At 38.2% G+C, this 72089-nt stretch overlaps 2 pseudogenes; one reads left to right on the top strand and one right to left on the bottom strand.

Moving 5' to 3' along the window:
* The first annotated feature begins 4700 nt into the window (after positions 1-4700).
* Positions 4701-5045, top strand: LOC112822880 (transmembrane protein 14C pseudogene; annotated as a pseudogene).
* A 12621-nt stretch (positions 5046-17666) lies between these two features.
* LOC141372629 (nucleoside diphosphate kinase, mitochondrial-like) lies at positions 17667-53776 on the bottom strand (annotated as a pseudogene).
* Positions 53777-72089: the final 18313 nt, after the last annotated feature.

The following is a 72089-nucleotide window of genomic DNA, read 5'->3' as shown; positions in this document are numbered from 1 at the left end:
CTTCCCTTCCCCTTTCCTCAGCTCCTGCAGAAAATAAACTTACAGAAGCCATAACAAGACAACCCCTCCACCCACCGATCATTCTTTCTGAAGTTTAGATGCAAAAATAAGAGCCAGTTCAAGAAGAAGCAAGCCCTCTCCGAGGAGGGTAGGAATTTCCCATTAGACTTTAGAGGGTAGGCCCATTCAAACAGCAGATGTAACTAACCTAAGGTGCTAACCTTACCTCTGCAGCTCATTGAGCTACAAGTCATTTGATAAGTTTTGCTTTGCTGGGTACAGACGTCACAGCCCTAACTACTTCAGCCAGCTGAGCCTGATCACATTATTGTAATGATAATTGAGTTGCAAAGTGAGGCTCCATGTGTACCTGTTTGAGACAGAATTCTGGAATATGGTGTGCACAGCCCCAGGGAAGGGAGGGCAGCATCTGAGGGGTTTGGGGAAAACTACCATTCCCAGTGTTTTTCTTTGTATTTTTAGAGGTTTCCTCAGACCTGTTTGCAAACATTTCTATAATCATGGGAATTACTGTATATTGTAAACAATTATAACTGATATCGATATGGTCATTTCTGATTTCCACAGTGGGATCAGATCTTCAGTCTCACCATATTCTCATGATAGGGTCATACATATGACACCCATAAAGGAAATATAATAATCTCCATTTTATAGATGAAGACAGAGACTTGGAGAGGTAAAAACACTTTCTATTTTAAAAGGAAGAGGATTATGCAGTTCTGGGTTGAAAATGAGCTATTAACAGAAAATGGAGTGTCCAGTAAGCAGTATCGTAGGTATCTGAAGAAAATAAAAAAGGATGGTGAGAAGAAAATAATTGGTTATTATCTGGCCAGATGTTCTCAGTATAAGATGGTAACAAAGGGATCAGGGATAGGTTCACCTCACACCTTACTGCCTATAAAACTTGGATTGGAGATGTTCAAGGACGTCGCTGGGAGACACCCCTCCCTAGACTCACCCAGATGTTTCAAGATTTGTATTACCTGGCGGAATAGGGATTGATGAGACTGTAGATGACTCAAGGCACTTCTATTATGTAAATGAAGACAGTTCCCAACTCACAGCCACATAGGATACTATTCTGTTTTTCCCTCTGTCATTCCTGCTTCCTACCTCCTTACTTCACGTGCAGGCATTGGTGACTCCTCATCGGTACTGATTACTTCAAAAGAGGATAATGCAATAAAGCTAGAGAAAGAAAAAAGTTTTGATTTTCAAAAATCTTGTTTTAGGTTTGAGATAAAAGATGAAGAGATCAGTCAGATTGTTGTTCTTACCATTGAGGAAAAATAAAAATTTCTTGAAATGGGAGAATAGCAAAGAACGAGTGGAGAGTATACAAGGAAACTGGATAAAGATGGACCCCAGCAAAAGGACCCTCAGTTCTTCACTATGCTTTCTCCATGCTTCATCCCCTCTGTGTTTAATCCCAGGGGACAAAATCGAATACCAGGGAATTTGAGGATTTGAATGTAAATACGAACCTTGCCAATTTTCACAAGTAGCTCCTAGGATGAAGGCAAGACTTGAAAGTTTTCCTGTGAAGGAGCAGAAAGATCTATGATGTATTGTAGACAATACATCAAAGGATATTTTACCCTGAGGTCAGTCTATTGTCTTGCACACCATTAAAGAGGGATTGTGTGCTGACTTATGAGGAGGATGCATCAAAGTTCACATACGTGGGGGGAAAGATAGCAAGTTAGCTAGGGTTTAGTTAGCAGGTATTTTGCTCATCACCGATCAGTGAGGACAAAACAGTCCAGCTAATCATTTATGAGGCAATGGGAATTTTGAGGATGGGAATTTTGGAGGTCTGCGTTGCCCTGTCACAGGTAGGTAAGGAGGAATCTGTGCATCTTATCTAAGTTGTGACACAACAGTGGGGGGATTTTTTTTAACATTGCTGTTTTCTTTCTTTTTTTTATTTTATTATGTTATGTTAGTCACCATACATCATTAGTTTTTGATGTGGTGATCCACAATCCTTTGTTTTCGTATAATACCCAGCACTCCATGCTCCATCACCTGGTTAACCCATCTCCCACCCCCTTCCCTCTAAAACCCTGTTTGTTTCTCAGAGTCCATAGTCTCTCATAGTTCGTCTCCCCCTCTGATTCCCCCCTTCATTTTTCCCTTCCTTCTCCTAATGTCCTCCATGTTATTCCTTATGTTCCACAAATAAGTGAAACCATATGATAATTGACTTTCTCTGCTTGACTTATTTCACTTAGCATCATCTCCTCCAGTCCCATCCATGTTGATGTAAAAGTTGGGTATTCATCCTTTCTGATGGCTGAGTAATATTCCATTGTGTATATGGACCACATCTTCTTTATCCATTCGTCTGTTGAAGGGCACCTCGGCTCTTTCCACAGTTTGGCTATTGCGGACATTGCTGCTATGAACATTGGGGTGCATATGGCCCTTCTTTTCACTACATCTGTGTCTTTGGGGTAAATACCCAGGAGTGCAATTGCTGGATCATAGGGTAGCTCTATTTTTAATTTTTTGAGGAACCTCCACACTGTTTTCCAAAGTGGCTATTTTCTAGGATCACAGGGCTTAAGTAAAGTTTAAGATTTTAAATGGATACCAGTTAAACCAGGAAAATGGATTCAGTATGGTCAACTCTAAGATGTGTACTTGGACTCTAAAAATGAAGAAGGAAGGCACCACCTCCGCAACATTATCCAGGAACAAAACAAAAATTCCTAGAACAAAATACTAGCTTCATGTATCTTCTGATCAGTTTTAATACAAGACGCTGGAGAGCAACAAGATACCCATGTAAAGAATGCAAACTGAAGATTGTTTAACCAACCACATTTTATTTAAATTATAAAGTCTATGAATAGTTTTGAACATGCAAGAGCTCAGAGAATACTGTGCCATTGAGTCCTTCTAGAAGGAATGATAAGACAATGAATTTTGGCCAACTAAGTGACTAGGTAAATAGTAGCAAAGTGACTGGGAATAATATTGAATGTATTTGCCTGTAGAAAAAAAAATACAGGGATTGAGATGTCAGAACGAAATATATATGTTATATGTCTTTACTATGTAGAAACGATATACCTAACAAAAATTGGATAGGCAAGGGGGAAAGGAGGCCAGAACTTAGATAATTTTATTGTCTCATTTAATTTATTAAAAATAAACACTATTAGTAACTAAAGTCAGGTGAGAGAGATGAGGGAAGAGAAGGAAAAAGAAGAAGAAATATCCTAATTTTTAACCATTATTTGTAGTATGTAATTAGAGATGCAGTTAAAAGAAGTACATGATTAAGGGTCTAATACAGAATCATTATTATAAAGGTAACAACTAAAGAAAAAACACATAACTTGAATAGCAGACAAACAACACACAAAAAGCAAATAAAATAGAACTTATAATAAAGGAGTATCTTTAAAATGACACAGAAAATGCAATACAATAATATGATGGAACAAAGATGAAATAATAACTTTTATATCAATAAGTCACCTGTTAACAGGCTTATCTTAGCTTGTTTAACTTTTTAAATTTTTTTAAAGGCTTAACTTAGTTTTTTATTTTTTAGACAACTTTGTTTTTTTTAAGATATATTTTATTTATTTTAGAGAGTGAACATGCGCATGCATGTGGGAAGAAGAGAGCAAGTGCACAAGCAGAGAGGGGTCAGAGGGAAAGGATCTCAAGTGGATTCTGAGCTAAGTGCAAAGCCTGATGTGGGACTCGATCTCATGACTCTGAGATCAGGACCAGAGCTAAAATCAAGGGTCCAACGCTTAACCAACTGAGCCACTCAGGCGCCCTTTAACTTAGTTTTTAAAAGAAATTAATCTCCAGGATGGATTATACAACCTAATTCTATGACACAGACTTATCTAAAACACGGTACTTCAGTAAGGTTGAAAATAAAAGAATTAAAAAGGGCAGACCAGCAAATACAAATAAAAATAAACCAGGGACTCCAACCAAACAGAATATTAAGAAAGAAAACCTAATAGTGCAGAACTGTGTAACTCAACAATGGACATATTACAGTTATGAATATCTGTGCACAAACATTCATAAAGCATAAATTAAAGGTGATGAAAATGGAAACAGACATAAAAATACTAGTGGGAGACATGAATTCACCTCTCTTGGTCCGTGTCAGATCAAGTGGATGAAAATAATTAAGTATATTGAATCTTGAAATAACATAAATAATAAGATAGAGCTAATTGATAACGTAATTCTGTACTTTATTAATTTTAAATAAGCCTTGGAATATTTAGAAAAATTGGCCACATATTGGGCCACCAGAAAATTCTTAATCTATTCTGAATTAAAAATAAATAGGAATCTTAAGGACAATCTTCTCTAATCACCGTGCAATGAAACTAGACAACCAAAAGGCCCTTTTACCTGGAATTTGTAATAACATTTTCTTAAAATCTAAGTTGAAGATGAAATAAAGAATGAAATTGCATCGTATGGAGAAAAAAATGTAATAAAAACACTTTCAAATCTGTGGGATGTAGTTAAAATGGGCTTTAGAGGAAAATTCATCATCTTAAAATACTTAGTAAAAAACGGAGTCATGGGGCTTGCGCACCCTTGTTGACCAGAGCAGACCTGGGGGAAAGCGGTTCAGTGCAGGCCTGGTGTGTGCTTCTGTCCGGTCAGGGTGAGAGAGAACAATGCAGAAGGACTCTGACCCTCTAATGCCTTTACTTTGGATTGGCTTTGGCTATGCAGCGCTGGTCGCTTCTGGTGGGATCATTGGCTATGCAAAAGCAGATGGTGTCCCATCACTGGCTGCTGGACTTCTTCTCAGGGGCTTAGTAGGCCCCGGTACTTATCAACTATCCCAGGATCCAAGGAACATTTGGCTTTTCCTAGCTATATCTGGAACCTTAGCTGGCATTATGGGAATGAGATTCCACCACTCTGGATGCGTTATGCCTGTGGGCTTAATCACGGGTGCCAGTTTGTTGACGGTCACCAAACTTGGAATTAATGTGTTGAATAGACCCCATCAGTAGTAGTCATGTCCCAGCTTGGACTTATGAAGAATTTAAAACTTCCACTATTTTTAGTGTGTTAAGAGAAATAAGTACAGCATTTTCACATATTCTGACATTTTACTTAAACTAAACCAAACAAAATGTCATTAATGTTCCAGGAGAAAAAAAATCAGTCCTTATCATTACAACCTTAAACAGGTGGGTGGTATATAACCCAAGAGCTTATTGTTATTCTCTCATATAATTTGATTCTTATCTGTTGATGTTATCTCTTTTTTTGTATCTATAGGTAAAGTCTAAGGGGCAAAATGTTATGTATCAACATTGGGCGTGCTGAAACCCCATGCCCTACTCAGAACAATGTGAAAAAAATCTTTTATGAGATTTAGGATTTCTGTTCTTTGGCTCATCCTAGAGCACAGATCTACTTTGAAATCATGTCAAGTGATGTATCAATGAAAATAAAGTTTACTGTAAATTAAAAAAAAAAGGAGTCATGAATAGGTAGTCAATTCAAAATTTAGAGGAGAGAAAATGAAATTAACTCAAGGAAAGCAGAAGAAGTTTGGTAGATTGAATTATTGGTCCCACTTTTTCAGCTCTCTCTGTGTATGTCCCCTGCCTCTTGCCCTTGTGCTCTGCCATGTGGATTTCTTTGGCAGATGGGATGCCAGTAGATGGGATTCAGCAGAGGCTTGCAGTGCGCATGTGCAACAGTGTAAAATCTTGTGTGTCTGCAATTGCCCTGAGACTAACATGCGTTGGCTAGCCTGCTGGTTCTGGAGGAGGACAAGAGACAAAGAGAGGAGAACTGCACAAGCAATCCAGAGCATGACACAGAACTGCTTCAACCACCACGGCCTGGAGGGAAACGGCCCCAGCCGACATTGAAGTTCAAATGTGATGGTGCCATGGAGATCTTGCTCTGCAGCATTACTATGACAACATGCATGAATTAATTAGAAAATAGAATAATGGTAACTTTTATTTTTAAGTTCTTATTTTTAAAATGTCTTTAGCTTTCATTTATAAGCTTCTAATTTTAAAAAACTAATAAATTGTTAATCTCATCACAGAGAGAGAGAGAACCTCAATAGCAAAAGTAAATGTTAAAAGAGGGGTAATATTCTGAGAAACAGAGAACATTTAAAGTTCAATCAAATTATTTTGCTGAAATATCTGAATACATTTGAAAACTTGTATGAAATGTTTTATTTTCAGAAATGCAAAATATTCTAAAATTTAGATGAAATAGAAAATTTAAACTGAATGTTTCCATCGAAAAGAGCCGCTTCCAAAAAACACCAGGCCCAGATAGGTTCAGAAAAGAGGTCTACTAAACCTTAATGAGTAGATAAGTTAATAATATTTAAGCTTTTTCAGAGCATTAAAAAAAAACAATTATTTTTGTAATGAATACAGATACCAAATCTAACAAATATTGTACAAAAAGGAATACCAAAGGACAATATCACTTATGCACATCAATTCAAACATTATAAATAAAATATTAGCTAATGGAATCTAGCAACAATTAAAATATACCAGAAACAACTCGGTTCAATTGAAGAAATGCAAGGATGGTTTTAAATTAGGGCCTCTACTAATATCCTTCATCACATTAATACATTTAAGGGGAAAAATAATATGAGCATAACTAAGACTCTGAAAAGGTATTTGATGAAGGTCAACATTCATTTTGGATTGAAAAACAACAAACACAATAAGAATAGATACCAGTTTCCTTACCTTATTATCTTACATCCGTATATCTACCTATTTTTCCCTATATCTATCTCAGCCCCAAAGCCACATGTTACTTATTATGGAAATAAATTGCTTTTGTATGCAATTTATAAAAATTATGTAAAAGAAGAAAAAACTTATCTGCCAAAGAAATATTAATAGAAAGTGAAATAACTAAAAATAAATCTCATGGGAAATGTGTAGTACATATATGAAGAACATATTAAAAATCTCCTGAAGGACATACACAAAAAGAGCCTGAAGAAATGCAAAGAGCAGGGCACCTGGGTGGCTCAGATGTTTAAGTGTTTGCCTTCAGCTCAGGTCATGATCTTCGGGACCTAGGATCGAGCCCCATGTAGGGCTCCTGGCTCAGCGGGGAGTCTGCTTCTCCCTTTCCTCCTGCCTCTCTCCCCTGCTCATGTTTTCTCTCTTTCTCTCTCTGAATAAATGAATAAATAAAAAAAAATCTTAAAAAAAAAAGGGAAAGAGAGACTATGTTCTTGGTAGGATACTCTATATCATAAATATATCCAGTCTTCCCATATTAATTAACTTTTTATGATACCAATAAAAATCCAACTATAAAAAAAGCTAGAGAAGCTGATAAAGTTCATTTGGAGAAAACAAAAACCAGGATAACCAAGGAAAATTTTCATAAGGGAGAGCATTAGGGGTGGACTAAACCCTTCCATATATGAAAACATCATTAAAACACTCTGGTATTTATGAATAATAGAAAAACAAACCAGTTGGATAGAATTCCAGAAATAGGTCCAAGTGCATGCACAAATGCATTATATAATAAGGATGGTGTCTTAAATCTATAAAAAATGGGTGAAATATTCCTGAAAATTGAATCTATATGTGATATCATATACCATAGCAAATTCAAAAAGGATCAGAGATTTGGATGTAAAAATATATCATAATAAAAATAATAGAAGAAAACATAGATTAATTCCATTATAACCTAGGCATGAAGTCCTTTGTTGTCTCAAAATCCAGAAGCCGTAAAATAAAATGTTGATAAATTCAATTGCATTAACAAACAAACAAAAAAATACCCATGCATGGAAAATGAAATCACCAATCATCATTAGCAACAATAAAAGATAAACAGTAAAGTGGGACTTACGTACATAAATATCTGGCTGACCTTACAGACAAAGGACTAATATCCCCAATTTATTACACACTAGAAATTGTGAGCAACATTAATAACCTTATTAAAGGATAAGCCGAAGATATATACAGATATTTCATGGGAAAGGAAATATAAAAGGCTTTAAAACATATGAGAAGATACTCAATCTTATAAAAACTTCACATTAAGGGGAGCCTGGGTGGCTCAGTCGTTAAGCATCTGCCTTTGGCTCAGGTCATGATCCCAGAGTTCTGGGATCGAGTCCTGCATTGGGCTGCCTGCTCAGCAGGGAGTCTACTTCTCCTTCTCCCTCTTCTGTTGCACTCTCTCTGTGTCAAATAAATAAATAAAATCTTAAAAAAAATAAAAAGTTCACATTAAAACCACACTAGAATATCATTTTTTAACCATTAAATTGACAAATATTCAAAAGTTTGATAGCACCTTCATTTGCAGAGGTGGTGGGACTGGATACTGTGAGAATGGATATTGACTCAAACCAGTATGGTTCCTAAGGGTAATTGGCAATATTTGTCAAAATTATAGTGCCTTTGACCCAGCTATCCCATTTCTCCTATTTATTTCACAGATATGTTTGTACATATGCAAAATAATGCATGCAGATTATTACTCATGCAAAAATAATACATGCAGTGATTTTTATAATATACAATGTTTGGAAATTATTTGAATATCCACTAGTATTGGACTGACTAAATAAATTATCTATATATCTAGGTCTATATCTCCTTTCAAAGGAATACAATACTGCCATAAAAAAGGAATGAGGAAACACACTATTGGGGGGCTTGGGTGGCTCAGTTGGTTAAGCATCTGCCTTCGGCTCAGGTCCTGATCCCAGGGTCCTGGGATTGAGCCCCGCGTCAGGCTCCCTGTTCATGGAAAGCCTGCTTCTCCCTCTCCTCCCCGTTCATGCTCTCTCTTGCTATCTCTCTCTCTCTCTCAAATAAATAAATAAATAAATAAAATCTTAAAAAAGAAAAGGAAACATTATTCATAGATCTATATAAAGGTTACAAGGGTAGATAGATATTAGGGGTGTGTGTATGTGTGTGTGTGTGTGTGTATTTATTTGTATTCATATATTTGTTTTTAAGTTAAGTGATTCTTAAGTGATTAACTTAAAAAAAAGGAAAATGTAGGTATAGCATGCAATATTTTGTCTGTAATTGGGAGCATAAGACCGTGTGTGCCTGTGTGCTTGTTTAGCTTAATACAAAGATAATGACGTTGGTGGAAGCCCAGAAACCAGTAACAGAAGTTGTCTATGAGGGAATGGGAATCAGGATGGGAACTGGGCACACACAAGTGGGAGTAGGAACGAGGCTTTCACTGTGTATCACTTTATATTTTCTTTTCATTTTGAACCACGTGAATGTATTTATTTAGAAGAAAAAAAAAAACCCACCCCAGTGAAAGAATAAACATAATAGCCAGGAAAACATTGTTGGGGAGGGGAAATACATCAGGCGACAACCAGCAGACTAATGGATGAATGTGTGAGAGAAGGGATAGAATCAGTTCCCTAAACTTTGTCATATTTTGTAGTTTGGGAATCAAAATCTGGGGTCCCACAGGCTGAATTTAGCACACAGATGTGTTTTTTTCTGGCCAGCACAATATTGTTTTAAATCTCTGATGGAGAGTCGCCTGTGGTTGTGTATTTTCATCATTGGCTGGAGGAACCATTACCTTCTCCAGATCCATCTTTAAGAGCTTTTTCCCTGGACGAGAGCTATTAGCTTCAAAACTCAAAGTTTTAGATGATCCTCTAACCACGGTGAGAGATAAATCCTTTTGAAGCCACTTCCTCAGGAGTTAGGGGACCTAGATGGGGTGTGAAGGAGCACGTGTGGTTCTGCCACCTGTAACATATTTGACCTGTTTGTGAAAAGCTTTTCAGAAGAGAACCAAATGTTCCTCTTAACATTTACTTAAAAAATTAGAAAATGCGTTAGTAACAGCCTTATCTCCCAGATTTGCACAGGAAAGGACAACATGACCTTTTAAATATTCTTTTTTAGTTAATTCTTAGGATCAAAATTGAGGAAAGAAATTGAGAATAAATATTGGAAAAATATGACTGTTAAACAGCCAAACCTGGAAGGGTGAGCTCCACAAAAGGGAAAGTAATTGATAGATGAATAATACAATGTGTAAAGATGTATTAGTGTTTTCATTATTTTGTACTATTTCTATTCAGTTGGAGCTGATTTCCATAGTAATATAGTTAGCTAAAAATCTGCCTTTGTATATAAGGTCTCCACAGAAAAAGCAAATATGAAAATGGCAATTTTTAAAACAGTATTCTGTTTTTTGTTTAATAAAACTAATGTTTCCAAATCTGCTTTTATTAAAACACAATAAATACCATCAATTTTTGACATGAAATCTCATTATATACTGTAAATATTTATCACTTTCTAGGGGGAAGATTATGCAGTAGATGACTTCTCATTGATTTGCTCATAAGGCTGAGTTAGAAGTGAAGCTTCTTTTTATTTTCATAAAAATAAAAGGAACTCAGAATTTGACATCCATTCCATTTGGACCAGCTAATCAGACAAAGCACAGATGGTGCACTTTTCAAGAGCATTTCTTTTAGCATTAGAAAAATTATAAAAGTATTGTTAATATAAAAACCTTCAAGGTAAAATAGAAAACAGACAATGCTATTGCAGAGATCACTTCTTCTCCTTTCTGGGATTTATTCTCTTACTAAATCTAAAGTTTTGGCATCAAATGTTACATTTAAAGACGGGTAGAACAGTATAATTCATATTGTTTTATGTTTATAGATCTGAAAAAGAAAATCTTTAGACTCAGACTGTAGCTTAAAGTAGAATACAAGGCAATGTATGGTCTTTTTCTTTTTAAAGATTTCATTTATTTATTTGAGAGAGAGAATGGTAGAGAGAGAGAACATGAGAGGGAAGAGGGTCAGAGGGAGAAGCAGACTCCCTGCTGAGCAGGGAGCCCGATGCGGGACTCGATCCGGGGACTCCAGGATCATGACCTGAGCCGAAGGCAGTTGCTTAACCAACTGAGCCACCCAGGCGCCAGCAATGTATGGTCTTGATGTCAAGAAGCCCAGGGCTCCTTGGGGACCAGTGTAGCTCAGTCATGAGTAAAATTTCTGCAAACTTATAGGTTCTTGGTCATTGATCATTGATGTCAACAAAGCTATAGATTTGTGAGCTCTGACATGGTTTTTGGGAGTCTGATGGAAGCTACGTATGCATATACATCTAGAAAATTTTGGATACACATTCAAGTGGACCACAAAACTTCAGAGAAATTTCTTATTAAGGATCCAATCCGTGGACCGCTGGTTAAGGGCCCATGAAATAAACAGTCTCTAAAAACATACCCCAAACATTTTTATCCATTTATTATTTGCTCTCTTACATTCCGCTTCTCTTTTCTAGAAATGTGTGAATCATGGCCCACTTTCAAGTATTCTGATATTCAAAATCTAAGTTTGATTCTCTCATTAAGGGTCTTTTACATACAACCCTACCTTTTAGCTCTAGTCATAAATCTGTACTTTCAGTCCCACTCCTTGGAACAAAAGAGAGTTGGATTTTATTCAACTTACCTCTTCTTCCTTCTGTGCCAATGATTATGGGGGAGGAAAGGAAGGTGAGATTCTACCATCTTTACTGAATAAAAAAAAAGTCAACTCATGTAAGACCTGGCATGTTAAGTTTTGGATATTTGCTTTTCCCCCCAGTGCACTAAGTTATCCTCCTCCAGACTGTGACACGTAATAGTTTAGTGTTTTTTAACTGTACCTAGAAAACAATTTTTTTTTATTGAATAACATAAGATCAAACCATCAAAAGAATAAATGAGGTAGGTTTAGAATATTGTTTTTTTATTTTGACCGTTAAATACTTAATTCATGTTTTTGAAAAGTATAATCACTTGGCAGAGAAAACTTAACATCTCAGAGTTCTCAAAATGATTCTAATTTTTATGATCCCTTTTGAAGATCAGAATTCTTTTTGTGGATGCAACTTGCTGATGCAACTACTCATGTGCAATCAAACAATTTCTCCTTTAAAGATAGTGACTTCTCAATACTCAGTTGATGTATTTTTAAAAGGGACTAACTATCCACTTTATGAAAGCAATTATTTAGTTATTCTGGACAAAAAGAACTAATAGCAAGCATAACATCCCAGACTCAGCCAAAGTCAATTTCAAATGCTGGCCTTCTCTATTCTTGGCTATCATGATTATAGTGTTACAGTCAGACTCCAGGACTAAAAATAATGAAATGTGTTGATCTTGAACTTGGTGCCTAGAATAACATTCTTAAAAGACAGTCTCCTTGAACATGTTCTGGGGAAACTGGGTTAAGATAGCAAACTGAGAGCAGGTAGCTAACTTTCCTTTTGCTCAACATTTCTAAAAATATAAAGATATTTTTAAAAGAATTAAATAATTCTGTGTTAAAATTTTTAAGAAGTCATCAGTGAAGCAGAAATATTAAGAAACTCCTGAATAAATGGAAAGAAGATACTGGATGGCAGTAACTGAAGGTGACATATTCAGAAGCTTGGGCAGTTGTTGATGGAAATTCAAAGCTAAGAATCAAAGATTCAGTAGGAAGAGGGGTCACAAGGACAATTGTGAAGGTGATAAATTAGGAAAATATGTTCTGCACATATGGATAGCTTAACTCTTCCATTCTGACCTGATTCAGTAGGACAAGTTAAAATAGCAAATGATTGGGAGAAGCTGATGCATATCCAGGTAAATGGCAACTTTTAGGAGGGCTTTATTTATTTATTTTTAAAGATTTTATTTATTTATTTGACAGAGAGAGACACAGCGAGAGAGGGAACACAAGCAGGGGGAGTGGGAGAGGGAGAAGCAGGCTTCCTGCCGAGCAGGGAGCCCGATGTGGGGCTCGATCCCAGGACCCTGGGATCATGACCTGAGGCAAAGGCAGATGCTTAACAACTGAGCCACCCAGGTGCCCCTTCGGAGGGCTTTAGAATCTTCCACAATTAGAACACCAATTCCAGGCACTCTCTAGCTAGGAGTACATACATCCTAATAACACTGCTGGATTGATATTTATGAATCAGGGTAATTGAACAGGGTAATTCTCCCCAAAAAACTCTTTATATACATATATATATATGTCATATGTTTGATATTTTAGAAAAGTCATATTTGTCATAGAATAGATATAAAAAATTTCAAGAGCTATCCCATCTAAATTTCAAAATTCTAATAGAAGAGAAAAGAAAGAATGGAGGAAAGGAAATTATTAAGAAAAACAAAGAAAGTAATTCTGAAGAAAGAAAGAAATGATTTTTTAGTTTTTAAGATACACTTCATATTAAGCAGTAATTTTACTTCATGTATAAAATTTTAAAAACATTGAGGATGGGAAAATTTAAACTTTCTGGAAAGATAAAAACTGGTTTTCTACAAAGAAATGAAAATCTAACTGACATCACACTTTTCATCAAAAACAATGTATATTAGAAACACTGGAGCAAAATGTTGACTAGTGCTATTTTCATCTAAAAACCCTGAGGTATGCATACCTAAAAGTGAATGATACGGAACGATTTTATAACAAGATGCTAAAATAGTTTTGGATAAATCATGAAGATCGTGGATATTACATTCCAAGGTGAGGTTCTAGGTCAGAATGAAATTTTCAAAGGAGGTGACCCAAATCCAGTTATATGACCCTTATATCCCCTGCCCTTAAGAAAGATATAAAAGGGTTGGATTTAGAGGTGAAAGTTAGTAGAAGATTTTTGGAGAACCCCACCCCACAAAAAAAAAGTCTTCCACAAAGACAACTTGAAGAGCTTACTAGGTGAAATTCTGAGACTTTTGGGGAAACAGGGTGTCTGATTCCATTCTAAGAAATCTAAAAGACAAAATAAGGTTTGAGGGTGGAGTAAAGGAATAGGCTTGGTAGTATGGCCTATATGAGAGAAAAAGGATGCAGAAGTATATCCTGTGGGTCCAACTGGGAGCCACGTAAAAGAGAGCTGGCATGGAGTCATCTTAGGTCCTATCCACTTTAAGTCCCTGGAGGTATGACAGATCATATACAGAGAAACTGTAGCTATCACTGAATGCCTGTGGCTCCAAGAAAGGGGGAAGTAAGAAGCTAGAATAAGATGGATTTGCCCACATCAAAGAAAGTGTACTTGAGATTCTCAACCATGCTCTAGAAGAGAAAGAAGCAGATTTCAAACATCTTCTGAGTCAGCAGAGTTCTACTGGTAGATCACTACAACAGTATTAGTTAAGTCAAAAATTTCCTGCTCCCTTACCTCTGCTCCCTACTTCAAGTCAGAGACCATGAACAGCAGGTAGAGGACCATGAGTAGAAGGGCTAGCAAGAGAAAAATTAAAGAAAGCCCACCTTCTGATCATAGGTTTCCCACTAACCCAAGGACTGAGCTGGATGAGAAGTAACTTGAGGAGTTGAAAAGTTGTCTCCTACACAGGGATGAACATTTAAGTTATTAAACTCAGCCTGTGTTTGAGACTTGAGGTGCCAAAGATTTTACTACTGAAGAAAAATAAAAAACTACATGGTGTGTTTAGTCATTGTCTGAAAGCAAGGGACACTCTAAGACAGATTTGAAGTCATAGACAGAAAGAAAAAAAGTTGTGTGGTAATTACATCTCCATCTCCAGAGCTGTGTTTGTTTTCAATATTGCTATTACAATTTTAAAAGGGGACAGGAAAAATATATATTTCACAACTACTAAAAGGAGGTATGTGCCGATTTTAATACCAGAGAAAATAGAATTTAAGGTGAGAAGTACTAAGTGAGATAAAATCATGTTGGTAAAAAGTAGAATTCATCAGGAAAATATGAGTTACAAACCTGAAGGCACCAACAGTGTAGCTTTGATACATATTAAACCAAAACTAATAGAAATTCAAGAAGTAATTGAAATAGATGTATAGGATTTTATACATGCAAAATAATTTATATTCCATTCAAAATTCAGTGAAACATTTACCAACACTAACTCTCTATTAGTCCTTAAAGTATACTTCAAGAAGTTTCTCAATTTAAAAGTTATGTAAGCCATATTTTCTGGACACAAACAATACAGTTATGCTTATTCTAAGTAACTATGATTATTGAGGAAATCCAACAGGAAATTACAAATATTTAGAAATAAATAATGAAAGCAGTGTGTGTGTGCATGCATGCACATGTGTGTACATAGACATATCCTGTAAAGTGGTACTTAGATGAAAATTTCAATATTAAATATATTTGTTAGGAACCATAAAGAAATGAATCATGCATTCACTTAAAGAAGATTGAAAACAATAACAGTAAAATATACAAAAAAGTAAAGGGAATAAATTAAGAGAGAAAAGGGAAAATTAACCATATAAAAAACAAAAGTATAAACGAGGTCATTAAACCAAAAGCCAATTCTTGGGAAAGACCAATAAATACAAAGTCTTCAGTAAGTCTGATCAAAGAAATAAGAATAAATTTCACAGTTTTTGACAAATGCATAGTCTCACGCATCCACCATTACCGTATCATACAGAATAGAATCACCTTCCTAAAAATTTCCCGTGTTCCACTTATTCATCCCTTCATCCCCTAGAAACCCTGGCAACCGGTGAGCCATCATTATAATATCATTTAGAGAATTTTCACCATCCTACAAATCTTCTGTGCTCTACCTATTCATCTCTCCCTACCCTAACCTCTCCCCACCCTAACCACCTTAACAATAATCTTTTCATTTTATCCGTAGTTTTGCCTTTTCCAGAATGTCATATAATTGGTATCATATAGTGTGTAGCCTTTGCAGACTCTCTTCTTTCACTTGGCAATATGCATTTAAGTTTCCTCAAAATCTTTTGGTGGCTTGAGAGCTTATTTCTTTATATGCTGAATACTATTCCATTGCATGGGTATACCACAGTTTGCTTATCCAGTCATCTGTTAAAGGACTTGGCTGTTTCCAGTTTTGGCAATTATGCATAAAGCTGCTATAGACATTTGTGTACATATTTTGTGCTAACGTGTTTTCAATTCATTTGGATAAATGCTTGAGAATGCAATTGCTGGATTGTATGGTAAGCCTATGTTTACCTTTGTAAGAAAATGTTAACTTTCTTCCAAAGTGGCTGTGTCATTTTGCATTCCCATGAGAGTTCCTGTTGCTCCATGTCCTTGCTACCATTTGTTGTTGTCGACAGTGTTTGGATTGTAGCCATTCTAATGGCTGTGGAATGGTGTTTCGTTGTTTTAATTTGCAATTCCTTAATGACATGTGACGTTGAACATCTTTTCATACACTTATTTGACATCTATATATCTCTTTTGGTGAGGTGTTTATTCAGATCTTTTGCCCATGTTTTAACTGGGTTGTTTGTTTTGTTATTGCTTGAGTTTTAAGAGTTCTTTGTAGGTTTTAGATACAAATTCTTCATAGGATGTAGGTTTTACAAATATATTTTTTTCCAATCTGTGGCCTGTCTTTTTGTTCTCTTAACAGTGTCTTTCACAGAGCAAAAAATTTTCTCTTAAACGAAATTTAAAAACCCAATGTAAATTTTCTCCTGTGTTATCTTGTAGAAGTTTTAGAATTTTTTATTTTACATTTAGGTCTATGATTAATTTTGAGTTCATTTTTGTAAAGGTATAAGGTCTGTGTCATTTTTTTTCCATGTGGATATCCAATAGTTCCAGTGTCATTTGCTAAAAAGATTATCCTTTTCCACTTGAATTGCTTTTATTCCTTGTTAAAGATCATTGGCCATATTTGTGTGGGTCTATTTCTGGGCTTTTTATTCTATTCCATTGATCTTTTTGTCTTTTACTTTGCCAATACCATACTGTCTCAATTACTGTGGTTTTATAGTAAGTCTTGAAGTCAGGTAGTATGAGTCTGCTAACTTTGTTCTTCTTCAATATTGTGTTTATTATTTTGTGTCTTTTACCTTTTAACATAAACAGTAGAATCATTTTGTCAATATTCACAAAATAATTTGCTGGGATTTTGTTTGACATTACACTGAATCTTTAGAGCATACTGGGAGGAACCGATACTTTAACAAAATTGAATTTTCCTTTGTTTGCTGGATCTGTCAATTACTGATACAGGAATTTTGAAGTCTCCAAGCATAATAATGGTTTGTCTATTTCTCTTTAAAATTCTATCAGTTTTTGCCTCATATATTTTGATGCTCTATTGTTAGGTGCACACACATTAAGGATTGCTAAGTCTTGGAGAATTGACCCCTTTATCATATGTATGACTCTCTTTATCTCTGAAAATTATCCTTGCTTCTGAAGTTTGCTTCATCTGCCATTAATATAGGCACTTCAGCTTTCTTGATTAATATTAGCACAGCATACCTTTTCTCATCCTTTATTTCTTTTTTTCACAGCACTATGAATTATAATGTCTAGACCTTTGGGGGAGGGGAAGTCATACAATCACTTTGGAGACACCTCAAAGGTTGCCAGGCACTTTGGTACAGAAAGGATTTGGTCCAGTTTCTCGCTAGCTTAGGATACAAAAAGGCACATAATGTTGGTGGATTAAACAGTCCTGGGCTGGGGTGGGGCAGAAGGTAGACAGGGAGGTGGTTGGGGGCAGATGGGCAGAGCATGGGTGTGGGCTCAAGTTCCTGTCAGCAGAGCTAGTTGGTCCTAGGTGAATGCTGGGGTGGCAGAGGGCAGCCTGAAGGCTCAAGCTGGGTAGATGTTTATGTGGTAGCCTTCGTTTGCCCAGTCCACCAGCTCACTGCTCTGGAATCATGGCTGAATTTCCTTCTGAGTCCCCTCCAGGAGGCACTGGCATGAATGATGTTCCCACAGCTTCATGGACCAGTCCAGGCTGTTTCTGGGAGCCTCATTTTCCCACCAGTCTTCCTGTGCCACCGCCTCAGGTTGTGCTCTGATGTGACTGTTAAAGTCTCCTGTGAAGGTCAGGGGCAGCCTCAGCCAAGTTGCTGCAGACTTCACTGGGGTCTTCCCAGACCATGGCCACCAGGGTGCCAGTACCTGATGAGGACTGGGTAGAAGGTCTTCCTCTGCAAATCATGGTAGAACTCAGCAAGAATGCTTTCTGGCACCTTCAGCATCTTCACCCCACTAGCTTGTAGCCCCTCCTCTCAAAGTACTGGATTACATCCCTGCCCCAGTGAGTCACTGCTGCAACCCATCTGCTCACCAGAGTCTGCTCCAGGTCCAGGAGGGCCCCCCTGAGCTGGGGTGCACGGACAGTCTCTCCCAGGGTCAGTAGGCTCCACAGCAGGCCCCAAAGCACTGTGCACCTGAAGAGAGGCCACTTATGTCACCCACCTGGGGCACCTTGCAGACCTGGACTGACCCAGCTGCCTGAGGCCTCCTTTATCCCTTTACTTTTAATCTAGTACTTTATAGTTAAAATGAGTTTCTTGCTGAGCTGAGTCTGGTTTTTGTTTATTTGTTTTTAATCCACACTGACAGTTTCTGTCTTTTAATTGGTGAATTTAGACCATTCATATTTAAAGTGATTATTCATACAGTTGGATGAATTAGCTGCCCTATTTTTACCATTTTCTACTCATCACTCTTTGTTACTTTGTTATCTTCATGTTGTTTTCTATCTTCTCTGATTTTAATTCAGCTTTTTTTTTTTTTTAGTAATCTCTACACCCAACATGGGGCTTGAACTCACCATCCCCAAATCAAGAATCACCTGTTCCTCTGACTGAGCTTGCAGGTGCCCCTAATTCAGCTTTTTATATGATTCCATTTTCTCTCCTTCTTCCTTAGCATACCAATCACAAGTTTTGTTTTTGTTTTTTAATTGTTGTTACTCATTTCATATTTTCTTTTACCTTCATTTATTCCTATTCTATTGCCCTTCCTTTCTTCATGTAGCTTGAATTTTCTTATCTACCATTTCATCTCTCTGAAGAACTTTTGTTTAACATTTTCTGCAAGGCAAGTCTACTGGCAACAAATTTCCTCAATTTTTGTTTGTTTGAGAATGCTTTTATTTTTCCTTCATTTTTGAAGGATAATTTCACTGAATATAGAAATCTAGGCAGATAGGGTTTTTTCCCCCAATACTTTAAATATTTCATTTATTCTCTTACTGCTTGCAAGGTTTCTGAAGAGAAGTCTGATATAATTCTTACACTTTTTCTTCTATAAGTAAGGATTTTTTTTAGATTGCTTTCAAAACTTTTTTCTGTTTGTTTTTGTTTTCTGCCGTTTGAATATAATATGCCTAGGCATTGTTTGTTTGTTTGTTTGTTTTTAATTATTTATCCTGCTTGGTGTCCTCTGATCTTTGATCAGAGTTTTGGTGTTTGCTGCTAATTTTGGAAACTCTTTGGTCACTATTACTTCAGATATTTTTTCTGTTCCTTTCTCTCTTTTCTTTCTGGTATTCCTATTATAGGTGTCTTACAACCTTTGTAATTGTCCCACAATTCTTGGATACCTGCTCCTTTTTTAAAGCACTATTTTATCTTTGCTTTTCAGTTTGGGAAGTTTCTATTGACACATCTTTAAATCTTACACCATTGATCAGCTGTGTTTATTGTTTGCTGTTTCTGCAGATGTCAGAGGTTAAAATTTCCTCTAGTGTCTTTGTTTTTGTGTCCTATGTTGACTTTGGGTTTCTCTAAAGACTCCTTTTTAAATGGAATCCAAGTATTGCAGTTCTTTCTGCTATACTTCCCGGTTCTTATGAAGGAGGACTGTTGATGTGGCAGTAAGGTGTGAAGGGGAAGTGTTCTTTGATCCTACTATGATTAGATCTCAGGCTTTTAGTGGGCCTGTGCCTGGCCAGTGATCTTTACAAGTATATGCCAGCTTTTTCTCCCCCTTAGGTGAGACAGGAAGGCTTGATGGTCCTGGAATTGTGCATTTCCCCCTGCCATCTGAGAAGCTAGAGGGTACTGGTTCTGGACATTTCCCTTGCTCCGTATCAGTTACAGTCTGCTAAAATTGTTTCTCTTGAAAGATGGTTTCTTTGTTAAAGAGAACAGAAGGATCTGGGCATATTTCCGAATGGTTACTCTCCCCCTTCCTCTTTTAGAGCACTGGAGGATTTGTCTCTGATCTTCACTGTAAGAGGCTGGTGGGGCTTATGAGTGTAAAACTCACAAAAGTGTGGAGAGATCCTTAATGCGGGGCTTCCAGGAGTTTTTATCTCTTAAGCTAGTTCATACTCAGCTTCCAGCAACCGATCAATTGCCATTTTTATGTTCTTACCAGTTCCTGGCTCTAATGGCTTCTGTTCCCAGTAAGCTGTGATTCTCCCTATCCATCTGTCTCTTCAGTTTTGGGGGCATTGGTTTGCCTTGTGGTCTCAATACTCTGATGGATCTAAGAACGGTTGTTGATTTTCAGTTTGTTTAGCTTTTTTTTGTTGTGAGGACCTGAGTGATGGGTTCCAAGTTCTTTACATGTTAGACCAAGACAGTTTTATTGATGAATTCTACTAAGCTTAAAAGAACAGATTTTGATGATATAAAAATTATTGATAATCATAAAAATTCAATGATTTCAAAATACTATACAAATTTATTATAACTCATATAAATACCAAAGTTAAACAAAAACTGAACATTGTAAGTTCATCTCTCTTAGGAACATAGAGGAAAATGTCCTAAATAAAATCTTTAAAGGATATTTATTTATTTATTTATTTATTTTGAGATATTTATTTATTTATTTATTTATTTATTTATTTATTTATTTTGAGAGAGAGAGAGAGAGAGCCAGCATGAGCCAGGGTGGGGGTGGGTGAGAAGGGGCAGAGAGAGAGGGAGAGAGAGAATCTTAGGCAGGTTCCATGCCTGGTATGGAACCCAACATGGGGCTTGATCTCACGACCCTGAGGTCATGACCTGAGCTGAAGTCGAGTCAGACACTTAACCAACTAAGCCACCCAGGCACCTCCAGAGAAACTTTTTTATGACTACTTTTCCTTTAAAAAATATTTTTGGAGAAACATCTTGGCTTTCCTAATGGCTTAGTCACCACAAATGAGAAGCTTTTCATTTTCAATTCCCTGAAGCTTTTATTGACCACAGTGCTGGGCACAGAACAGATATTCTATAAACTTGTTTTCAATGAATGAATGAATGAATATTGAACACAGGGCTCTCTAAGAGGAATTGTGAGAGGCACATAACGAAAAGTATAAGGTCACTGCTTTTCCAGAGCTCACAATCTTGTGAGGAGTCAGCCACAAACATAATAGACTAACCCAAATCAGATTGTGATAATTGCTGCTATAAGGAAACAATCACACTTCTATAAGAGTATGTGGGAAAGAGAGATTAATTCTAAAAGGCAGTGTTTATTTAGATCATGGCTTAAGAAATAGAGGGAAATGAAGCTTTCTGACTAAACTTAATTTCACAATTACCCAGAATCATAGAATTAGATTTGCACAGTGGTCTATCAGAGGCTTAGTTATTGCCAATTAGATCATAGAATCATTTTAGAATGCATTCTAGATTTAAAAAATGATTTTGGAACCTGAGTTTTCCAAGACTTTATCACTTTAAAGGTAATATCATGTCATTTTTATGGCAAATATAAAATATCTTTGGTAGTTTGTCTCAATGTGCATACCTTAAAAACTCCAGCCCCTAAATGTTTCTGGAGATCTTCCGGAAAATTTCATAGGAACAACTGAATAGTCTTTCCTGAATCTTCTGCCCCATTCTGCCCTCTTCTTGCTGTCCACAGCTCTAGAAGCTGCTCGTGGTGCTGCCTCACCTGTCACTGCCACTAGGGCCTCCTGCCTTCAGCAGTGCTGCCTCCCTCTTCTTTTCTGCAGCAAAGTTGTTTTATCCATTTAAGAGGGAAAAGGTCTGGGGCGCTTGGGTGGCTCAGATGGTTAAGCGTCTGCCTTCGGCTCGGGTCATGATCCCAGAGACCTGGGATCGAGTCCCGCGTCGGGCTCCCTGCTCGGCAGGGAGTCTGCTTCTCCCTCTGTCTCTCTCTCTCTCTCTCTGTCTCTGTCTCTCATGAATAAATAAAAAAAAAATTAAAAAAAAAAGAGGGAAAAGGTCTCTGTGCCCCACAATGTGTGGTCCTTTATAAAATGGGGACTAGCGTAGCTTGTGTTTTCATGTCCCATAATCACACACACACACACACACACACCCTCTTTTCTTTTTTGCCCTCGCCTAAACCTACGTGGTTTGGCAAGGGGACCATCTTCAAAAACACCCTCTGTTTTCTTTTCCTCCATTCCCCATGAACTTTCCTCATTATCCTCCCCTTTAGGAAAAATACTCTCTCCTCTCCCAAACCAGGCAAAAAACTTCTCCAAATCCTGGAAGCTCAACTCATCAGTTCTTGAAATATCTCTGATCACTCCTAACTCCCAGTGTAGGATATGAATCACCCTTCACAGACTCAGGAAGACAAGAAAAATCACATCTCTTCATTTTTTATATGTCAACTTATTTTGATTTTCAGGTTCTTCCTGCTTGGTAATTCTCTGGGGCTTCATGCCATGTTTGGGACATGGGGCTCTATTTCAAGTCCTCCCAGAATCCTACTGTCCAGACATATCATTCTTCTCTGCAGATTTACTGCTTCTTCAGTCTGCTGCCAAGGAGATGCACACAGCTCTCCCTGCTTGCATGAACTTCAGATCTTTCTTTCCTTTCTCTCCACCTCAACCTCAGTCCAGAGGAATCTCCTTCTAGTTGTGAGGGGGGTGGTTTGTCTCTCTCCCGCTCCTATATTTTTTTACAAACTACTCTGCTTCTTCCTGTTTGCTACTTTACTTCCTTTCTGCCATCTCTCAAAAATGGATGTGATTTCCTAAAGGCTTGGGTTTGGGAGACAAGGAGCTAAGACACCTCAGGTTTTAGTCATATGACATTCCTCCCCAGGCACTGCCAGAGAGAGAAGTCTGTAATTTTTTTAAAGATTTATTTATCCATTTGAGAAGGAGAAAGAGAGCAAGAGAGAAGGAGGAGGGGCAGAGGGAGGGAGAGAATCCCAAGCAGACTCCCCACAGAGTGAGGAGCCCAACATGGGGCTCAATCCCACCACCCTGAGATCATTACCTGAACTGAAACCAAGGATCAGATGCTTGACCGACTGAGCCACCCAGGCACCCTGAGAAGTCTGTACTTTGAAGGAAAGAAAAGAGGCAGAATATGGGGTTAGCCTAATCCCCAAATTTACCCCAAATACTATCTATTCACATCAGCTTTGACTTCAGCTTAGATTCTCCACTATGTTTTAGAATTGTAAAGACATTTAGAGATGGCCTACTCCTATTCATGAAGAGAAAGAGGTTCAGAAAAAAAAAATGGATTTAAAAGTTCAATTCTGGTTATCTATTACTTGTGTAACAAAGCATCCCAAAACTTAGTGGCTTAAAACAATGACGGTATTTATTATGATGATCATTATTATCTCTGATGGTGCTGGAGTTGACTGAACTCAGTTGGCAGTTCTCGTTTGGAGTCTCTGCAAAGTTGAATCAGACAGTGGTGACTGGGACACATGAAGGCTTGTTCACTCAAATGTCTGAAGGCTGATGTTGCCCGGGGGCAGAATCAGGTGGGGGCCGAACAGACGGGGCTCCTTCAGCTTCTTCCTCTATCTTTATGTAGTCTTTTGACATAGTCTCTCCAGCATAATATCTTACCTTGTGGCTCAGGGTTCCAAACATACATGTTGAGAGAGAGAGTGAGAGTGAGCTGGATCCCTTCTCACCAGCTAGCCTCTGACAGTAAGTCTTAATGACATGACGAAGACCAGCCACTGTTCAATGGTGAATGATTACACTCTAACTTATGATGGAAGTGTCAGGTAATTTGCAGACATGTTTTATTTTATTTTTTTAAGATTTTTATTTATTTGACAGAGAGAGAGGAAGAGAGAGAGCACAAGTAGGGGGAATGGCAGGCAGAGGGAGAAGCAGGCTCCCCACCAAGGAGTAAGTAGCCTGAAGCCGGACTCGATACCAGGACCCCGGGATCATGACTTGAGCCGAAGGCAGATACTTAACTGACTGAGCCACCCAGGTGTCCCTGCAGACATGTTTTAAAACCACGACAATTTGTATATCTTCTTCCATGATGTTGATCAACTCCCTTTCCTTAATGTTTCATATCTAGCCTCCCCTCCCCAGCATATAATTTATTCCTTTAATATGAGTGATGGTTAATTTTATGTGTCAACTTGGCTGGGTTGTGAGGTGCCCAGATATTTGGCTGAACACTATTTCTGGGAGTGTTTTTGAGGATGTCTCCAAATGAGATTAACCTTTGAATTAGACTCAATAAAGAAGATATCCTTCTCAATGTGGTGAGTATTGTTTGACCTGTTTAGGGCCTGAATAGAACAAAAAGGCAGAGGGAGTGAAAATTTGCTTTCTCTGCGTGAATGCTTGAGCTGAAACACTGATCTCTTCCTACCTTTGGACTAGGATTTACACCATCAGTTCTTCTGGTTCTTAGACCTTCAGGCTCAGACTGGAATGACACCAATAGTTTTTATGGGTCTTTGGCTGGCAGATGGCAGATTTTGGGACTTCTCAGCCTCTATATCTGCATGAGCCAATTCCTTATACTCATTCTCTCTTTCTTTCTGTATGTGTAAACACACACACACACACACACACACACACGCACGTGCGGTTTCTTTAGAGAACCCTGACTAATATAATATATCTTTCAGATTTGAAATTTTCTCTTCACTTTTAGAGTCAAATTCCTTATTGGCTTCCTTGTCACTTAACATGTAAAGTTCAGCCAACTCCTCTCTCACTTTCTTGCCTTTTCCACTTTTCTGCCATTTTTTTTCCCAGCTCTAGTCAGGCTTAAACGTTAGAGTTAAAATTATTTTCCAGACTCTTAGATGATTTCATTCATTTATTTTCAGACTAATTTTAAAGATACATGATCACATTTTGCATTACTCTAGAAACTGATTTTTGTAGTTTGAATAAGGCACAGTAATTATAGAGCACTGAGGGTTTGACCCGGAGGAAGCAGTCCTGCTGATGAGATTCTGAGCTCCATCCTACTTGCAGGAGAAAGAGAGATTCACAATCAGATGTTATGTACCAAAGGAAACCTTGGGAAGGAGATAGCAAGGACCCAACAACAGGTATTTTAGAAAGTGAAAAGTGGAGCGTTTAGGACAGGGCTGGCAAACACCCAGAGAATATGTCACAATGCTCGTTTTCCGTACCCATGTCAGGCATGGCTAATCAGTCATAGCTCTGTAGCTGGAAGTGGTCTCAACACAGGGCCCTAGGAGCGACTACAAATAAAACTATCTGGATTGACACAAAAGATAAAGATCTTTTGCCCTCTTGGGTCCACAATCTAGAGAAAAAGAGCTGAAGTCAAGCTAATGTTAAGAAGACTGTGGGTGTGGATTTTTGCTTCCAAAACTTATTGATGACAGAAGGCATATTTACAGCAATGTGAACATGGTGGTTTTCTGACTGGCATGAGAGTCCTGCCAGAGAGTCCATCCAAGCGGTTATAGTCAATAATCACTTGTGCTGATTGTGATGTGTGGTACCTTCAAATTACTGTGTCCTCAGCCTCTAAGAGACTAATCACCTTTGGTACACATGCGGACATAGTTTTTATTGTTCATTGGTTTTTTCAAGCCTACACAACTTATCATAAGTGACACAAGAATCTTCTAGCAGAAATAAATTGATGTAATTGTGGTAAATATGGATTCTGTCCTCAAGATACTTCCTTTTCAGACTTCCTTCACTTCTCGGATTTCTTTTACTACCCCCCCCATATCCCTACCTCTGTGTAGACTTTAGCACACTGAAGAGGTACAAGAATCAGTGATGAGGATGTGACACAATGATTTTTAATTTTGTACCTTTCTACATGCTGCAGAAAAATCAAAAGAGAAATTAAGAAATTTTTACAAAGCATATTGCATATGTCATTCTGGATACATATATAGTGTCCTGATGCTGCAGACAACTGCTTAGTTGTTCATTTTATTTAAAAAAATATGAAAAAAACCCTGAGCCTCTTAAGAGCTAAAACTGAACCACATTTTGATTTTAATGTTTAGAAAATAGAAAAGAACATTTTGGCAAGCCTGTGATTATTTCTAATTGCCTTAGAGAACTCGTGTTCTGGGGATGGGTTTGAGAAACAAAGCATAGAGAATCGATTTTGTATGCTATTAATTGGATGCCAATGCCACACTCAATAAATGACCATTCTGTTTCATACCAGCTCCTCCTAGAGGGCAGAGTGGAAGAGAAGAAATTCCTGGGCAACCTCTGGGTCAGTCTCTGTGGAAGGCCTCAGAAACACATGCTATCTGGGTATGCACATTTATCAAACAATTTACACAATTTTCTTTCCTAGGCTATATTCCCAACATGACACAATTACTAGATTTATTAATTCCTTGTTGCTGGGACTAGAGTTTTCCCAATGTGATGGACTAATGCAATATGCATTAGCTCTAACATCTGGGGCTCTACACCCACCAACATCAAGAGATTAACTGAAACACAACAATACAACTTTTCCCTTTGTCTCAATGTGAGTCTCCTCCCTTTCTCCCTCCCTCTCACATCTTGTTCTTTCCCTTGCTCTCTTAAGCACTCAACAAGCTTTTCTGAGCAAGGAAAGTAAGAAAGTGTTTGATTTACAATCTCATTTTGTCTCTGCTTGTATTTCACCTTTCATCTTCACATTTCTTATTGAAACCAAGATGAGTGGGGGGAGATGAATAGACTATCTATTTTCCTCTCAATCTTTCAAATCTTTGGAGAAGCACCAATCACCATTCAGGTTGTCAAGAATTCTATCAAGATCTAGGAGCAGGGCTCAAAAGAGCACAACAGCATATGGTTCTTACATTAGACCTGGGGCCTGGGGGCCACTTCATCTTTTGGTCGGGCTAGGAGAACAGGCAGAGAATATGATGGTCATATGCCTACTGGGATCATTGTCCTCTCATCACACCTGCTCATATAAATGCCTTCTGCCATCACATTCTTGTTGCCTGAGATCCCTCTGTTGGCAATACTGCTGTCTCTTGTTATCTCCCACTTCCTTTTGTGCTTGCTGTTCAACCCTTGTGCCCTAGGATCTTGCCCCTAAAGCAAATGTCTAAGTCAGGTGTTCCAGTATCTTAGGTAGGGCTTTCAATCTCAGTTATTTGTAAGATTGCCTATGGAAGCAGGCCAAGTTTTTAAAAAAAGCAAGAAAGCAAGAACTGTGATATAGATGGCAATTGACAAGTAACCTCAATGTTGGAGAGACAATTTCATAGTCACCATGAACTGGTTACTCATGTCCTGACTAAAAGGGGAAAGCCATGGTTCCATATATACCCTAATTTTCCAGATTTTTTTATTTTTCAAAAGAAGCTAGAAACATAGAATTCCATGTAAACTCTATTTATGAATATTTGTGACTAATTCACATTTTTAAAAAAGCATAGTGCAAGCCAAAAAAAAAAAAAAGAAAAAAAGAAAAACCCATCTGTAGATGTGATTAGACCCATGTGATTACAGAGGGATTCTTTTGGGTTATGACTGTATTTCCCAATTGGTATGCCTGGCAATGCCAGGAAATCTTGTCTAGAAGTTTAGACTTCTTAAATAGCTTTTCCTCATCAGTGGATTGCCCCTTAATATACTTTTGCCTAAATACCCTTTATCTTCTCACACTGTCTCCTCATGCACCCCATGTCAATTCACCAAATATTCAATTGAGTATCTCTGATAAGTGAGCTACCATAAAAGACACGATGAGAAGTGCAAAAATGTTATTGAGAATGGACTAGACTGCTACAAAATTAACCCAAATTAGTGGTGGCTTAAACAGATAGGTATTTATTTCCCACATAAATCTTAGGAGTAAATAATTCCAAGGTGGTATGTTATCTCCACAATGTCAGGGACCCAGATCCTCCTATTATGGCTCTATTACCCCTGAGGTGTTGAACTTGACTGCATGGGCTCAAGGTGGTTCATTATCTACTCTAGTCAAATACCACCAGGCTATGCTGCATTAAGAAACTTGCTCCAAATCTGAGTTGCCTTATATGGGTCCAGTGGCCCTTCTCATTGCTCTATGTCTAGCACTAGGGGTCTCTAAGGTCACTGTGGAAAAAAGAGAAATGGAAAAGACACATTGGGTCTTAGCTGACTCTTTCTGGAAGTGACACAACTCATGCTTCAATCACATGGTAAGAGATAGTCCCATGATTCCAACTTACTGACATGGGAGAATGGTAAATGTAGAGGACCACATATACAATTGGTGATTAATAGTATTCTTTGCTATACCATCAAATTCATGTGCCTCCTAGCAGGAATACAAACTGGCAAAGGGGAAAGGAATGCCAAAAAATTGCATGCATAACTAACAACTCTTATTCCATTATATGCATTTTTATCACATGGTTATTCCTAGCTACAAAAGTGGCTGGCTGAGAAATACAGTTTTAATTCTGGGTGGCCATGTGCTTAGCTAAAACTTAAGGTTCTATTATGATAGAAAAAGGAGAAAACAGATATTTGGAGGCAATTAGAATATTTTGCTATAATGAAGTTGATATGGTCTTTGCCCCAAAGGAGCTTACTATTTAGTGGAAAAGATAGATGTGTACATAAAGGATTATATTGAGGTTAATTGTGTTCTGCTTTAAAAGAATAAAAGTATTGTGGGAAGCATAAACAAAGTTAGGAGAGAGATAATCCATTAATAATAACTCAAGGAATCAAACAAGTATAATGAGTTAGAGAAAAATTTATTCTTTGGAATGCCCTAGGGTCCTGGGAAAGTTTACCAGACCAATCAGGGAAGCCCTCAAAGATGAGGAGACAGAACTACATTTCCTATAGGTCTGCTCACAGTGGGTAAGGGTCACATATTGGTAAGAAAACCTCTCTCTTATTTTCTCCCACATAGTCCAAATTTACACTTATCATTCCAGTGTATTATTAGTAGTGTCCTCTTTTAATTTCAGAATGTTCTAATTTGGGCAATAAGAAATTATTTGGTCACTATAGTGATTGGAGGCTGGGCTTCAGGAAGGGAGGAGAGAATGTGAGGAGGGGAGCTGGGAAATGGTAGAATACTATGTGGTATTAATGTGATTTCTTCCTCAAATCTTGTAAATGTTCATTAAAGTTACTAACTTCATGAAATCATGAGTATGACTGAGTTTCTTTTTTTTTCTTTATTTTATTTTATTTTTTTTATGACTGAGTTTCTTAAGGAAAAAAATGAGTGGGATAAAGTCAGTATACTAGCTGGAATGGAATCATTTCTACGAGGAAGTGATTTTAGAAATTGGCAGAAATCTTGGGGAAGGTACTAGATTCCATAGCTGTGAAATTGAAGGCTCAAATCAAGTTTAGATCGGTGTCCAAAGGATGAGGGCATTCCACACATCATCACATCATCAGTGTTATATCCTACACTTTATAGGAGGTGCCATCTGAGCAGAGTCCTGAAGGACAGTTTATTGATTTGGAATTCCACTTGGGGTCTGCATTTCCATGTACTATCTAAGTCCCCTCTCATGCCCTCTAATAAATCAGTAACTCCCCTACAACTTTTCTTTTTATACTCATGATCATTTTAAGGGCATGCCCTAAAGCCTTCCCAACTTCTTCCTTCCCCAGATAGAATTATACAAGCCACCCCACACCAATGCTCGCCACTAATAACTTTTCTACTCCTCATTCATATCATAGCTGATTTAGACAAATGGAATGAAAATGAGAAAGCACTGGTTTAAGGGAGGCTTGCCCACATGCCACTCAATGAAAATATGTCAACAAACAATGAACTGACACACACAGGAGACCTGAGTTGAGTTTAATTTGTAATTATCCAGTTTTTGGGAAAGTCACTTCACCTCTTGGAATTTGAATTTACTTATTCATAAAATGATGTTTGGAGACCAGATCAGTTCTTGACTAAATGCATTCCACAAACCACTTATTCCATGAGATGCTGTTCTTTAAGCAGAAAAACATTTCCATTGGAGTGCATGATGAACCCACCTCACACATTTGAATTCCTGGAGAGAGTTCCTCCCTTAAGAATTCCCTTTTAATTATGTTCAGATTTACCAAATCCCAAACAAAGATGTCTCTATTGGTATTTCACATTGATAGAATAAACCTGGCTCCATGATTTGGATGCTTGCATGAATCAAATATATCTTCCCTTCATCCAGTTTCACCCATCTATATCTATACTGGTTTATTTTCAGCTCTTGCTTCTCCTGGTTATGCCTAGGATAAGTTATGTCCAAATATAGTTACCCTGGGGCAGTTTCATCCAACTTCATTAGGTTTCTCCCTTCCCAAGGTCACCTCTACTCTGGGTCTTCTTCAACTTAGCATTTACAGTATGCTTCTGAATTTTCAACTTTCTTTTCTGAATTATACTTTCTCATATTAAAATAGGATTTGCCTATTCTTGATTTTGTCTCTTAGTATTTTCTGAAGGGGTCAACCTATTCTGAGCTTATTGTTTAAGCAGTATTTTTTCTTTTAGTATTTCCTTCCAGCTCTTTTTTCTTTCAATATTTTTTTCTCTTTCACTTAAATGGAGCTCCTGTTTGGTTCTATTACCCAACTGTGGTTGACATTTTTATGTTTTGTTGCTTTATTTGGGCAGTTTTTTTGGGGGGAGGGGCAGGGGGTGTAGACTTTGAACTTCATAGATTATCATACTACTTTTCCCATCCAAGCAGTGTCTCAAAGTCATTTTTGGAAAAGAGCAGGTGAAAAATTCTTGAAAACTTATCTGGTCTTTATTTATAATACACTTATTATAACTAAATGTTTTGTTTTTGTTTATGAACTTTATTAATAGCTAAACTATTGACTAGGAGTATGTCAAACAGTTTTTGTTGGTTTTTTTTTTTTAAGATTTTTATTCTTTTAGAGGGAGAGAGCACAGAGGGACAGAGAGGGGAAGGGAGAGGGACAAGCAGACTCCATGCTCAGTGCAGAGCCTGGTGTGGGGCTCAGATCCTATGACCCTGAGATCATGACCCCAAGACCATGACTCCAGTGGAAACCAAGAGTTGGGTGTTCAGCCGAGTCACCCACGTGCCCCTGTCAAAGTTCTTAATCGCCTTGTGCATCTGGGGGTCTTCCACCATCTTAGATATGTAGACAAAGATTTTCTAGGATGAAATGTGTAAACTTTTGGTTTGTGAAGATGTCCCATATGCCCATGTAGAAGATCTCTGCCTCATGGTGGTCTAAGGGAAAACTTTGAAGAAAGGAAAATCTTTTTAGAAAGAGCATGGACTTGTGTTACTGTAAGCAAGTTATTTAACCTTTGATCTTCATTTCCTTAACTATGCGCATAAAAATGTCTGTTATATTAAATGAGTTATTCAACATGAATTGCTGATGCTCATCCACTTCTGACTTACAAAAATGACAATTTCATGTTTTTAACCCTGCACCTAATAAAATGAGCCAGCATCAGTCATTAACAAAAGCTGATTCTCTTAGCCTCTCCTCTATCATATGATTTCTCCAGTGCCTCAGTAATGCTCTGCTCCTCTTCTCTTCTTAGGCTCACATGTTCTCTCTAGTCTCTTCTATCAAAGCTCAGGAATAAAAGACTGAAAATAAAAATAAAAATAAAAATCTGAACATCACAATTTATCTACCACACCTCGTAAATATTTTTTTTCTGGTAAAACTAATGCATTTTCTGTAGAAAAGTAGGAAAATACAAAAGATTCTTAAAGACACTAATAATAAACTATTGTCCACCAGCCCCCCAAATGCATTTCTAACATTTCCAGACATACAGAAAGAAATAGAAATAGAGCATGTAAATGTATGGGGAGGAGAGAATTTTCATTTTAGTTTTTCAAAATAAGTTTATTTGATAGGTACTGTTTTGTATCATTTTTAAATTTAATATATTATTAACATTTTCAATGCCATCAATTATTCTTTTTCGAATCTTAATGTATTGTTAATTGTTGCATGATAGTCCATCTTAAGGGGATACTAAAATTTATTTAAACGATTCCCTGGATATTTACAGGTGTTTTTGGTCTTATAGAATGTACCATGATGAAAATTCTAATAAATAAATGTTTGTTCCAATCCATAACTCTTTGTTAAGGATTAACTACTAGAGGTGGAAATTGTTGGTCACAGTTACCCAAATTTTAATAGTTTTGATAAACTGCCCTGCAGAAAGGTTGTACCAATTTATACATTCAAGGGCATTTCTTACAACTGTTTACTTCCTTAGACCAGCAGTTCTCAAACTTTTGTTGTCAGATGCTTGTACTCTCTCAAAAACTACTGAGATCCCCAAAGATTTATGTGGGTATTATGTATGTATTAATATTTACCATATAAGAAATTAAAACTGAGGCTATTATGAAAGTTTATATATTAATTGATTTTAAAAGTAATAAACTCACTATAAATTAATAAAAGTTAACATTTTTATGAAAAATAATTGTATTTTCCAAACTAAAAAATCTCTTTAATATCTGGCTTAATAGAAGGCTGTTGGATTTGCTTCTACATTCAATCCACCTTTGGTTGAAATATGTATGAAAAAAGGTTCTGACTCACACAAAAATGTAACTGAAATAGGGAAAAGCATTTGAACAGCCTTTCTCATATAACTGTAGATATTTTTCTTTGGTACTACCTAAAATTCAACAAGTGTTAGTTTCTTTTTCTTTTTTTTTTTAAAGATTTTATTTATTTACCTGACAGAGAGAGACACAGCGAGAGAGGGAACACAAGCAGGTGGAGTGGGAGAGGAAGCAGGCTTCCCACTGAGCAGGGAGCCTGATGAGGTGCTCGATCTCAGGACCCTGAGATCATGACCTGAGCTGAAGGCAGACGCTTAATGACTGAGCCATCCAGGCACCCCAACAAGTGTTAGTTTCTTAAAGGTTATTTGCGATATGGAAGCAGAAGTCAATGTTTTATATTCTGTTGAGTTGAAATCCAATGGATCTTGCATTTAAATGGTTCTTTTACTCATCCATGATTACCTAAAATCATGTGTAGGTCATGTGTTGAAAAATATTGTTTTTCAGGGTTATGTATATCTATCAATCTTTGGCACATTTCACTATCAAATATCAAAACCCCACATTTATTAGTATCATCATCAGTCTCATCAGAAAATTCTTTAAATACTGGGGAGCTGTCAAGACACTGTTGCTTGAAAGCTTTAATTTTATTATTGGCCGTAAATATTGTCAGTTATTTTCCTTAAAGCCACAAGCTCCCTTCATTTATATTTAAGACAATATCTGCCAAATATACAACTGAGAAAACCCATCCTTCATCCCTCATTCTTTTAGGTGAAAGTGGTGGTCCTTGAACACACACAAGTGCTTTTCCTTGAGACAATTGTCATACTTTTGTATGCAGCAGAAGGGCTTTAAATGTTCTTCCCATTTCATCACACAGAATATTAAAAAGACTTGTACTCAAGGGTTGAGATTTAATGAAATTAATATTTTTACTACTTCACCAAGGACTTTCTTAAGTGAAACTGACTTTTTTCCCCCCTGCATATGAATATTGGTGAAGAATAAAATTATTATCAGTATAGTTTGTTTTCATGGTCTTAATTTGTGCCACGGTACAATTGCTTTGGCACAATCAGTGCAAATCTCAGTCCAGTGAAAAGGCAAATCATATTTTAGGATTACTGTGAAAATAATTTTGGTCTCATGACCCCCCGAAAAGGAAAGAGTGGCTTTCGCCACTGTATTATTACTATGATTATTATAACTGTTCTTCCTATCTATCCCCTCTTCAATGAATGAGGGCGGGGATGAAGTGAGAGATCCTACCTCCTCCGCCCCCCACCAGCAGTGTTTACTGTTTAATCCCACTTACTAATTCTCAGAGAACAAAACTAAAGTTCTCAACTGATAGTGCAAAGACACCACAAAGACACAGGTTCTGAAGCAGAAGAGAAGGTAAACACAAAATTACTTTAAAAAATTATTATTTATGTGTTTAGAGCAAAAATTAGTTTGGTAGAGAGCATCTTATGTCTGTTTTATTTCCATATCCCTCAGACTGACCATGGGATGCCTATCAATTAATTCATTTAGAAAGCCATACACCACAAGAAATAAATTATTTGTCCTCTGGAGCTTGTCACAAGGGGATTTTTAAAAAACCATTAAACAGAAAGACAACTGCTCATCTTCAAAAGATGAAAGGCCACTTCTTCCTCCTCAGCTGATAGTTTCTTAGTAATGATACCTACAATGGATGGTGTTTCACATATTATCAAGCATGTCCATATACAAATAACTTAGCCTCTTTGAACCTCACTTTTCTTACATGTGAAATTGGATTAATAAGAATGCTTTGGGAGTATTTAATAAGACAATGCACATGATGTGTTTAGCACTGTGCCTGGCACCCAGGACGTTTTCAGAATGGTCATAGTGGTGAGAATAGTGGTAGTAGGATCAGTAGTAAGAGTAACAGCTGTGGGAGCTGTTGATTTAGGCATTAGTAACAAGGCCTGGCAGAGTGAACGGGCTCTTTCGTGGTCACCCACAAAGGCAAAGATGGAGCTGTTCTTCAGACCCTGGCTATTTTCACTCCATGCCCCAAAATCTTCCTGCTGAATCACAGCTGTACTTCTGGGGCTCTCAGAAAGTGTCCTTAGCTCTCCTGTTGGCTTGATCTCCCTCCTGACAGTGGGCTTGTCTTAAGCAACTTCCATGCCCGGCATCTCCAAGCCGGACCCCTCCCCACCCTGACAATGGTTCAGTATTTCCAGAGCCCTAACAGGAACGGTATATTTACATGGATGCACAGGTAGTAAAGGGTTTACAGCACACACTTTGGAGTGAGCAAAGCCCGAGTCAGAAACCAGTTTTCTGTTTCTTATACCCTTGACATTGGCACATGGAATGGTGCTAATACTTGTTTCGTGGAACTGCGGTGAAGGTCGTTATATGAAGTAGCATCTGGAACAGCTGAGTGTAAGCACACAGTACCAGGCACACAGTGAGTGATAAATAAATGCCTATTTGAAGACGAAGTCTTACAAAAACAGTTGCTCTTCTGGGTCCCGATTTTTAGTCTCCTAGATTAAACATCTTCACTCTTTTCCTTCCTGCTCAGACCCAGACACATCACAGAATTATAAGAATACTAAAAACTCAGGGCTATCCTTACACAGAATTTTCCCTAACCCTCTTTCTTCTTTGAGCTCCTAAAGTTATTTCATAGAAAAGTGACCTTATTTTTAAATAGAGGGGGCAATTGAAAATCAGTGAACGGACCTACCCCCTAATGATTTTTTTCTCAGACATAATTATAATAATTAGCATTATAAAGTGCTAATTATCTTTGGACACAGAGGACCTGCACACCAGAGACAGAGGTCCGCATTAAGTAAAGTGGATTTCACTTTCTTTAGTTATGAGATTTCTCTATTTTTCTCTTTGTAATGATGCAAAAGATATTTAATACACCAAGCCTCATTATGAAAACTTTTTCCAGTTAAGGAAACTATCTGCTGGCCATCCACAGCCCGCCTCCATACTGAACTTAGGGAGATACAAAGAATTGTTCCAAACTCCTCACTTTTTGTTAGATGACTGTTCTGTAGTTCTAGGCCAATACTGAGAACCTGGGAAGAATCTCAAACTGTAAAGATCATGAGTTTCTTGTTAAGATGACAAATCATTCTTATTAACAAATGGATAGATAAAATCCTACCCTGAGCCTCTGTGGGCGATTGCTGAATGTGTTAGGTATGTACAAGCTCAGTATGTGGTACAAAGAATTTCAAGCTGAATGGCACTGAAGGAATCATCTATTCTAACCATTTAATTTTACAGAGGAGAAACTGAGGCAGAGACCTACTCCCTAAGAGAACCAGAATTGAAACTGTAGATGTGGATGTTTCCAATAGAATTTTTATCACACTGCATTGGGCTTTAAGTCAGAAATCTTCTTGTTAAGTAAAGTCAGGGTCATGTGTTAAAGTGTAAAAAAAAAAATTAGGACAAGTAAGGAGGCATTGGGGTAAGGCTATGAAGAGTAGAACTCTGGACTCCCCTCTATCATCGGTTGTCTGCAATGAATAATTGTTAATAATATCTAGTCCTCACCTCATTAACACAGACATGGGATAGTGAGGCAGATTTTAGAGCAGAATATTAGTAATGCTGAGGTATACAGAGCCATGGACATTTTCTGAGAGCCCCAGAAAACCGTATAATTAGTTCATTCCCCCCAGTCCAATGTAGGCCCTCATCTCCCACTTCAGCCTAGAGATACCGAGTCATCCCTGAGTGGGCCAGTCTCAACCGCCAACAGCTCTATGCAATTGGAAGTTCTCATCTGTGTCAGGTCAAAATCTACCCCCTTCAATGTCCATTCACAGGACCTGTTCTGTATGTTGAAGCACAAATAAATAAGTAGGTCTCACTTTAAAAAATACTTTCAATTATTTAAAAATATGAACATAATCCCCTTAAGTTTTTGCCAAACTGGTGTTTCTCAAACTCAGCTATATCAGAATACCTTGAAGGGCTTGTTAAAACACCTATCGCTGGTCAGACTGAGAGAGGCAAATACTGGATTTCACTCACATGTGGAATAAAAACAAACACAAAGCAGAATCAGACCTATAAATGCAGAAAACGCACTGATGGTTGCCAGAGGGGACGGGAGTGGGAGGATGGGCAGATGGGTGAAGGGGAGTGTACAAGTACAAGGCTTCCAGTTAGGGAATGACTAAGTCACTGGGGTAAAAGGCAGGGCACAGGGAATAGAGTCACTGAGACTGTAACAGCATTGTATGGTGACAGATGGAAGCTACACTTGAGGTGAGCACAGCAGAACATAGAGAGAAACTGAACTACTCTGTTGTACACCTGAAACTAATGTAACTTTGTATGTCAAGAATACTCAAAAAAAAAAAAAAAACCAAAACAAAAACCCAAACAAAAAGCAACACGAAATCCCCACCTATTGCTCTCCCCCATCCTCAGAGCTTCTGATTCGGTAGGTCTGGAGAGGTACCTGTGAATTTGCATCTCTAGCAAGTTCTCAGGCGATGCCCATATGCTGGTCTGCTCACACCCTGAGGTCCCCAGCTCTGTCAGTCCTCTCTGTTATACCTTTTGAGGCATGTTTCCTAATCTGATGTCATTCCATTTGTCCTTTTTTGAATGCTTTAGAAATTTGGCTGTTATCTTTTTTATATTTGTTCAGGCTTTCCTTAGTGGGCATATGTGACTTTTCTTGAGGAAAAAAGTGCATTTTTCTGGAAAATAAAGTTAAATGAAAGTGTAATTACCAATATAAAGCAAGATGACTAAAAAGAATCTGTCTCATTATTATGTTTTTATAGTTTATATACAGATTATTTGAACTAGAATGCATTTGCTAAGTCATTTATTTCTATTTCCATCACTGCACAGTGTGGTGATTGGGGAAAAAGATGCCTTTTTGGTATTAACTTTATTTTCACATTCTGGAGTTTAGGGTAGCATGAGAAGGCCTAAATTTGTAAGCAGAAGGCCTGATTTCACAATCTAGATATCTGGATTTCATGGACACTGTGATGTAGTTTGACTGCGTGTCTTTGGACAACTTTTCAGTTTCCTCATTTTTAAACGGCAATAAAATAGCAACGGCTGCCTTTTATTCTCCATACAGAAGTAAGAGAAAACATAACAGCACTTGTATATCTATGAAGGCTTTGCAAATTTTATTATATCTAATGTTTATTCACATGGCTACTGCTTTCATTTTTTCATCTGGAATTCCCTTTCGTGAGAAGAAAAGAAGTGTAAGAATTTATTTTGCTTATAAGTGTCTTTAGACATGAGCCCCTCCACCCACTGAGCACATTCTACCTTATGTCCCCTAACGCAAGTGAACTTCTAGTTAGACCAAGTTAGTGATGGTGCACTGTCTCCAGAGAACGCCAAACCTATGGTCCACGAACACATGCGGTCTGTGCGTGTTAGCTCCTCTGATCAGACAGTTGACTTGAAGATTCCCCCTTGGAGGCCACAGACAGTGCCTGTTTTCACCCAAGTTTTAAATGTATACCCTTTGTTAAGAAAGAGTGACAGGGAGGGTGCCTGGGTGGCTCAGTCAGTTGAACGTCCGACTCTTGATTTCAGCTCAGGTCATGATCTTGGGGTTGTGAGACTGAGCCCCGAGTGAGCTCAATGGGGTGTCTGTTCGGGATTCTCTCTCTCAGTCTCCCTTTGTCCCTCCCCCTGCTCACTCTCACTCTCTCTCAAATAAGTAAATAAATCTTAAAAGAGAGAGAGAGAGAGAGAGTGACCATGACTTGATATAATTCCTCCTCTACGACTGGGGAAAAAAGACTAACTTTCTAAGAACCTGACCTCCAGCTGAAGCTCCGATTCAATAATCATAGGACAAGTTTTGAGGGACAAGTTTTGGACAGGACTGAGGTGGTTTTTTAATACTCTATATAGACTTTTACCAATTATTGAAGAAAAGAACACAGGGAGAAAATTTGCTGAATCAACTGAATATTCACAAAGGTGGTACTGACATATCTCACATAACAACTTTCCAGGTACCTGCTCTGGGAAAGGTCTACCATTTATTTTCAGACAATTCTCTTTTATTTCATATCACCACTTTTTCACCAAAATGACACTAAATATGCTATTAGATGTGATATTTTGACATTACTGTTTTAGAGAAAGATACTCTCACCAACCTACTCTGTAAGAGTTTCTACTCTGAGAAACCCGTGTGAATTCTTTAAATTGCTCCAGTGCTTGGCTGAGCCCTAAATATGTGCTGTACCCCAAGTGAGAAGGCTGGAGAGATGGTATCTGTGCATCTCTTTATTCGGCTGTGTGTCCTGTTTCCATTCGTTTTGAAAAGCTCTCTTTCTTAGTCTTGTTTTGCCTTGAAATTTTTTTCTTCTCTGTGCTAAAACTTTATTTCTATCTAGTTTGACCTCAAGGAAACCATCAGCTCACGGAAGGTTAAAAAAACAATTTATGAAGAAAGTGATGCAGAAAGAAAAATGCATTTTCCAAAAAAATAACTCCTTTGGAGCCCTTCCACAGTACCTACTACTTTCTGTTGTCTTTTTTCTAGATTGAATGTCACAAACTTTCAACTCATTACATTCTCAGTACAGGCTGTACTTAACTAAGCTTCATGTTATTCTTTGTTATTTATACAAGCTTCTTTCCATGTTCAACTGATGTCTTCTTCAACTGAGTTCTCCTTTTGATTGTTATATTTTGATACAAATTGATCATCGATGTAAAGAACTCAATTGATATATTTTGGATGTAATGGGTTGGGATGGAACACATTTAAAATTAAAAGAAAACTTTTTTCATTTAATAGCTGCTCCCTTGGAGATAAAGTTTTCAGGGATACATGAAAGCCATTAAGCCAGGCATTCATGTACATTTAAAAATTCACAGCAAAAAGAAGTGACAATATACTCCAGCAGAGGGATGGAAGTTTGAACCTTAGTTGCCTGATTCCTGGGACAAACCAATTCTTTATTCTTGGATATTTTTCCAGGATGCCCCCTTTCCCTTCTAATCTCCAGGTCAATATTTATAGCTGAATGATTCTCAGCTCTTTAAAAGACGGGCTGGCTGAATCAGTGGCTGTCTCAGACAGACTTTAAATGTATTTTCAGCATGTCTTCAGACAGTTACTTTTCCTCTGTTCAATTTTGTTCATCTTCTTACTTAACTTTTCAAGTGCTACTGTTTCCTTTTTAAATGTGGTATTGAGAAGCACAAACATTATTGGAAGAGAGAGTCTTGCTAGCATAATTGTGCATTATCTTCCTTTTATATTGCAGATGGAAAACATTAAATCTAGGGGGAATAGAAATCTGCTCAATCAGATAATGATAGTACAATTTCCTTTAAAAATACTTACCTGTGGAGAAGAAAAGTACTGATTTTTTAAGGTGGCAACTTTCCATCATTTTTAAAAAGAGCCAAATGACACAGGGAGTTAAAATTCTGTCTTTTGGGAGCCAAACTTCCTTGCTGATGCTACTCCTTTCCCTCTTGCAATTTGGTATTTTAGGTAAGGATTTGGGTGGGGTGGGAGGAGGGAGTACTCCTGTAGAGCAGTATATCATAATTTGGGGATTCGTAGAGTACTTAGAAAGCACACAGTGCTCTGTCCCATGTCTTATATTAAGTTTTAGTAACAACAATTCCTCACAAAAATTTTTAACAGCTTTATTAAAGGATAATTGATAAAGAGTAAACTGCCTATATTCAGTGTGCAATATGATAACTTTGATCTATGTAGAAATCCATGAAACCATCATCAAAATCAAGATAATGAGCATGGTCATCCCCAATAGTTTCTGCAGTCCTTGACCCTGGTTGGAGATAACTATGTATCTGCTTTCTGTCCTTACAGATTAGTTTATATTTTTTAGAGTTTCATTTAGGTGGAATTATACAGTATATAGTCTTCATTGTCTGGCTTCCTGCATTCTGTGTCATTATGTTTTAGAATCATCGAGATTATTGCTAGTATCAACTGTAGTCTGTTCATTTTTATTGTTGAATAGTCTTGTGTGGACGTGTGCTTTCATTCATTTTGGGTAAATAAATAGGAGTGGAATTGCTGAATGGTTTGGTAGCTGTCTATTTACTTTTAAAGAAATCACCAAACTACCTTCTAAAAAACACCTTCTGAAAAAACAAACACAAAGCAGGACAAAGTACTTTAAATAATGGTTTTTAAGACAGTGAACAAGGTGGGCAGGTATTTTGGTCCCTCTTACTCCATTTTGGCCAGAAGCAGAACAATAATTAATTTTAATGAAGAAAAGAAATAGTCAAGGAGAGCTTGAGATTTCATTTTTTTTTTCAAAAACTGCATGAAACTTTAGTTAAAAGGGATAATATCTGAAGTATTAGCCAAACTGGAGTTTTACTCCACTGCCATGTTCACAATGGTTCATATAGAGATCTGGAATTTCATATGGCTGCAAAATTTTGTGATTTGACAAATGATAATTTTCATTATAATGATAATTCTGATTAATTCCAATCTTCAGAAATATAAACTTTGCCAGGTAAAAAGGGAAAATTTTCTTTTGTGTAATAATTTCCAATGTAAAGGTATTTTAATATACTAACACTTCAATTTCCTGAGTCTTTCTTCCAAACTGGAATCCTTGTAGAAGTCTTTGAAAAATACTTACATCGAGCATTCTCCCTTCTCTGTAAAATATGGTTCTTACAGAATACAGTTGTTTCTTAGACATGAAAATTTGAAACTCTAGCAGTTAGAAGGAAATAAAATCTAGAGAGCTGGGCTCATCCGAGCTTTAGGGAGAAGTGGCTAGCTTTGAAGACCTCTGACAGGAAATGACTGGATACTTGCTGGAGAAATGGCTGTTACTTAGCTCATCCTCACAGTGAAAACTCATACATGTGTGCAATAGAAATGCTAAGGATCTCCATTACAGGTGTATACTGTACTACATGACCTCTTATTAGCTCTTTATGATATTGACTCTTCATTGCCCTCCCTAACCCTTCTCACTCCTGCCAAAAATCCCACAACCAAATCTTTTATTTAATTTCCAGGTATCCATATCTTTTCGGATAAGATTTACTTGTCTGACTACTCCTAGAATTATTTATCTAGCCCAACACTGCCACACCCTTCATGTTCAATCTTGTCTCTATAAAGATGGTGATTGCTAATTCAGAATGCAATCTCCAAAGATGAAATCAGCTCCATCAACCCAAATAGCTGTCTCAAAAATCCCTAAAATCATTTTTGTTCAAGGCTTGACATGTTGTCTTCATCAGCCCAGCCATGTGTCCATCATAAGTCCCATCAAAGAGCTGACTGTTTTCTCCACACTGTTTTGAAAGTCTAATTTAAATGTTAACCAGCCCAGCAGTAATACAATTCGGATTGTTAACAGCAACCTCCAGACTCAGAGACAGTTCAAATGACCATTATCTGGAAAAATGAGACAGAGTGAAGAGCTGTTTCTTATTATGATGCTTAATTTACAAATTAAAAGCTCCTCAAACCCTCATTTCAGAGCTAGCCCTATTTGGGGCAGTGGTGATGGATAACAAACATTATTCTAAATAATAAAATTGTTTTAAAATATAGGAAGACAAAATAATTATACTTAAATTGACAATTTTTTTCAATTCCTTAAAGCTTTCACAACTATGAAGTGATCAAAATTGTTAGGGGCATTATATTAGTCTATAAATAAACATGTGAAATAATATAATATTTACTTAATTTACTTTAAAGTTTTCCTTAGCTATCACTGCCTAGAGTTTATGCCAAGTCCATCTTTCTAGATTGTAAGAAAACATCTGCCTTTAAACATGTAGAGAAGTAGAGGTATTCAAGATTGGCATCATTAACTCTTATTAAATATTAACATACATGTATTACATATATATGTATGTATTTAAGAACTAAGATCATATGGAATGTCAAAGATTATGAATAATGATTCTTGCAGATTGCTGGTCTACAGGGGCTCAGAATTATTATCATCTGAGGAGAGTTTGTCAGACCAGTGCTTTTCAAATTTCAGGGATTGATACATTTAATTTTTGTGATAGACAGGATCTAAGGTGGCCCCCCCCAAGTCCCTTCCTCTTGGTTAACGCCCTTGAATAATTGCTTCCATTTGTGTGTGTAGCGGACCTATGATGTGCTTCTAACAGAGTGTGGTAAATCTCTCAGGGCATTTGTGATTCCGTGTATGTGATCATATTATGTGATTGTAGAACTTGTTTTGCAAGGAGATTTGTTGTCTTGCTGGCTTTAAAGAGCAAGCTGCCATGTTGTGAGCTTCCCTATGTAAAGGGTCATGTGGCAGGAAACTAAGGGTAGCCTCCAGCCAACAGCCAGCAAGAAACCCAGCCCTTAGTCCAACAAGCCCACAAGGAACTAAGTGCTGACAAAAACCAAGTGAGCAAGGACATGAGTCCTTCCCCAGTTGAATCTCATGTGAGATCCCTGCCCTGGCTGACATGTTGATTGCAGCCTTACAGATGACTCAGCCAGGCTATACACAGATCCCTGACCCACAGAAAGTGTGACAAAATAAGAGTGTGTTTTTATAAGCTGCCGAATTTGTGGCAATATCGTTACACAGCAACAGGTAATTGATATAACGAGTTATAGAGTAAATTTGGTAAGTGGCAATCTACAATTTAAAAAATGAAATAGAATAGAATAGATGAATAGAACCGAATGATGTATAAGCCTATTTCATTAAAATTTTACTTTATTTATATAGTATACATATATATATTGACAGAGGGTCACAATATAAATGTATTCATAATGTGGGTTGTAGTAAAAAAATTGACAAAAATCTTCTGGAAGAGACCTTTTGTAGTTTTAAAGGTATATATTCTCAATCTATGAACACTTTACAAGGCCTGTGAATGCTGCAGAAGCAGGAGGATAGGAGCGGCCAAGGAGAAAGTACAAGTACATCAGGAAAGGGATTTGCAAATGGCCAATGTCTGCAAATTGGGAAACCCTTTTCCAGACCAAACCTTGGTTTACCAAAGAACTAGAAACTCAGGGGGTTAAGTCAGAGAGGTTAAGACTTGCCTTGCTCACTGCCTTGCATGTGGGATCAAACACTGGAGAAGAAGAATGAGCCTTTGCTCAAGTTTACTTAAACCATAGACTCTCTTGAGTTAAAGAAGTTACACTGGTAGGGAATGTGTACGTGGTTGTGATGTGGCTAAGTGTCTGAGGGGGGATGTGTGGTGTATGTGTGTTTCCTGGTGGTTCCCATATCAGACATTGTGCTAGACACAGCCAACGAGACAGTTAAGGCATATCTCTTGTCCTTTCAGAGTTTATAGAGGAATAGATCATAATAGTTAGTCATAAACCCTAATAATCAATAAATTGGTGAAATTATTGATTATTAGAAGGCTCTTTTGAGAGTCGTGTAAAAGATTCAAAAGAACGTTGACTTTCACATTAGAAGATGTGAGGTCACATTTTAGCTCCACTTTTTGCTGGTCTTATGATCTTGGACAATGAAACCTCTGTGAGCTTCATTTTGCTCATGTATGTAATTAAGATCTGAGTTCTTTCTTCACTGAACTATGTATAGTCAGGCTTCTCCAGAGAAACAGAACCCATAGGGTATATATATATATATAAAGAAATTTATTTTAAGGAATCAACCCACATGATTATGAAGTAGGTCAAGTCTAAAATCTTCAGGGTGGGACGGCAGGCTGGAGACCCAAGGAAGAGCCAGTGCTGCAGTTTGAGTCCAAAGGATGTCTGCTGCACAAATCCCTTTTGCTCAGGGAGGGCCGATCTTTTGTTCTATTCAGGCCTTCAACTGATTGACCAAAGCCCACCCACATCATAGAGAGGAATATGCTTTATTTTAAAGTCCACTGATTTAAACGTTAATCTCATCCCAAACAACTCTCACAGAAATATCTAGAATAATATTTGGCCACATCTCTGAGTACCATGGCCCACCCAAGTTGACACATTAAAATTAACCATCACACATTCACCCCCTGTTAACATGGCCCCCATACGCATCTCCTTAAACTGAACTTCACCTCCAGATAAAGGTCATACCTCCACCTGACATGATACGACTATCCTGTGTGCAGGTGAAAACACATTAATCCTTTTTTCAGAAGAGGATGTAGAGTCGTTGGATGATGTTTACCTCTCTCCTTGATATCCCAAAACCTAATACTATAATATTGATATCCCCAAACTAAATACTATGATGTAAAGTTAACAGCACTTCAATACTATGATATAAAGTCAGCACACCTTATGTTAGATAATAAGAGTATAAGAGAGGGAAGAAAATAAAGATGTTATATATATATATGAATATATAAAATATTTATAAAATATATAAAAATATAAATATAATAAAACATATATTTATATACCACTGGCCCTTGAATGATGTGGGAGTTAGGGGTGTTAACTCCCCCACACAGTTGAAAATCCCTGTATAACTTTTGACTCCCCCAAAACTTAACTACTAATCTGGAAGCCTTACCAATAACATAAACAGTTGATTAACACATAGTTTGTATGTTCTATGTATTATATACTATATTTTTATAATAAAATAATCTAAACAAAAAAATGTACACTTACAGTTCTGCACTGTAAAAAAAATCTGCAATAAGCTGACTCATGCAGTTCAAACCCAAGGGTCCAAGGGTCAACTGTATGTGTGTGTGTGTGTGTGTGTGTGTGTGTGTGCATATAGTAGCTAGATTTTCCAGCACATGGCATATTGTTATTAAATGCTGCTTCTTCACACTGTACTTTGATCTAGGATCAGTCTCTGCTACCTAGTGTCATACGTTAACTGTGGTAAGAATTAGCCTCTGTACAAACGTGGGCATAAGAATTTGTATGTGGTATGTGCTCACACATTTTGGTAAATAATAAATTACGTGTGCAGTAATTAGGTGCCTGTTTCTTTTATATAAAAGATCATCTACTTAATTTTTTGCATTTTAGGCCAGGGCACAGAATTGTAGAATTCTTGGCAGAGGAAATCAGGGTTTTCTATTTTTAAGAGTCTAAAACTAAATTTTCAAAAATTCTGCCTGCACATAATGAAATAGGCCCAAAAGGCTGCATGGGAATTGGGCACCTATCTGAATTATTTGCCCTGAAGTGGTGGTAATGATTGTGTGTGTGTGTGTATGTGTGTGTGTGTGTGTGTGTATACATATACATATGTATGTGCATAAAATAACTCACTTTTAAATCTCCTGCAATTGATACCTGAAACTTTATGTAATTTGCTCAATGTTCAATCTAACTATATATCCACAATTTAATTGAAAATCCTGCCAACATTATGTACGTTACCCCCTGCTCTATCCTAGCTAATCTGAAAAATAAAGAAAAATATTGGACTTTGAGCATTTAATCCAGACACAGATAAAGAGCTCTACCACATACATTGCATTTATATTCTCCTTTCCACTTATAAAATGTCTTTTCCTCAGTAAGGCAAGAGATGCATGTCTATGTTAAAATTCTAGTTCTACCTTCATAATACTCTTCCTAATTCTACTCTGAGTATAATAGGTAGCAAATATTTTTTCTATTAATTAAAGTCCTTCACTTTTGGGATGAATTTTTTTGAAAGCTCTCCAAGCCTCTCGTGCTCTTTAAAAAATATCTTCTCCCATGGAAATGTTTAATTCACTACTTGATACTATAAAAATTAAAAAGTACTTACTCAAACTCGTTTATTTTGTCCTTCCTTCTCCAGTGCCCATTATTCCCCTCCTCCTAGGCTCAAGCAAATATGATGAGGGGAAGAAAAATGTCACTCATGCACCTGCACAAGAGTCTATGGAAACTCTTGCATACCAAGAAGGTTAGTCCACATTATAGCTTTCTTCCCATCCAAAATTATAATAATCAGGATGGCTAATGATTGGGAATTTAAATTCTGCTTTCTTATTTCCAATCATTATGCTAAGATCACAGAGATAAATAAACTTTTAGCAGTGTGTAGGGAAAGAAAATCTTTTCAAATTCACCAATCAAGTTATTCTAAATCCAATCTTCCTATGCCTTGCAAAATCAGCTATATCTGGTTGTTTTCACAATTTCCTGATTAAATCTGTCAATAGATTTTCTGCTGCTCATTCCGTTATTTATCCAGAGCATTAATGAACTTCTCTACTTCCTGTGGATCCATAAATATTTCTATTTTATTATCAAAAACAACCCTTAATTGGACTAAAAATAGGATTGTAGATCTATCCGCTCTGCCTAAGTAGTGAATTAACTTTTGTGGCTCCAAAGTCACCATTTATTTTTTCATCACTCACTGCTATTTATTGCATGCCTACCACACGCCAGGCACCGTTCCTGGGGCTCAGGATTAAATGGTGAAAAAGGCAAGCAGGGCCGCCGCTCCCACAGATGTTAGATTCAGTGAGAGAGATAGTTAAAAAACATGTCACCAAATAAAGCAGAAACTTCTTATGATGAAAAGTTGTACAGGAATACAGAACAGGGAAATCTGGAATGTGGTGACTAAACGGAGGCAAGGAGAAATGTGTGCCAAAGAAGAGGGGCCCAGGAAGTCCTCTTGGAAGAGCTAACATCTGAACTGCTGTCAGAATAATGAAAAGGAACTGGCCAGGCACAGATCCAGGGGAGAGATTTTTTCAGACAGCAGGAACAGCAGATGCAAAGGCTCAGAGTCAGGAAATTGGTGTGTTTGGGGACACTGAAAAAGACATGTGATTGGATCTAAGTAAACAAGTAACTGCAACTAACGTGACATTGGTAATGTTCCCACGATCTGTCTTCAATAATAATGGCTAAAATGTACTGGGCTCTCTGTATGAGCCAAAGACCAGGAACATTCATTCGTTACCTCAATCAATTAAAAAATAACCGCATAAGGAAATTAACTTTTATTATTTCCATTTTCCATTAAACTGAAGTTCAGAGAAGTGAGTGACTTGCTGAAGGCTATTTATCTAGTAAGTGGACCAACTCAAACTGAACCCAGCCCAGTTCCTTAACCAGTAAGTCACAGTGCCCACTTTACCTCTTTCCCACTAATAATTTGGACTATTTTCATCTTGATTTATGAATTACTTTTGCAAGTAGCATTTAGCCACTTTTGTTTCAGGACTACTATACACAATAATGTCAGTATCTGTGTAATACTTTACCTACTAGGTAGGAGGCAGTGATATGCTGGTAACTGCCGAGCAACTAACCCCCATCTTCCCCCAAGAAAGCCCTGATTTGTGGCATTTGTTGATTTCCATAGTGTAAATACTCCCACAATGGCCTATTTCAAGTTAACAATGAGTCATCTGCTAAATGTGCAATCGAGGAGAGATGTGCCCAATCAGCTCCTATGAGCCAGAATGAATGGGCTCCAATATACCACTGCTAGGAGATGCCCAATAAATATTCATTTGAAAGAAAGCCTACCCATAGGAAAACAGTTTGGAATCCCTTTGATGAAAGTCAGAATCACAAAGGCTAAAACCAATTGCATTTTATTACTTTCCATCTTCTAAATTTACTAGTTGGGAGAAAGGTAGGAGGCCTTTCATGGAAAAAAAAAATGGATGTCTTTTCCCCTGATTTGTGCCAGTTGAGAGTTTTATCACTGCCGCCTGAAACGTTTCGCCATTGAGTTTGCTCATCGTTGAGCACATCATCTTCTTGAATATAATGTACACAAATGGTTATTTCAAAATGAAGAGGCACAGCACCTTAGGCACCTATATAAAAGTTCAGGATGGTTTTGCTAATTGAGAATTTAGGAGACCAAGCCCCTGGATGCAGCACCTGAGGAATTGTTTTACAACATGGAAGCCATTAGACAATATGGACCTTCTATGAATGAGCGGGAATCCTTGCGGTAGGGGTGGAGAAACTGCCTTCCAAGTGCAAATTCCAATGTGGAATCACCAGATAATAATTCATGACAGAGATACAACATATGCTCTCCCGATAGAGTGGGAGTTACAGGACACAGAGAGCAAGTAAGCAGCAGAAACTCCGTGAGTTACGGCACCTCATTGCCATTATAAAACATCTTTATTGGGAGGGAAAACGCAATATTTTGGTAGAAGGAGATGAAGGAGGTAGTCTGGATTGCTCACTTATGGTAGAATGTGCAATTTTACAGCTGGGATATGCCCGTCTGCTCTGTTTTCCTTGACTCACAGCCTATCCTGAGCAGGCGTTGAGTATACACACTTTAATCCGCAAGGCAATCAAGGTGCTTAGGTAGAACCTGGGAAATGGAGAATTTTATGAAAGGGGAGCCTATATTTTCTACATGAAGTTCTCAGCACCATCCTCTCCATCTCTTTTTAAGCATTAATTTGACTTGCGCTACTTCTAGGAAGCTGTGTTAGTGGTCATTGTGTGTGCGTTCTTGAGGCAAGTGGATTGATTCCCGCCCCCCCCCCCCCCATATAAAACACTTTGTTGTTGTTGTTTTACTGTTCAAGTTTGGAAGTGGCTGCCATTTCATTTTCTCAGCAAAGTCTCAATGCTAAGAACACATCATTGGAGTCAGGTGCAGAAGCCTGGTGCCCTCGGATCCTTGAGGCTTAGAGCAAATGTCTGCTTTACTTTCCCAGTGTCAGAGAAGAGGGCAGCTTATAAAGTCATCAGGGAGTTGCAGTCAATCTGAAGTTTTAGAGCTGTAAAGAAATTGACCATGCAAATCCTTCAGTAAGTGTAGTGTGGGAGATTCCCCCCCCCCCCCAGGAGCAAGGGAAGGGAACTCATACTCTCTCCAAAAAGTTTTCAATCTAGTGTTTCTGCATTTTTTAAAATTCTTTCTCATGAAAGGATAAGTTAAAAGAGTTGAACCCTTTATCTGCTTGGCAAATCAGAATATCAGAATAACATGAGGAAGGTTGATAGCCAAAGATAGGAGTCACGGAGAATGGAGATGAAAATGCATGATATTTAGAAGTCTCTAGTCTACCTTATCATTTTCATCAAAGAGAATATAATTCCTCTATGCAAACATATGAGTGAATTCCTATATTCATTCTTTCTTAAATCTCCTGCTTGTTTTGTTTAAATGTTCCTTTAAAATATTTTGAATCTCAATCATATGTTGAGGGGTTTTTGAAAGCTGAGAGGTCATCAATTTCATGATTTCAGTGATATGACTCTGGAATGTCATTATTTTCCTCTTATAAATTTGATCACTAAAAAATCCCATAAAATGGTCATGGTGATTCCCTGTAAGGTAGTCTCCTAACATCTAAGTTTAGAAAGGAATGTTTCAAGGGGTACTTTATGTTGATACACATTGCTGTGAAGTCTTCTTTATTTGTTATTGTCTTTTAGAAAGCATGAAAATGTTTTTTCTATTTGGAGTTGTTTTCAGGAAATATGGACTCTTGTCTCTCTCGATACCTCCTGGCTACACTCACTTTCTATGCTATTTGTGTATCTACATTATTCATGCTTACAAACCCAGCTGTAAAATAAAAATAGAGTGAATGAATGAGTTCTAAGGATCAACATAAAAATACGGCCTGAACTCCAGCCAAACCTTGACTCTAACTTACTTTACCTAGTTCAACCCTTCCTTATCTCATCCAGAAATTCTGTTAGTCAAACTACTTCTCTTCTGAAAACCTGCTCAGCTGAAATTAGGTTTGATGCCCAGGACTTTTCTTAATTAAAATGATAAAATCTATAATATTCCATGTGTTCTGTATATATCCCCAGATTCCCTGTAAGACCTGGAAAGTTTTCATATCAATCAAAAATGAAGAAAAGTACCTTGTTCTGTTTCTCCATTTTTGAAATTCAGCCCCCTTTATTTTTATTTACTCACCGGTCGGGAAACGTTGTGTGGCTTTCTTTGAAGCCCTGAAAAAATTAATACGGAATGGCCCCAACTTCACTATGCTAATATTCTGGGAGGCACCGTCCTCAGAGACCATCTTAGGCTGGCAGCTGCTGTTTCTGATGCTGGTAAATTGAAAAGCAAAATACCACCGACACAGCGAAAAAGCATGGTCAACTTTACATCAGACTTCATTGTTCCTGCTGTAATGCGCTGCTTTCCACACATAATAGTGACTGAGCTGGGTGATCCTTTTCACTTAGGGGAAAAAACGTTTCTAAACTCATTTTGTCAGCTCCAGAGTTTCCTATGTCTAAAACAAAGAATTATATATGTGACAGGGCTCAACACTGGGACTAAGAGATCGCCTAAACCTGGAATGAAAAACATATAGTTTTCTGGCAATTTGAGCCCTTTGTAAATTTTCCTCTCAAGCTGATTCACATGGCTGAGTAGAAAAATGTGTATTCCTCATTGAACTCCAACCGGCAGCTTCCTAGCTTTCTGCCGTCAGTTGTAGTGAAATCATTGTCAATTAATCAACTGGAAGAGCAAACACCTGCCCAATTTATTATTATTTTTTACAAGTAATTAGGGGGTCCAATAAAGCAGCAGGAGTAGATACATTTTCAGGTAAAAGCGTATGTCAAAACCTGCATGTTTCTAAGCAATCCCACAGCAGAGAGAAAGAGAGACAGAGACAGAGACAGAGATATATATATATATATATATATATATTTCTTTTGACAACAAACAACCACAAACAAATTCTGAAATGTGGAACAAAAAGGCTTGTCAAGCAACGATCTTTATTGCCTAGGATCCCAGCACCTGTGAGTATATTTAAGAGCATTACGTGTGACAGATCTATGTAGGTCACAGTTGTGGAGGTAGCACAGGTACCGTTGGCCGGGGTACAGACAATGAGCTTGTATCCACCGGTTTTATGTATATTTTGTAAGCAAGACAACAGAGACAGACGGAATTTTGTCTCTTCTCCAGAGAGAGGGAGAGGGAGAGAGAGAGAGAGGGAGACAGAGAGACAGAGGGAGAGACACAGAGAGAGAGAGCAGGAGAGAGGGAGAGAGAGAGAGAGAGAGAGAGAGCGAAAAGCAGCCGGGTGGCAGAAGCCCATGTACACTTGCACAAAACAGGTGGTGTTCTAGTTAGGATGCCATATTTGCTATTTAGGGTTCTTGTGATCTCTGGAAGATGGGTAAGCTATAGGGTGCGTAGGATGAATCTACACAAAGCATCCCTAGCGCTCCAAGCCTACAGGCTCCGAGCGACCTGGCACTCCACATACCGAGATGGGTTATCTCAGCAAGCCTGCGACAGAGTCTCTGTGAAATTTGGGTTACCACATTTAGCTGTGGGATTACAGCACATAATACCACAGATAGGAGATAATGCCTGAGGCGTGCGGCTGTGGCGATGTAAGCCTCGTAAGGCTAATTATGGCAGATTTGGGGGTTGGGGCAGATAGAGGGGAGGCAGGACGTGGAGTGGGTAATATAGCGTGGCTTGTGGCTCGTTAGTGGCTGTCATGGCATGCTTGCCCCCACAGCCTGGTACTCCACCTACCCTGACAACCCAAACAAAGCTATAAAATGTCATTCTGTGCTTCCATCCTTTCTGGGGCAGACAGCAATAAATCAGAATTTATTTTTCTCAATAGGAGTCCAACAGCACATAAAAAGAGCAGAATTTATTTTTATTTTTTCTCTTACTTTTCACTGTCTTTTTGGAGGCTGAAGTGATAGGTTAACATTTTCTCTCTGATGGCACTGTATGAATTTTTTCTTTAATGATTCGTGTTCGCTGCGTCCAGTGGCCAGAAGCTCTCAAGATATTTGTGAAACAAGTTGTCATCTCATGGTACCTCACCAAAACTTTCTTTTTTCACATTTTTTTGTTAGTGAGCTTTATTTCTCACTGTATTTCTGTTGAATAATCTCCCCAACACTTGGACAAGTCCTGGACAAATCTGGTAGAGTTCAGAATAAAACTGAACTGTGGTGGGTGATAATTCTTGCTAGTCCAGCTATCTCGAATTTTGAACCTGTTCACATTTCCCGTATCTCAACATTTCCTTCTGATTGACAAAGACCATTCAAATGCTCTATCAACTCACAAAAGCCATTACCTCGTCTCAATTTTCTCAAAAGGAAACAATGCTTCTCATTATCTATGCTCTACTCTTATAACAGTTGTTAGGAAGCTCAAATGTAAAAGGTGTTTCTCCCATAATTGAAGTACTTCCAATGTACAACTGTATTGTACTCTCTCCTCCCTTTCTTCTAGGTGCAACTCTTCTTGATCTTGGAAAAAGGCACAATGAGATTTGGAACATCTGAAAGACCTAAGTTGTCCAGAAAGTCTTAAGATATATTCTGAAAAATACTAGATATGGTACTTATTAGTGCTATTCATGGGTTATTTTAGGATCTCTGCATTTTGGGCACATATTAAGATTATTATTTCCTGGGCGCCTGGGTGGCTCAGTTAGTTAAGCGACTGCGTTCGGCTCAGGTCATGATCCTGGAGTCCCGGGATCGAGTCCCGCATTGGGCTCCCTGCTCAGCGGGGAGTCTGCTTCGCCCTCTGACCCTCTTCCCTCTCGTGCTCTCTCTCTCTCTCTCTATCTCATTCTCTCTCTCAAATACATAAATAAAATCTAAAAAAAAAAAAGATTATTATTTCCTGCCCCCTTGTGTTTGCACAGAGCCATCTGATTAGTTCTGCACAATTAATCATGATCAGAAGGGCTGCGAGTCACCTCTGATCCAGGGCATTTAATGGTTGATATATGTAGGAGATTTTTCAGAGCTTTCTTTTTTTCCTCTAGCATGGCAACTGGCCCACTTCATATGCTAGCTCTTCCTTCAGGTTTGGTCCATGAGTAACTGTGATGAACACAACACTCCTGCTGATCCCTAAGGACATGCTGGGCATGGACCATAAGCAGGAAGTCAATGTGTGTTGAAATAAACCATTGAGATTGGGAAGGCTCTTTGTTACCTCAGCCTAACCTAGCCTATCCGGACTGTTAAACTAGTTCCTGGGACTGCAGTACATGTGGTGTGCAACGAAGGGGTGCCAGGTGAAACAAGTTTGGGAAAAGCTAGTTTGAACAAGATGATATAGGTTACCTAGGCTGTTTCAGATTCATTAATGGCCCGTGAATCTTCCTAAGCCTATTGTAAAGAAATGAAAGCATCCCAATACAGTACTTTCTATTTGAGGATCATCCCAAAGGACTCACGTGCCAAAGAATGCATGCCAACTCTCCGCCACCTCAGTCAGCCTTTGTCCTTCTGTGACGGCATCGGGACAGTCTTCCTCGCTCCTTGGTAACGCTAGCTCATGGCATGGTGCTGGTTTCACTGCAGTTCCACGTTCCCTGTAATCCATTTGCTTGAGGAAATCTATAAATTCATTCTCCTTTTGAATGTTAGCTAATTTCAAAGGCAAGTGTATAATATTTTGCACGTGGAGGAGAGAGCGGTGCTATTCTCTAGAAGGTGAAATATATATATATATATATTTAAAACACATAGACTTTGATATTTTTCTGGCTCACTAATTTCTTTTCTTTTTCCGATTAAAAAATACACCTCGTTTATGAGAAAAAAATATATTACCATACATGCTACAAATAGAAGCCAACACCCCAAAGAAAGTAACTGCTGCTAAAAGCTGGCTAATTGAAATGTAATTCATTAGTTTCAAACAGAAGTGGCTCTGCGTGTGCATGTGCGCAAGCGCGCGCGCACACACACGATTACACACACATGTCGAATTTTGGCCTCATAACCCTTTCCAAGGTTGCATTTATGCTTCTTTATCTGGCAGTGTTTTTGCTGCACTTGAGAAACTGGAAAAATCTATTGTATTGAAAACTAAAGGTGGCCACTCACACACAAAGTCTGACTATGTTTTTTTCCGCGACTATTTTCTGCTGGGGGATGATTGTATAGACGCCAGCCTAACAAAGCATTCTGTCTGTCAGGGGTGTGCTGAATTTGGAGAGAGTGATCAGAACTTAATTCTCAAAATGTTACTCTGATGCAAATCGAGGGCAGTCTATTTCAAGAGACTCTAGTTTCTTTATTCAAAGTCACCCTGCATTTCTGGAGCTAATTTGGTCTGAAAAGTAACCAGTTAGGTGAAGAACCAAAGTGTTTCCAAGCCTCAGGCTGCAGGTGGCTGAGATAAAAGTAAATCCCAAGCTGTTAGAAGAAGAAAAGGAAGTGGAGGAGGAGGGAAAAAGTAAAATAAAGAGAGAAAAAAAGGAAATGAAAAGGAAGAAGGAAGAAAGGAAGGAAGGATGGAAGACAAGAAGCATGGAAGGAAAGTAATTCTGCTCCTGCGCTCATTTACTTTCTGAATTGACACACGAGCAGCCCAGATCTTATCAGATAATACACACATTTAGAAATCCGTCTGCACGTGTCTATGTTCCTACAGCCCATTCTGCCTAGCTAAAACAACATCTTTTTTTTTTCCCCGAAAAATCTGTTTCCTTCTTACATAGTCCAAATGTTAGAATGTGGTTTGAATTCTTTTTTGAACATTAATTTAAACAGTATGGGAATAGATCAGCCCTTATAAGTCTAAATAAAACTTCCTTCGACATATATAATATGGTGTGCTTATTTGGAGGCTAATGGAGCTGGAAAGAAAAAGTGGGAAAGAGTTAAATACAGAAAAGAGTAAGCTTCATGGGAGTTTTTTTCTTATAAAAATTTAATTGCTCCTTATTTTTTTTCCATCCAACCTATTTAGCAGAAATTTACAGCAAAGCTTTAAACTGGTTTTCATACCAGCATTCCAAATGTTCGGATATTTTGACCTGAATAGAAAAATGCAAATAACACAGTGCCACTTAGTGGAAAGGGAAAAAAAAAAAAAAAACCCATGTGGATGAGGAAGAAAGTCAACAGGCATCCAAATCGTTGCCTGGAATTATAGATACAAGTCATGTTTGACATTCAGATGCTATGCCTTTTGATGGCTTTCAATCACATTAAATTTCTACTGCCACAATAAGTAAATTGTGTCACATGCTATCACAACAAACATTTCCAAAAAGAGCATGGAGGAATCTATTCAATGCTGATAGTATAGAAACATTATAAACTCTATTCGCTCAAGGAGAGAAATTTTGGTAACTTCTTAAGGTGAGGCAGTCTCATAAACTGATAGAACCATATAATTTTTGTAGCTATATGAATTATAATCAGACACAGACCGTGCTCAACAGAGCAACTTTCTTCTCTGCATTAAGGCAGAAGTCACATTCTTAGGAAAACTGGCGGATCATTCACTTCCATAGTGTTTTGAGGACCTTGAGAAAGCCAGAACTGGGGTGGGACCACATCTCTCCAGCTTATGGTGAGTCAGGGGCCAGGGCCACCAATTTCGTTTGCAAGCTAAATATTTTTTTTCCACTAATAATGAAAGTCACTCTCTAAAGTGAAGCTTTTTGTAACTATTGTCGCATCGTCCTTGGGGGTGAGTTTTGTAATGCCTTTAGGTGTCTCCCTGTGTACCTGTTAAATGTAATCATCCATCACGCTATCCAATAGCATTTCATTATTCTAATATTTTGCAAAATTCACAGCATGCATGGACAAAAGCACTGACTCTATTTATGTACATATAACTTGACACACCCAATAAAGAGCATCAAGGCGCTCTTTCCCTCTCCCACTCCCTCCTGTTCTCTGTTGAAGCTAGAGCTTATTTATCCAGCTCTGAAGTGCTCTCAAAGTCTGCTTCCTCCCACCGCCTCTCGGCTTCCCAGCACACTTATAAAAATGCTACCTTTGGATACTAGGTTTTATTTTTACAGCCCACCCCTGCCAGCACTCCGCTGTGACCCTCACGTAGGTAACTCAGCAGGATACATTCAGAAAGTCTGTGGTCTTCCATCGGGCCAAGTTATGATCTTTTAGGCTGGGTGGTGCTGAATGCAAATGGCAGCACTGATGGTTTTACAAGAAGTATTTGAGGCATCCTAGACAGCACTTGGGGAGTCAGCATGGAATTAAAGATGAACAGCATTCACAGCTCTTAATCAGAAGCTCTTTCTACAAGAAAAAAAGAGAAATTAAAAAAAATGTTCCTACATTACCTACAGTGTTGTTAATGTAACTTTCTATTTACATAATATGCAAAAAGGGCTGTCTGCAAACTGCAGTAATCTATATGGAATGAGGACAAAAGATACTGATTTCTCTAAAATGTTCTTGTTAAGGAATAATCAAGAAGTTAGAACCTCTAATCTTGCAGTCAAAGCAGAAGTTTGGGAGATTTTTTTCTTTTTTTCATTTTGCTCATGTATATATATTCACACGCACAGACGAGTACAGACAGATTTACAGATATCAAATATATCGTCTTTAGCATTCAGGAACTAAATTAAACTTCAAAGAAAAAGTTAAAGTTCCCAGTAAAAGAAACATTTATTCACTTTTGATTTAGCCTTAAGCACTTCCAGCAAGTTTGCTCCGAGATGTCGAAGGAGAAGTTAAGGGTGTGTGTGTGTGTGTGTGTGTGTGTGTGTGTGTGTGTGTGTGTGCATGAGCCTGTGTTCCTGCTTGTGTGAGAGGGAAGGAGACAGAGAGAGGGAGAGATGAGAAGGGGAGCAGGGAGGAAAAGGGAGGAAAGAAAAGATAGAGCAGACTGGACTGGACTGGACCGGGGAAGGGAGCACGCGAGGGAGGGGAAGTAAGGAGAGGTGGAAAGAGGGAAGGAGAGAGGGACAAAGACTTCCAGATGTTCTTTCTGCTCCCAGTCCCTGAACCTTCCAGTCTTTCAATCAGTGGGAGGTATATTTTACCATGAGTTAAAGCAACGCCTAAGGGAGCTTCTGGAGAAGGAAATTTCAAGGCCAAGGTTGTCTAAGAAAATGTCCAACTGCTTGTCAATTCCATCTTCCATCTCTAGATGAGGATAAGAAAAATTCTGGTTGACATCACCTGCGAGGGGACAACATGTAGGGAAAAGCACGTCTAGGGCAACACAACATTGAGCCAGTAGGGGATGACTGGATGAAGAATCAGTGCCTGGAAATGCATTTGCAAATAGCTAGCTAGTCGCCAGTGCCGTTAAGAGCACTGTTAAACTGCTATCAGCAGAAGCTTCCCAGAGCAGGGATCCCGGATTCAACCAGCTGAGGGTCCCCATAGGCCTTCGAATGTCTTACTGACCTCCATGTCCTTAGAGTCCAAAGGTGTGCTAATTTCAGGTGTAAACATGTAAATCATCAAAAAGTTTCAGACTGCCAAATGCATATTTTAGGACTAGAATGGCTATTAGATTTCCCTTGGAGCTCTTCATACACATCAATTAATCTGCCCATTGATCAATTTTACTCTGAAATAGAATGATAACTTTGAAAATTCCCACCATTGTTCAGGTTTTCTGTAGTGAAATTACAGCAGCAAAGGTTTCCAGATCCAAAGACCCAGGTTTGAATCCCAGATCTAGTTTGGACTAGCTCTGTGTCCTTGTTCAATTATCACATTACTCTGCACCTCCATTTTTTCCCTCCATAAAATAGGAATAGTCATGGAAACAATACCTCACGGAGGCTTCATGGGGGTCAAACACGAGCATCTTTGTGAAAAACCTTTCTCGGTTGTGACTAGCACTTCCACGGGGACTTTTAGCGATTTCTTTGTGTGTGAGGCTGATAACTGGTAACAACATCTCTGAAAATTGTCCATTTTAAAACTCTTTGTGCCATACGAGGTGGTCTAGAGTGCTGGGTCTCTTAATCAAGCTGTTATACAGGCCCTTATAGAGAAAACCCAGATCTCCTTCCAGAATAAAATGAAGTTTGACCTGCAGAATCCCTGGAGGAGCCTGTGTGGAGGTGGAGTGCCCTTGTCAGTTTTCCCAATGGAACATCTTATCTACCACCAACTAGTCCGGTTCCTAAAGCTCAGGACTTTTCTCAGCATCGCAGGGCTTTAAAATGAGACCTTTCTTCCTGCAGGTGCTGTTCTTAGCATTCCATATGTGTATTTAATCCTCCTGAAAGTCCTGCGTGAAAGGTTGTATACTGTTATCATCCCAATTGTACAGATGAGGAAACTGAGGCTTAAAAGCTTATTTGTCAAAGATCACCCAATTAGTGACAACAGAGGTCATAATTAGCCACACACCAGACTCTAAAGCCCATGTTTTTATCCACTTATCACAATACTTACTTCGTTTTCACTTTTCCCCCTCCAGGACCTAGCAAAGGCTTTGCCAGGAAAAAGAAAATGCAAAGGAGATATCAGAGACAAAATACTCTGGCAGGTGTCACAGCAGGTGCCACGGTGGGTAAGGCTCTAGGCTTCGTGTAGGCATTACAGTGCAGTAGCCTAGAGTCACAGTAAAGGGCACATGAGAAAGGGGGGTGGATGAGAGGAGACCTCCATGTCTGCTGCCGAAGGCTATGCGGGCAGAACAATGAAGGCCGTTTGAGATATGAAGGGCTACTAGATCAAGATTTGGAAACTGACTGCATTCTGAGAAGTTATCCTAGCTTTCTTATTTGGGTTGGGGGATCAGGGAAGATTTTACATCTGGTATGAGACAGTGATAGGAAAAGTAATAACAAAGGGGAGGCCGTTGTGTCATCTGAACACGAGATGGCTTGAGACCACAACATTGAGAGTGACATGGACTCGGGGTAGGAGAGGATGGGGAGTCTGTCTTCATATCCCTCCCTTTGTCACTTTATCCACACACCACAAATCTGTCATTTCATAAGGGAAAGGTCCAAGCACTATGTGGTGCTTGCATCAGATGTTTTTGGTATACTGTGTCATATGCCCTCAGCTCAGTTCTCAATCCATACAGCCATGGTGGGGGTTCTCTGCATGCCTCTGACTGTCCACCTCAGTCAGCCAGCTCAGCACCTCTCTATTTGTCTGTCCTTGGGCTTTACCTGAAGCCAAGAAAGTATGCTCAGAAGGCATGCAGATGGCCCCTGGACATGAGGGGGTTAACACCCCTCTGAACAAGCCTCCACTAATGAGGAGTGAGTGTTGGTGGATATTTGCCCAGGCTTCTGGTCCTTGGAGGGATGATTCTGATGAACTTTCTATACATTTCCTCACAAATTCCCCAGCTGGACTGAGCCCCAGTTGCTCACAGCAATAACCAGCTTGGTAATGTACAGTTTATTACTTGTGCTCTTGTCATAGTTGCCCATCTTACTCTCCCTGTTCCCTTATTCCTGCTTCCTGGGATCACTTCCCAAATAAATGACCTAAATCCAACTCTACTTTCAAAGGAACCCAAGCTAAGAGCTCAAGGTGTTTCTGTAGATTCTCTCTTTCCTACTACTTTTTACTGCCCCAACTTACTTTGGCTCTAATTTCTTAGTGGCAAATCCTGTTTTAGTTCTGAGAAACCCCAAAGCTACTGCCAATTGTTCTAACTGCAGGCAAGAATTCTGACCTAAAGAAAGGTAAATTTTACCCTGAATAATAACAATCTCCTTCCACCCAATGAAAGGAGCAGTTAAAATACTTTCAATTATTGGCTATTGCCTTTAAGACCCTTATTGACTCTCATCAGTGACAAAAGTTAACAATGGCTTTATTCAAAGGTATTAATGCTTAAAGTCGGAGGTGAAAAGTAAAATATAACTCTCAGAATGTTATCAGAGTGGACCTGTTTTTCTTTATACTGGAAGACACAGTTTTGGGATGTGCCCTCAAGTAACTCTACATTCCAAATGAGGCCTTTAATGGGTATGGTGTATCCATAAAATGGAGTAAAACCTAATGTACAGATATCACAGAGGGGCATTTTCTTTTCTTTTTTAAAAAAATTTTTTAAAACTTTTTATTTATTTATTTGACAGAGAGAGACACAGCGAGAGAGGGGACACAAGCCCAGGGACTGGAAGAGGGAGAAGCAGGCTTCCCGCGGAGCAGGGAGTCCGATGTGGGGCTCTATCCCAGGACCCCGGGATCATGACCTGAGCCGAAGGCAGACACTTCACGACTGAGTCACCCACGTGCCCCACAGAGGGGCATTTTCTATGTTTACTAATTGGGTTCTTATTTTCATTTCTGTTCTCATCTCTAATAATGCATTTATTTGAACCAAGTTGCCCTTCTTTCATTAAACTTAGAAGTAACTATCAATGATCAATAAGATGTATAAGGTAGAATAAAATTATTATAATGATAGCTAATGAGTTGGGATAGTATTTTCATGTAGCAATCAATATCATCTCCCAAAATAGCTTCTAAAGCATTGACCCGTATTGTCTTTGGGACAAGGTTGCTACTGTAAAAATTGAAAAAAAAATTGACAATATTAAGCTCATGAACTTCTAAAAAGGTGCTATAATTCCCAGGCAAACAGGTAATAGCTTTGAGAAAATCAGCACTTTTGAGTAGCAAGAGCCTGTATCTTTTAAGCACCCCATTCCAGGATCCTGACCCAAAGTTAGATAAATGCAGGCTGACAAGAGAAGTCAGAAATGAAGCAAAATGGATTAAATGCTTGGAAACTGACTGAAAAGGGGGCACCTCTATGCATCCTCATTCTCATTTGTGGATGACAACACGGAAGCCTGGCCATCCCTGAGAACTAGATGCAATTGTACGGATCCACAGATGCCAGAGAGGACAGGACCTGACACCAGGATGAGAACCCTCCCTTGAGGCCATGACACCTCCCATATCCCTGGAACTTAGCTATCAACCAAGGAGGGTGAGGACGGGAGGGGAAAAAATGTATATTTGAGTGACTTTAAATCTGAATGGACTGATTTTGCATTTTTCAATTTGGGGAGATTCCATTTAAACGTTCATATTTCCTTTTTTTATCTCCTAAAATCGGAAGATCTGGCAACACCAGGGGCTCCTTCTGGCCTGAAATTTTCCCACTGAGTATTATCTGCCCCCCTAACCTTAGTTCTCTAGTTTGCCCCGATCCCTACCACTCCTTAATGTCTTACATCTGAACCACTTCACTCTCTTAAATTATTAGCCCAGAGCCTGTAAGTATTTAAGTGTCTGTCTTTAAGTTCAGAGGGCAAAACAAGAAAAAGGAGATGTGCAGAAGATGTACCTTTATTTGCAGAATAGGATTATACTTATCAGGTTAATTCTGTCAGTGGAGTTACCATTTCATGCGCATCAAAATCAGAGGCTGTTTTGGGTGCCTGGGTGGCTCAGTCGGTTAAGCGACTGCCTTCGGCTCAGGTCATGATCCTGGAGTCCCGGGATCGAGTCCCACATTGGGCTCCCTGCTCAGCGGGGAGTCTGCTTCTCCCTCTGACCCTCCCCCCTCTCATGTGCTCTCTCTATCTCTCATTCTCGCTCTCTCAAATAAATAAATAAATAAATAAAATCTTAAAAAAAAATAAAATATATATGGAAAAAAAAAAAAACCCAGAGGCTGTTTTACCTAAGCAGTCACTGCCTGCTTTTCTCATAAAAAGATTGCCACCTAGACCCCTTGAGACTGCGGGAATAGAAGTCTTAGTCCCTATTGGGGATAAGTGGATATAATAACAATAATTATAAACATATATATACACATTATATGTGTCTGCGTGTGCATGAATTAGCTCCTCCGGCACCCAGCAAGTTTGTCCATATCTTCCTATAGCAAAGCTTAGTTAGAGAAGACCCGACTTTCAAGTTACAATTATGAAAACAAAACTGGTTTCTTCTTAATTTTGTAGATACCAGGTTTGCATACAGCATTAGCCATTTTCCTGTACATTTCCATTAGTAATGTCTTTGCTGATTAGTTTTTTCTAAATTAGCATGTTTATCCATTAGCATATCAATATTGCTGCCAACCATCCTCTTAATTTTTAGTTTTCTTGTTGCAACAAAAAAATTTTTTTGCCAATAAAAGCAGGCATTTCTTAAAGCCTTAATTAACTCCAGCACAATTCCTTTTTGCTTCTTTAATAATAGTGTGTAATATTTACTAAGATTATAGATTTTGCCTTATTCAAAACCACCGCTCATTCAAATAAGCAAAATCGTCACAATTTCGGGTTTGGCATTAACACAGTCTCCTCTTGTCAAGAGTTTCCCTGAGTTCTGGAATGCTTTGGAAATACTGTACATTTTCAAGATAAGCATCAAAGAAACTTCAAGGACAAAGATTCCATACATGTAAGATTTTTTTCTAAGTGGTTATTGAAGCAAGTTGGGTTCTCAGTAACCATGTCAAAGGAAAAAGATGATGGTCCAAACTCAAATTCTCTTGGCCAAGTCTCTTTATCTATATTACCCACCACAAATAAGCAGAATCCTGGCTGACTCATAGCTTTGATGTGTACAATTATATAAATTTAAAGTCACCTACATCAAATAAGTAACACTATGTTTAACAAAGTACACAGGAAGCACGCTAAAATATATAGTCTGTTAAAGACTCCTGTCTACACTGTTATTCAAGGTGGGTTCTTTTGACTATAATGATTAAATATCTGCAATAATTTTTTTTTTCTGCTGAGTCTGTGAAGACTGTTAAAGTTATGCTTACCTAATTCTAAGCACTGTCTTATTAAGGTAAGTGCTAGTAATTATAAATCTTTATGTGTAAGTGTAGGGTTTTTTTTCCACACCTTTCTGGTGATTAAGAAGGAAAAATGATGAAGAAGTTGATGATATTGATGACTGTATCTCACATACTGTTTGTGGGAGTGTAAATTGTCACTGTCTTTCTGGAGGGCAATTTGGCAAGATCTCTCAAATGAGAATGTCCTTTGCCCTAAAAGTTCCACTTGTGAGAATTATTCCTAAGGAAATAATTGGAGAAGGCAGAGATGAATATACAAAGATGTTTCTAATTGTGGGGAAATGAAAACCAGCTTCAGTACCCAACAATCGAAAATAGTTGAATAAATTATGAAAATCCAAACAATGGAATACTAGGAAGCCATAAAAACTGATTAAATCAATCTCTATATAAATTAAAATGAAAAAGGTGAATATTTAATATTGGAAGTTTAAGTACAATTGTAGAATAATATACATATTATGATACAGTAAGATGTATTTCTATACGCAAATACAAAAGACCAGAGAGACATAAACTAAACCACTCAAATTGTTAATCTCTGATAGTCCCATTATGAAGGAATTTCTGCTTTTTAATTTTATTTACTTCTGTATTGTGTGACGTTTTCACAATTGCCCGGTTTCATTAAAGAATTGCCTGTATTATTTATTTATTATTTTACGGTTGTGTTCCAGCACTCAGACACTCACTTTTCTCTTTTCACCTTCATCTTCCTTTGGAAGGAAGTCCCTGTCATGTGCCTCTTGGATAAGCACAGTGCCCACCCCGACAGGGGTGTCAAGGTGTCTAGATCCTCTCTCTTTCCTCCCAGGGCTATAAAGCACACACGTTCTTTCTCCAGGACTTGATGCTAAAGAGAGTGACTCAAGGGCACGGGAGGAGTTAGTTGTAAGGTTCATTGTAGGGGTGGAGGTGGCGCGGAACCCAGCCAGTCCCACAGCGTGACCCTTGCTGTGGGTCCTGCTGCCCAGTGCTCGGAACATTCCTGGCTCTTGTCCATTTGTTAAACCTCCTCCTCTAGCCACCTGCCACTCTATGAGCCCTTGCTATGCTTCTAGTTAATCTCCCTCTGCCTTTGGATGGCCATAGTCTGCTTCTGACTGATGTGCGTGTTTTGTTTTATAAGAGAAAACAAAAGTATGTTTCTATCTACCCAATGAAACAAATAGCATACACTATTTAGAAATGAAAGCCAGAACACTGAATAAAAAAGCAAGAGGGAGAAAAAGAAGAGGAAAAAACAAAACAGAACAAAAAAGCCCGTTTGATTCCAAATGGGTATAAGTGTGGGGCAACCAGGTGCATTATGACATGGACAAAAAACCAAAAGTGGGAATAAAAGTCAGTGTGTGTGTAACTGTGAGCATCTGATCAGTGTAATTAGTATATGTCAGGGAGAAGTTCACCTCTGTTTTGCTTTTCATAAAATAAAACATAGGGCTTTAATATTAAGGGTTTAATTCTTATTGTTCACTGTGGATTTATTGAACTATGAGTCCCTTGAGGAGGCCTGGTTAATTTATTTCATCTGAAAGAGGTATCTTCTGTATTGGAAGTATTGTATTTTATTCAGTTTTGAATTGCTAAACTTATCCAGACTTGTATCTTTCCCTTACCAAGATGAGATAGATTCATGGAGTCACAAATAATAATAGCATCATAAACAAATAAGACTGAAATGGTTTATATCACTACTTCTCTAAGCTGAAGACATAAATGTTCCCTTTTGAATACCTGAATAATTCAAGTAAAGGTATTCTTTAAACTTTTCCAGTATTCATATCTAAGAACATAAAATATTTTCACAATACAAGTACATTTACCAAGAGCAAATGTTTAAACAAAAGAACCAGGGTTCTTAATGAAACACCCTCAGGAAAATGTTTAAACTTTGCCCTTAAGTTTACTTTGTTCACTAATAGGCTTCTATTTCGAGTAGAGAGTAGGAAGGGTAAGTTCAATGTGTTAATAAGAAAAAAGTAATAATATTTAATTAATTCTGGCTGAACACACATGGTTTAATATACTTGGCAATATCATTCCATCACATGATATGATAATTTAATGGAACTTTTTTATTTAAATTGCTGGCAAGTTTATGAAATTATAAAGCAAATAGGCCATGCACTTGGGTGTAATTGACTGTATAAATGTGTTTTATACTATACTGTTGGCAAATTAGCCAATCCCTGTCACGGAATCAATTATTATCTAGCTGGATTCCACAAACACAATAGCAGAAATATTGCATTTATACAAAAAACACCATGATTGTTAATCTTACGTTGTGCATCTTAAAGCAAGGCAATAAACATTTATACACTGGATAATCGTCTTAAGATAATGCTACTGCCAAATGATGCACATTTAAAGATTCCTTGTTGTTGGAGACAGTCGTTTGGGTTTTATTTGTGCATGCCTCTCTGGATCAATGAAGAGGATAATGGAAGCTTTGGTAGTTCAAGTCAAGTAGGGGTTCAGGCATTTGACCTGCATTTAAGAGACGCACACTGCCCAAAGCCAGCATAACACGGTGCGTGCATACCTTGCTCTGGAGGCTTTAGAAGTAATAACGATGTCACGTGTTTAGACAGAGCTATCACTTTCCAAGTGCTGTCATGCACACTCTATCTTGTTACCTTCCCGAGTGAAAACTGTGGCATGGATGACCCAAAGAAGAACCCTGTTTCACCAGTTTCTAGTCTGGCTTAATTTAGCGCAGTTTATTTGGACCAGAAAGAGGTTTCTTTCTTCTCCAGTTAGCCCTCCGGTGTTGCCAGCCGAGGCTGCTGCAAACTGCTTGTTGGGAAAAGCCTTGACACCAGCTTTTTGGATTCTGAATGGCCCAGGATGCAACCGCACTTGAGATAACTAACATTTTCAAAACTGAATCTGATGAGACCAAGTGTACCTTCTCCCGGCCGTTCGCATTTAAGCTTCATAAAAGTCTGTGAGCCTTACTTTTCTCATCTGATGAGAAAGCTGAGGCTTAAAGAGTCACAGAGATTTATCCAAGACGACACATACAGAAAGAGATCATGAACGTCCATCTCACAAGGGCTGATTCAAAACCTTTGTTCTTTGTGCTAAGACAAAAATCCAAACAGCAAGACCCTCTTCCTGTAGATGCTGACCAGAAACCGAGTCTGCAGAAATAATGCTGGAATGGAGTCAACAGGGAAACTAGTAAGCGTATTCCTTACAAGAATATTTTTCTCCTTTAAGGGAGCACATTCTTTTTTTTTCCTGTTCAGCAGGGAGTAGATTTCTTTAAATATCCAGCTGAAGCGCGTTATCTCCGCTTTGTCTTTTTCATATTCGCTTGAATACATATTATAATATGCTGTCTGTTTTAATAGAGGTTTTTCTGCCTTGTAGTAGCATTTGGACATTCCTTCCTTCCAGAAGAGTTTCTTGCCCTTAAGAGTTTCTTTCTGTTTTTTTTTTTTTTTAATGTTGAATTTGAATCAGTTTCTCCACTGCTCCATTTGCTTCCTCCTCTTTAACCTTTGAATTTCTTCTGAGCCTTATTCTCACCACTTTGTAGTGGTCAGCCACACTGTTTGGGGAGCTACATCTCCCAGGGATTTGCTTTGTGGCCCCGAGGTGGAGGAATGACAAAAGGGAGGAGAGAACCTTGCATTAAAATACTGAGTTTTCGTTTCTATTGGGCTTTGTGGGTGTGTGATGTTCATTTAATATTTGACAAGAGTGAAAAGCATCATACAAGGAAGGCTTGTAAGCTACAACTGTATTTAGTGGAAGTGAATGCATTTTTAAAAAGTTAATAGCTTTTATCATGAGATTTACCCATCTTGAGGGTATCCAAAGAGCCAGTAAACTCTTAAAAATCTGCAGAGGTCTTTCCCTACAAGATCTTTTATGAAACAAATATTTGTTGAATGGCAAAATGTAGTCCATGGCCACTTTCCATTCCTTGCTTCAGAAGAGACGGGAAGCACTGGGATATAGCTGTGACTTTTATAATAAAACAAAGGTAGATCTCAAGAAACGTCAAAAACAATCACAGATGATGAAGCAGGTTTTCCAACATAGTCATTAGTTTAAAGGTTTATATCAAACTTAGAGCGACTGTAAATTAATTTCTACATCCTTCTGAATACCCTTGTTGTAGCCACTGGATGAAAGCGAATATTTTCTAGCTTACCTTGCTCCCAGCCTGAAAAATGTGAAAAATGATGAAAAGAGGAGCAACAAATTTTACCACCTCATCAGTCAACATTTCAGATTTGGAAACAATATTTTTCTAGAATAGCAGGGAGAGCTGTGGCGATGTAGATTACAGCCTACCTCAACCCTAGAACTTTCGTCTTTTTCTTGCTGACGTAATTTAGACATTCATTCAACAAATACTTGTTGATTTATTTGGGATTTTCGCTATGTGAAGCATTTAGATGCTGCAAAAGTATTCTTAACTGAATGACCGGCTAGAGTGATTGAATATCCAACTCCCAAGTCTATCTGTGTGTGTGTGTCTTCCACTGGATATCCCCAAATCATCTCAGCTTCAACAACTCCGGAGGTACAAAAACTCCAGAGTCCCCCTAAAACTGGCTCCTCATTTAGTAGCATTTATCTCCTTGGGGATGTACAGCTACCCAATCCAGAAATCTAATTTAGAGACCCAGTCTAGAAATTTTAAAGTGGTCTTGAACTCCTTTGTGTAAATCAAAGAACCCACCAATCAGTGAGTCCTTAACACCTACGCATCCTGCCTCAGAAATACCTCTTCTCCCTCGATTTCACTATGGTTAGCTCTGACATTTATGATTTCTCAGTCCTAGCTGTGCAAGTAGTCCCCTAACACAATGCAGCAAGTCTGACTCTTTCCCAGGTCATTCTCCATGTGATCACTAAACTTTTTTTTTTAACTGAGAAACTAATCTTATATGTCATTCCTCTGCTTCAAAACCTTTGTGATGTCCCCATCTCGGACAGGATAAAGGCCAACGTACTTAGCATGATGACAGGGCCCTTCATGATCTCGCCTACCGTAGCTCTCCACTCTTGTCTCCCAGCACACCTCCACACTGAAGCTGCTCCCACCAGACTGTTGTGATGTTGTATTTGGAAACAAGAATCTCACATATTTCCATGACTATGAGGGCAATTTTTTTACTAATCGATCTCTATGGGCCTCAACTCACTCATGTATTAAATGTAGCTAATAATATTGAATATTTTATGTGGATGTTGTGAGGATTAAAATAAGCTAATACATGTAAAGTACTTGAACAGGCTCCAGCACGTGATACATTTGCAACAAATATTAGCTATTATTGCCGTTAGTATGATTCAAATATTGCTTTTAGTCTAGGAAGCTTTTATTCTCCTCATCCTCCTGGACAATTCTGACTCCTAATGACCATCTTCTTTGGGAAGCCACCTCCGATTTGGCAGAAGAGTCACTCCTCTATACATCTATGGTTCTTTGTTCATTTATGTAATAGAGACCTGGTTGACTTAAAATCATATATTGGTTTGATTGTTTTTTTCCTCCATTAAACTTTAATATCATTAAGAGCAGATTCAAGGTCCTATCCTTTTTGGATGCCTCGGAAAGCTAACCAAGTGCCAGCCATTTAGTAGGGGCACGATAAATGATTGTTGATTGAACAAAAGACATATGTTACATGACCTTGGACAATGAAGTCTGCTGTGTGACCTATCTCCAAACTTAAGGGGACTTTAGAAATTTTAAAAAATTCTAATAATCCATTTCCATCCCTAATAGATCTTGTGCTAGGCTATTGAACAGTGGGAATTCCTGCTTGGGGGTGTCTTTCTCAAGTGAGGTAGAAGATTGGTCCAATCTATTGTTTTCTATATCATACTTCAGACAGAAATGGAATGGGTGGGGCGGAAATATCCTATCTTACCTTAGCTTACTTATATTTTCTGAGTTTGAGGTATGTTGTATCTATGCTAGTAAAACTCGGAAAACATTTCACTCATTTACATGTGATTTATGCCAGAGACCTGCCAGAAGAGTGTAGATATGAATCAAAAAATGTGATTTATTATTCCCCATATAGAAGTAATTATCTGTGCCCATAAGATTCTCCCAAAGGGACAGCGTGGTATTTAAAACAGGAGAATTTATAGCTCTCACACATATTTGCATCTTTTACGAAGCTGATAATATTTTGAAAAGAATTGTGTGGAATATATGGGTGCCCTCAGGCCTACGGAGTTCCAGTGAATCCTGCCAAATATTATATGCTGTAAAGAACTCCAGCTTGATTGGCCATTCTCAGCTTGATCAAGGGGTATGGAATATTAACTTCTTGAGGTGGTGGCCCTTACGAGTAATGGCTCTTGCACCCTCGGTTTTCTCCAGGACATTTTCTCAAGTGTGTTTTGGTGCTTCCCAAGTGTCAGGGGGAATGAGAATTAATTTAAAATGATTGATGATTTGGCAACCATCGAATGAGAATGATTCACTCCTTCCCTCGTTGCCAGTCAAAACTCAATTCAGTTTCTTGCTTTCTGCAACCTGTGAAAGTTTTCTAAGTTGTAGTAGATGCTGTTGAATATCTCTGTCAGAAACCTCAGCTGACTTGCCAAAACAGGAACCAGGAGAGGCATACGATAGGTTATAAAGGCTAACATTTTACACAATTTTTTTCACAGCTGAATGCTAAGATGACAAGGGGTGATTTAGGCTTGGCCCACTCAAGGCAGACTTAACTGGTCAGAAAATGGTTCAATTTCAGCTATTTGGGGAGATTTTAATTAATTCGATTCTTAACTACCAGTCCCTTCCCCACTCCCTGTCTAGCCAAAGTTCCCAAATTGGAAGTGTTTGTCCAGTTATTATGTTTATTACAATAAGATCCTCTATCTTAGGGCTTCTCAAACTTTAATATGCATGTGAATCCCCTGTGGATCTTTGTTAAAAGTTTCCGTAGGTCTAGAACTGGAGCCTGCGTTTCTAACAAGCTCCCAGGTAATGCTGCTGGTCTGCAGAGCACACTGAGTCTCAGGTGTCTAGATGCAACCTCAGACCAGGCTAGATACCTTTCTGCCACTCCGGGTTTCTCTACTACATGGCATGCAGGCACAAAGTAGATATTTTAGAATAGTAGAGTAAAACAGACATTGCAAAGAGCAAAACATCCTTCAAAAGTCATTTAGAATTGGGGAGGCTTAGAACTGAGAAAGGACATTTCTTCCAATCTCTTTCTAGATAAATAAACGGGTCTAGAAATGCCTGTATTTTTGGCCTTTTTCAGCATCCCCCCGGCATGTCAAGAATAAGAAAAAAGTTTATTAGGGGTTTATTTTCCCATTTCTGAAACTGAAATCCATTGAAGTGATATAAGGGGCAATATTTAAACTCCTTAAAACAATCCAAGTGATGTGCCGGCCATCCATCGGCTGGGTTCCTGTAAAGGTTGCCATTTGTGTCTCATCTGGACCTCTTGGTATACCTCTTGAGTGTAGGCTAGGGGAAATTTCCTTGGGTAAAATGGGGACCTTCTGGCTGGGGCAGCTACCAAAATGAGCCATCTAAATGGTTGAAAATGACTCTATGATATGGTGGTAATATTTATTTCTTGCTCTATTTGTGGTTTAGAATAGAATAATTTGCTCATCCTTAGTGGAACGAATTATCCACGTTGATTTTTTGCTTAAGTAAGATGAGATGAGATAGCTCTCTCTGCTAGCAATATCTGCAAGGATAGCTAATGCTGTCCATTCTTCAGCCAAAGCCACGGTCACTCCTGTTCTCCTTCTGAAATCCAAAAATGATTGGACAAAAAGCAAACTCTCATATAAGCAGGGCATACCTCAGACTGTTCAGGTTCATATAGCTTAGCTGTGTTCATATTGCAAAGATTAGGCAATCATCTATGGATGATGTCTTCTTACTTTATCTTGTCTTTGAATGAATGGGGGAGTTATAAATAAAATGTTGTTCAAGGAGGTGTATAAATAAATTGGCGTAATTAGGTGTCATAATTAGGTGCCCAATGCTATTCCAGACATATTTACATAATTGTCAGTGCTGCAATGAAAATAATTGTTTGCCAGGATTGCTTCTGTTAAGGCTGATAGTTCCTTACTTAGTATAGTTTGTTCTAAGTGGTTGTTTAGAAAATACTCAAAACTCTGATTGTGGAATCATTGTACACAGACTTAAATTTTGGTTTATTCTTTAAAAGCAAAGCAAAGGGCAAATAGCTCATTTTTGGAAACTTTATCCATTAGTGAAGCTGAGAAAAATGTAAGTTTGTACACATATGCACATGAAGAATGAAATGCATATATTTAGACAAATAAAGTATACTCTGAAATTCAGCTTTTAAAATCTAGAACTCTCTTTTGAGCATTAAATTGTACCCCTGACTAATGAGTGACTGTCCAAGGTCAACTGAAATATGGTTGAAAAGAAATTAGTATGCTTCTGTCTGAGGAAGGGAGGTAGGGCAGAGGTGCTCTTGTTGCTTAGATCCCTTTATTAATCTCCTGCCTTAAGGTCTAGACTTTCTGAAATACTTTCTGTAATACTTTTTCCAGATGTTCCTCCTATCCTTCATGTCTTTGCCCAGATGTCACCTTCTCAGAGGGTCCTAGTTTGCTCACTCATTTTTAAAATTGTTCTTCCCTGCCCCTCCCCCTGCTTTCTTGCCCTCAATTACCTTTTTTTTAGATAGCATTTACCATCTATCAGTCTACATGGTTTACTATTTAATTATGCTTATGGCTTATTGTCTGTCTCTCCACTCTAGGAAGTAAGTTCTTTGGGGCAGAGATCTTCACCTTAAGAAAAAAAAAGTAGTGTAAAGAACAACTAAAAGGAATTTATTGGTTCACATAAAAGTCCAGGAATAGTCAGCTGCAGGCATGGCTGTATCAAGGGGTTCACATACTATCCTAGACTGTGTTATTTCTTTCTTTGTCTTCTACTTTTCCCCTTTATTCTAAGGCAAATTTTTCAATCTAGTGGCTACTTAACCTCCAGCAACTCCAAGTTACTTTGTATCAGCCGAAAAGTATCAAAGCAAGAGGAGGTTGTCCTTCCAATAGTTCCAACATAAGACTGAAGACTGGCTTTCAATTCCTATTCCAGAACCAGTCACCATGACCAGGGGTGGAATGCACACTCACTGGCCAGAACTAAGTCCTACAC

This window comes from Callorhinus ursinus, unplaced genomic scaffold, assembly GCF_003265705.2.
Source record: "Callorhinus ursinus isolate GAN/ISIS: 27379988/994484 unplaced genomic scaffold, GSC_fseal_2.0 scaffold1, whole genome shotgun sequence".
In the NCBI taxonomy this organism is placed as follows: Eukaryota; Metazoa; Chordata; class Mammalia; order Carnivora; family Otariidae; genus Callorhinus; species Callorhinus ursinus.
Note: the sequence above shows the minus strand (reverse complement) of the source record. Positions and strands in the feature narration are given on the sequence as shown.